The sequence below is a fragment of the Prenolepis imparis genome, unplaced genomic scaffold (assembly GCF_030444845.1).
Source record: "Prenolepis imparis isolate NDT839.2.m4 unplaced genomic scaffold, iyPreImpa1.0 SCAF_9, whole genome shotgun sequence".
Taxonomy (NCBI): Eukaryota; Metazoa; Arthropoda; class Insecta; order Hymenoptera; family Formicidae; genus Prenolepis; species Prenolepis imparis.
Window position 1 is genome coordinate 18,004,621 of NW_028141167.1, and position 70,411 is coordinate 18,075,031.

The following is a 70,411-nucleotide window of genomic DNA, read 5'->3' on the forward strand; positions in this document are numbered from 1 at the left end:
AGCAGTGGTATCAACGCAGAGTACTCGCAAGACGGTGCAGCGGCGTGTTCAGTGAGGAGACGATGTTCTTCACTCAACTTTTTTCACCTTTGATGGCATAATCTATCAACAAACCTTCGGAGCGCCCATGGGTTCTCCGCTATCTCCCATAGTAGCCGATTTAACCATGCGCGATTTAGAGAGCAGGGTGATAGGAGACCTTCCTTTTGAACTCCCGATCTACGTACGCTATGTTGATGATATCGCGTTGGCCGTCCCTTCCGGGACGAGCCAGGCGATACTAAGACAGTTTAACGCGTGTCATAACAGATTACAGTTTACTTTGGAAAAGGGGGGCAATAGACTCGATTTTTTGGATGTTACATTCATTCTAAATCGGGGATACGTTGAATTCGATTGGTATCATAAACCAACATTTTCGGGAAGATATTTGAATTATTACTCCTGTCACCCTCTCTGCCACAAGAGAGGCACAATATTTGGCCTAATAGATAGGGCTTTCTGGTTATCACATCCAAGATATCACCAAAAGAATCTCGAATTGGTCATTGGGGTGTTACGTGATAATGGGTATCCATTACAACTGATTTTTGAAACATTTCACGAAAGGCTTAGGACTTTGTTTGCGAGAAATAAAAATAATAATTCAGGTGACGCTAACAGAACACCTGATACTAATTCGGCTCGCGTTGCATATTTTAATGTCCCATACATACCCAAATGGTCCGAGCGGTTTAGCCATGTGGTCCGTGATCTAGATGTAAAAATGTCCTACACAGGTTTGAATAAGTTACGCTCGTTTATCCGCGTGCATAAAGACACACTGCAGAAAGATTGGCATAATAACGTTGTATACAAAATTTCATGTCAAAATTGTAATGCCTCTTATGTCGGTCAGACCAGCAGGCAGTTGAGAACACGCATTAGGGAGCACAGAAATCACATAAAAAGAAACACCGCGCAAAAATCCGTGATCACGGATCACAGGCTGAATAACCACGAATTTGATTGGGATAACGTTGAGATCTTGGATGAGGAACCGTTTCTAAGGAAGAGACTTGTTTCAGAGATGCTGTTTATCAGGCGCCAGATAAATGGCTTAAACCGACAAGAAGACACAGAGTGTCTAAGTCAAGCATATATATCTGTTGTGACAAATATGCCTCAAATTTCTTGAAAGACGGTCTTCGTTTAGTTGTTATCGAATTCCTTTAGAGAGCCATAAATCATTTGTAACATTAATCTCCATACATCGTATGTTTGAGAGAGGGAGATAGAGAAAAAGGGGGGGAAGTGAGAGGAAGGGGGGACAGTGATAGAGGGAGAGTGACGGAGGGGGGAAGGGGGGGAGAGGGGGGAAAGAGAGGGAGAGAGAGAGAGTGGAGAGGGAGAGGGAGAGAGAGAGAGAAGGAGAAATAAATTCCACACATTGTTTGACATTGACTTCGATAACAGGCTATGAGCCGTGGTAGGGCGCCTTATAAATAGCATCAGAACGAATATCTTCTTCACTCGTGCGTCGGGCGCGTCCGCGTACGGTCGTGTGAACGTGCGATGGATGAGTGTGTGAGTAAGAGTGAGCCCCCTTTCGGAAATTCCTCACTATACTCTTCATTAGAGTCCACTTTTGAGGACCTCATGACATATTATGTCACTTTGTCTATCTAATGGGATATCGATAGGGGGGGCTCACGGCTTTTGCGCTACGTGCGGTAGTATGTAGATTCCCCATTATTATTTATTGTATTAAATTTACTGAAGAAGGTCCAAAGGAAGGACCGAAACGTTTAGATTCAATAAATTTGTTTTTCCAACAAGTTTGTTTTTAATATTTGCGTACCTACACCCTACGCGTGGCTCCATATAGCCTCCTTTTGAATTTGTAATTTATCAATGCAGAGAGCCTACATTGTTACTTATAATAAATTAGAAATACTTTTTCAAATAAACGGATAAAATATACTTCATTTGCGTTTATAAATAAATCTGAGTCAAAACATAAGTCTTATAAAATCTTTTCTTATAGCAACTTGTAGAACATTTATTATAGGATACTAAATTTAATAAAATAGTTTTTACGAAATTATGTAACTGTTACTAAATCATAGAATATTTTATATTGAAATAATATGGTAATATGTACTATATAATTCATAAGTATTACTAAAAAATTTGTTAATAGTTACTAAATTATTTTGTTATAATTATCTTATGATTTTATAATATTTATCAAATAATTTGGTAATAATTGATAAAAAAATCGTTTCTATTTATAAATTATTTAATTATAATTATCGTACCTTTTTTACTTACTAAATCATTTTGTTACGGTTATCTCGTGATTTTATAATATTTATCAAATAATTTGATAATAATTAATTAAAAAATCCGTTTATATTTACAAATTATTTGGTTATACTTATCATATAATTTGATAATATTTATTAAATAATTTAATAATTATTAATAAACAATTTCTTTATATTTACCAAGTCATTTTGTTAAAATTATCATACGTAGTTTGATAATATTTGCTAAACAATTTGATAATTATTAATAAACTATCAGTTTATACTTATCGAATTGTTTGATTTCATTTATCATTATTTAATAATAATCATCAAACTTTGCCAATATTAACCAAGCCGTATCAAGTTTTGCTAGAATTATTTATTAACATTAAACAAGTTAATTCATCATAATTATCTATACGTTTAGTTGAAACTATTTCACCAAAGTAATTCGTAACTTTTACTAAGATTAGATTATTACAACCAAGCCTTTTTTTCAGTGTATGCTAAATCGTACCCCTTAAGGTAAATATTAAAATTGCAATAAAACTATCAAAGAAATGATAAAATTTTTTATTATTTTGAAATTATGGTTTTCTGTCAACGATATACGCTAAATATTAACACTTTATCATATTGTTTTATATATCGTAAACGTAAATTATAAATTTAAAAAAGTTTATACGATTTATCGGTGCGATTTATATATCGGTTTGCTAAATTGGACCCATAAGTTCTCAAAACGTATCTCTAACAATAAAATTAAAAAATTGTAACAAATAAAGTTTTATTTTCTACAAAAGTTTTCAGTCTTCAACAAAACATATTTATAAGAATGTTATATTTATAATCATAAATTCTCTTCAAAAATTTAACAGAAATACTTTTTGTATCACAAAAATATATATAAATAAGTATTATCTTAATATAATTATAAAATTTGATAATATATTTTCTTTGGTTGTCCACCTAAATATAAAGAAAAAAACAGTGCCTAAGTAAAAAAAATAAGTTTAGTAAACCGTACCAGTACAATATAGTAAAAAGTTAGCGGTGCGTTTTACAGACTTCCATTGCTTTGTTAAAGTGAATAAAAAAATAATCTTAAAACATTTTGCCGATTTTTCAACGCTTCCATATATAGAATTAAACAAGATGAAAAAATGATTTAATGGTGCCGAATATTACATGAAATTTATACAAAATTTTATGAACGTCACTCATCAACGGATCACTTGAGAAGGAAACAAACATTGCGGTATTCGAGTGAAGCTAGCTGCGATACAACAGCATTAACATTTTAAAATATTTTAATTCTAGTTAAGAAATGCAGTAGAGGTACGATTTAACGAACAGTACGATTTAGCATACTTTCCTTTATTAACAAAAGTATAATAGTAACAAAGCGAAGCGATGGTATATTTAAACATGATATAAGATATACATATACGCTAAAGTATTTCACAATTACACAAATACGCTAAAGTATTTCAGATAACGGAAATAGCGAAAATATTGTGTATGGGAGCAAGTCGAGCAATAAGAATGATTGTCGGATAGTTACAAGAAATGCTAATAAATTATTAAAATCACGTGGTAATTGTTACACAATGGAAAAGACAAAAGGAAAAATTAATTACAGCAAGAATTAATACGAAACGTTTTGTAACCGAGTAAAAAACCTGGGGCGTGGACTAAAACAGCGGGCGGGATCCGAATGTGCAGTAAGGATCTGACCAATAGGAATTTCGCGCGAGTCGACCATCGCGGTAAACGAATCAGGATAGCCGAGGAGGCAGACAAAGCGAGCAGTCTGATACAGGATGCGGAGATACAAGCATCAGGAAGAAAAAAAATGTTAATAACGAATACATAGAAAGACGGAATAATTATTAAACGCGGATATCCAAGCTTGTAAACATAAAATGTGATACACGTGCGATAAAGCAATAGCGGTAAAAAAACGCCGCGTAAAGACCTGCAAGTGCGACGGCGAAATAGTCGTGAAAACGAAGAACTGTTATATTGTGAAGTGGTTAAATATATAATATATATTTTGTTAATTGAAAATGTGTTCTTACATCTACCGTCGTTTTCCCCGAAATTCCTTCAGGGACACTAAATAACGGTAAATCCGGGAATTTTAGTGAGAACGATCAGTGTATCAGACATTATCAGTGCAGTGGTGTTTCGGAAAGAAACTTTTTTTTTTAAATAGTAAAAAAGAAATTTAATTAAGGCGTGAGACTTATCGCGGACAGAACAGTGGACACGGCTAAGGAACGAGTTATTCGCTGGCTGAAGCGATTTTCGACAGAAAGGTGAGTTGCAACATGTGCGTAGATAGGCGCAGATTCATCCCGCAGAAGCGAATATCCTTGTGTATTAGCAGTAAAATAGACCGGCGGCGATCATAAAGGAACAAGGTAGGACAATTTGTAATCCAAATATTGTAATTAACATGAAGAACTGTTCAGTCATAACTTAACTCTTTCGTCTAACTCACTAATAAAAGTCATCTTACTCACATATGAGAGTCAGATGATGAAATTGTCACATCTCTAAAATATCTAAATTCTTTTTTCTCTATATCTCTTTGTCAGAAGCTTATGTAATAAACAAGAGGCAAGTTTGCATTTATTTTTTCTTAAAAGTGTTTTTTTTTTTTTTTTTTTTTTTGGAAACAAAACTTCTTTGAAACTCGAAAGATCTCACACAGATACGCATTACCTGAGAGATTTTTTGTGCTTCAAAGACATTTATTGTTTCAGAAAAAAAAATTATTTTTAAAGAAAATTACTTTTGAAAATATACATTTTATTTAAAAAATTGAATTACCTTAAAATCTTATATATATTACAAAATTGAATTACCTTAAAATCTTATATATATTACATCTCTAAACTTTAGAGCAAGAAAAAAGAATCAATTATATTTAGGAGAATGTGGAAATAATCGACCAAACTAGCGTGTAGATAATTTTATTCCATATCACGACGTTTCGACCATGTGGTTGTGGTCCTTATCGAGTGATAAAAAACAATTTTAATTTGAAAGTGTGAGACAGCCTACAACATATCTCAGTAAAGGATCGTCAGATTCTAATAAAAACTTGGGAATTTATCAATTATATTTAATAGCAAAAAGATTTCTTGATAAAATGTGCATTTTTTAAAATGGATTAGTTTATGGATATATGTTTCCGCAAATAAAAAATTAAATAATTATAATAATTATTATTTATTATTTTAATAATAATTATTTAACAATTGTAAATTATTTCTCTTTCGTAAAATTTTCGATTGCTATAAAATATATACACGCAAAATTATAAAAGCGTCTATTGTGTTCCATTCCTCACTCTCGTTTTTTCTTTGTGCGCATAATTACGTGACAGCTGTGTAATGAGAGTACAAATCTTCGAGTCAACAGATTTACAATTCAGAGTAAGGGTGGACATAGTGTTGAATAAGTGTAGTGAAATGTATTTGTACTCTCTGTAATCGATAGACGCGTAAGGACAATATATCGTAGTAAATTTGACATTCAGAGAATTAATATGGGAATAGTTTTTTGCAATATTAATTTATATAATTTTTGTTTTGAATGTTTTCTGTAATGTCTAAGAAAATGTTCTTTTATTCTTAACCACAAAGATATCAGTGTTAAAATAACTTCAGATTCTCGACGTACAAATAATTCCGATGGGCAGTCAAATATGGAAAATATTAAATATAAGAAAAAATGTTCTCGCAGAAATAAATCTTTTTTTGTAAATTTTTTTGTAATTTTATTTTCTGTAGTTAACCTATCGCACAATGTATCACTTCTGCAAAATATATTTTTTATAAAAATAAAATAAATAAAAAATATAAAATATAATGTCAAACAAACACAGATAAAAAATGGCTAATAAACATTACACAAACGGATACAACATTCTTTTTAATAAATTCAACTATATTTAGAAAATTTAAGAAATTAAATTTATTTCCTTTAATAAAATAAAATTGAAATTGTTTTGAAAATAACTGTTCCCGCCTCTATTCTTTGAACTTTGACGGCTCTCATTGATCCGTTTTTATATAATATAATGAAGAAAATATAATATAATGTAAATATAATAAATATATGTTCGATAATAACGCGGTTGCACGTAATCACGCAAAAGAGAAGAAGAAAATGAGGATATGTCAGACGTAATTTGTACACAATTAAGCTTTATTAATAAATTAAAATAAACTAAAATAATAGAAAAATGGTTTTGATTATGCAGAGCGGATAAATAAAAGTCGATTCAGACATATTCATATGCCGTATCTTTGACATATCCGTTCCGTATCCGCACCTATCAGTGCAAAATATTCATATACTTCAGTTCTATATGCGTCGATTCAGTACATCTCAGAACGTATGTACACGGAAAAAACAGTATGGTAGGTTCACACATAAACCTGATTGTGCCAACCAGATTTACTATTAATCTGGTTGGCACAATCAGATTTATGTGTGAACCTACCATACTGTTTTTTCCGTGTAATAAATTGGTATTTATAATTGATATTATAATAAATTGGTTATTATTTAACATATTTTGTTGTTCCAATTTCTTTGCTATTGTAGCCTACTTTTATTTTTATCATTTTCATTCAGATATTGTAAATGTGCTAAATTATAAAGCTTCTTATAGACGCAAACACATTCTATCAATTTTTCATCATCCATTTCAAATTATTACGAAAAACAATTAAAAAATTAAACTATACAGGTTTAAATATGTAGCTAAACTGCTCTAAATATTTGAATACTCGAAGGATTTTCTCCTCTATACGTCAGTGTTTTGTTTTAAATCAGACATCACAGTGCTGTCATTATTCCGTTTTATTTAGTGAAAATATCGGCACAGATCACTGTCTACATACTAAAAGGTCGATTCAGACATATCCGTATCGTATTCGTGACGTATCCGTTCCGTATCTGATTCAGCCATATCTGTACCTCTAATACCTATCAGTGTAAAGTTCATATACTTCAATTCTGTACACGTTTTCGTTCAGTGCATCTCAGAACGTCATGAGAGATAGATGAATTTTTCAATCAAAGAACTTGCAGTGATGCACTAATTTTAGATGACGAAGAAACAGTTTTACGTAAAAAAGAAGGCGTAAGTAATTTCATGAAATTTGTAAAAAAAAATTGAAGGCGAATTCGTAACATTATAGCCTAGTTTACACCGATCATTTGATACGCGTATCAAGTACTATATCAGTAGGAATACTATGCCGGTTCTAACCCGGGTCCTCAGAGGGGGGCGCGGGGCGGGGGGGTTCTCAGTGGCGAAGGGGTATGACGTCACGCGGGGCGGGGGGATCTTGTAGGCGAGGGGGATGACGTCACGTGGGGCGGGGGCGCTTATCGCTGTGCGGGAGACGCTTATCGCGTATTGTTTTTCATAAACAAAACAGCGTATTGTATTACTTTGAATTATCTAACATGTTTTATTATAAACAAAACACCGCAAAGTAGCGCCGACATTTGGCCACCCTCGCGATACCTCCCCCACCCCTCCCCCATAAGGCTACGCGCTTTGGCGGTACTTCCGCCCTCCCACTCCCCTGCCCATATGTGACGTTTCTTCCTCATTGTTTAGGAAGAATTCTTTTGCGATAATTTTGCTGACATTCGGCCGCCCTCGCGGTACCTCCCCCTTCCCTCCTCCATCTGAGGGGATCTTGGGAGGTCGCGCTTATCGCAATGAACACGTCGGGACGTGTTTTTTTTTCGCGGTAAAAGACCGTGTTGCATTACGCGCCGATATTCGGCAGCCTTTGCGGAACCTTTCCCCTCCCCCTAAGCGGAATTTTTTCTCATTGTTTAGGGAGCGCCGATGTCCGGCCGCTTGAATTTTTATAAACAAAAATGAGCGCCGATGTCCGGCCGCTCTGTGTCAAAAGCGATAACGTGATGAAGGGAGATCACCTTTCTGATATGTAATTAAACAATCCGTTAATCATGAAGAGGGGAAGAAATGATTAGACGAAATAAGGACTGCTGCCACTTCAAACCATAGTACGTAATTTGCAAGCGCACAGATACGTCGGTCGAAAAAAGTATAGCGGGTGCAAGTGCTCTATAGAACGTGATTTTAAAAGTGTGGAAAAATTGTGCAGTAATGTGTCAAAAATGGAAAATAATAATTTCGAGGCAATATTAGACGAGTCGTCTGATGAAGATCACGCGCTGTCGGATGACAGTAATTATATTAGTGATTGCAGTGAGGACCTTACAGATATTCACGACAAGGTAGTGGACAATTCACAAATCCTTGCGCTAAACGGACATACAAAAGTTTGTACCATATACTTTTATTATTCGACGGGTACTGATCTAGCTCTATGTACTACATGTATGATCTCTATTCAAGACTTCGGGCACATGTATGCTGTTCGGAAGCATGTGATTCAATTACACGACGCAGTGGAGAGTCGATCGTGCTGCAATTGTAGAAATCCATTGTATATAATAATTCCATGCGATATGTGCCCTATTTGCACACAATAAACTTTGGGAGATTATGCTGGGACACTTAAAGTGAAAATTCTAATAGACAATGAACACGTGGGACTGCGATGCAATGCTACCAATAAACAACCTTGGGCAATGGCATCCACATCTCAGAGACAATGATGATGATGATGATGATGTGAATGCGGAGCCAGTTTTTATCCCTTGTGAAGAATCGAAGAACATTCCAATGTCTTCGGTGGTGCAATTTTTAAGAGATCGAGAACTAGGTACACAAAAATGTGCGGATAATGTGCGAAATTTTCTACGAGGTTATAAATTACGACTAAGAGAGACATACATGTGTGGTGGAAATAATTGCAAGCGTTCAGATTGGCCTGGACATAGTCGAGCGACATGTTTTGAGAATCGATTGCACGCCGGTCTTGATTTAATGTATTCAATTTATAAAAGTTATGGTGAAGGGTGTTATAGATATAAATTTACGAGATCAATAGAATGTAATACACCATCATCATCTGAATCGGAGGAGTCGCCAGAACATAATATTCCGGATGCGGACCTAGAAAACGATTAGTTGGATGTGAGGGGACCGAGATTATATTGTAAGTATTTCTTTTTAATTTAAAAATTATTAAAATAATTAATAAAAAATTTTTGTCTGTCATAGAAGGAGCATCCACGGCGTAGCCCCCACCATCGCCTGCCGCCCGACCGTCTCACCGCCTCGCAGCTACCGCTGCACCTCCGCTTGCCGCCCCACCGCCCGGCCACCTCACCGCCGTTATCACATCCACTGCCGGAGGGGTCTATTTCATATTATTAATTTTTATCATTTATAATATTAATTCATTTTATTATCTATTACCTTTTTATATATTTTTTAATATTTTAAATTCTATACCCTTTTTTAAATTTTATATTCTTATATTTTAAATTCTATACTCTTTAAATTTTTATATTCTTATATTATTCCTTTTATATTTAATATCAATTATTTGATATATTATTTTTATATATTCAATTTTTTCTTATATTCAGATACACCTGTATTACACGCATATATAATTAAAAATTATTAATATTAAAAGAAAAATATATTTATTCTAGAATAAGACGTCCTTCTCCCTCATCGCGACATTATTTAAATTATTAAAATTTATTATTAAAATATTAAGTAGAATTAAATTCTTTCTGCTTCGCGTACGCTTCACGCTCTCCTAAAGCGTTTGCTCTCTCGCGGTCCCTAGCGTCGCGCTATCTTTCTCTTTCATGTACCTCGCCGAGCCATCTCTTTCTTCTCTCGCGCGTCATCTCTCGCGCTCTTCGCCGCTACATCTTTCTCTCGCGTTCACCTCGCGCTTTCTCTTTCTCTCCTAAGCGCTATCTCTCTAGCAGTCCCTAACCTCGCGCTATCTCTCTCTCTTTCATGTTTCTCGCTGCGACACCTCTCTTGCGGTCCCTAGTCTCCTCTAAGCGCTATCTCTCGCGATCCCTAGCCTCGCAGTCCCTAGCCTCTCGATCCCTAGCCTCTCAGTCTCTAGCGTCACGTTCCCCCTTCCCCGCATGACGTCATCCCCCGCAAGGACCAAGCAACTATTGGGGAGCTATACGTATAAGAGCTGGGACTGCTTACGGGTGGGAGAAAGATGGAGATTGGAAATGCGTGCAAAGAAATTACATCATAATTTAAACTTAAAAACTCTTTTATTCTTTTACATATTTTTTTCTTACATATTTTTTTCCTACATATTATGAACTAAAAACTAAAGCTGCCAGCTCACAATCGATGAGCTGATGCTTGTTGAAGGCGTCGCTAGCGTGTATTACATTTAATACTTCTTTATTATACTTTACAGTGGACGCGATATTTGAAAATTGCGTAAACTTGATATCGACTGTATTATGGTAATTTTAACTAATCGGTCAAAAGTTACATCGATGCATGGATCGAGATCGAACATACGGTGTAACGTCGATTCGATCATCATCATGCATACATTTGAAGATTCAAGACTTATTAACTTGGCGTCGTTAATCGTACGAACTCGCACTGTTAATGGTCCAAGGCTTATAAAACTGTAGGCATCTTTAGAGTCGTTTCGAAGCAGATTCTGAATATTGTAACGTTGCTCGTAGAGTCCCTTCCACGCTTCGAGAGATAGTATCAGTTCCTTTCCTCGATGATCTCCTATGGCGATTTCCACGTAACTCGGTGGATCCACTTTGATACCAATTTCGAGAAATTTAAATCCCGTAGCTGTTAATGCATATCGTTTGCATAGTATACGAACCGCATGAGGCTTTAATGAAAAGCTGTAAAAATGAAATTAGTTTAAAAATAAAACAATTTGTAAAAAATATAAAGACATAAAAATAGAAAAATAGAAAAAGTTAAACTTACTTGTCGCATTTGTTCTCAAACGATAGAGTTTCATTACAATTCGGTATGTAATTATTCACATGTCTGCCGGAGCCGCTGCTTCTTCAGCGTAGTACATATTTCCAGATTTTAAAAGTGAAACCATCAGTACGAACGGTTAACGCGACACTGATCGTATAAAGAAATTAATCGAGTGTTGTACATGACGCTTATTTTTAAAAGTAGTGGGGTAAATGTGGTGGGAGATTCTAGAATACTATTGGCGCTATGAAATTTAGGAGAAGGGGAAACGGCGATCGGATAAAAAGAATTCTTAGAAACGATTCGTGAGGAAAGGATTGGGGAAGGGGAATAAGAGATAAAACACATTAATGTTTAAATATTTTATTTTTCCAAATCTTGCAATTCTTTCTGGCGTTGCGACCACCAGTTAAATATTTTGAATACATTTTGTAATGCGCAATTTTTAACATGTTTTCCACATCGCATAGTGTTTTTAACATCTAGATTATTTAGAGACTCGATATCGTAATCAGCATCCAAGGTCTCAATAATGAAACCGTTTCCCGCATCATCCAATATATCGGCTAACCATTCTCGCTTCTCAAGTCTTTTTACATATACGAGAATGGATTCTTCTTCTTCTTCATGTGGTCCACCAACGATAGCTGTTGTAATCAAACGCTGAGCCATGCTATATGGAACGTTTCCATCATTCCATCGTAATCCATGATGATTTCGAGTCAACCATGAGGCTTGGTGTCTCTCCGATTTTATGAGCACATCCCATGGTACAGGACATGCGAAAAAATAATGTGATAAAATAAATCCTCTTCTCAGGATTGCCGCTTCCTTTACAATGAATTGTTTATTGAGGATAAACCTCTGTAGATCCACAAACGTTGGTACGGACATGACAAAATCTCTCTCTTCGATGTATCAGTTTAAAAAGAAGAATGACAACCATCTCATAACACTTTGATTTATAATCTGCTATGCTTCTCCCTCTCTAAATTGTTGGTGCATTTAGGTGATTTTGCGCACAACGTTGGTCAACGGGTTGTACTGGATCACGCGATCATGTATGATGAGACAGTATGCAGAGGTATTCATCGGCACGTTTTCCTTACACTCAAATTCCAATCTCACATCCACGGTTGCGCTCTTGATCGATTCGTTTTGTCGAGAACAATCGATCATTACGAATGGGCCGTTACGTAGAAACATTGAGACGGTGAGACTCGGCTCGAGATACTCGTATCCGTAATAGTTTTTGCAGAAACGCGCATACGTGTCGTACAGAATCGACCATCTGTTTCTATCGAAGTCCAGATTCATGTCGTCGTACGGATAACATTCCGAGTTCAGATAGAGTTTCACGTTGGTCAATTTACAATCGTCGAATCGACTCATATCCTCAGACATGACATTCTTCCGGCCTGTCTGCAGAGCAAAAATAATGTATCGTGGTTTCTCCAGCTGAGTAGCGGTTTTAATGGCCCACGAATGCTTGGTTGTACGCTGCAATAGCGGAAACTCATACAGATCCCACGAGCGAAAACCCATGCTGAGGTAGCGTCCGCTTTCCAGAGCGCGCAGCATAGACAGCTTCTTAATCTCGCTCAACAACACATGTGGCATTCGCCATTGTATCTTGAATATGTTGATCACAGGCTCCAGTGTCGAATCTCCAACCAGACAATTGTTGTCGTTGCGCGATTGTATTAAGATCAACTCGTGACGAGCGTTAATCACCACTCGTCTGTAATCCTCGCAAAATCCCAATAACATGTAGAGCGGCACGCAAAAATTGAAGTTTCCATTCACAGTAGTCGGATCACTCCAGCTGGCGTTTCTCATAATCACGCTTCTATCGGATGATATCGTTACATAGTTTTTGAGCAAACTTGTTATTTCCACGTTTCTGTTGCGATCAATCTCCACGCCATCGAGTTCATATCGAATCTCATCAAACATGAATGCGACGCAATTATTTCCCAGTATCACATCAGATCTTTCGGCTGGTCTATTTATCCTTAATTCTCCTTCGATGTATAGAAAACTGTCAAACGGCAACGTATACAGATCCTGTTGTTGTATGGGTATTCTTATCTCATCACTGTGTCCGAACGTGGTGTTGGCGAACGGGTTGTACGTGTGAGTCTCAATTTTGATGATGCGATCGTCGAAGATTGGCTCTTCCCCGATGTTGAGGATGTCGGTCATTGTTCAGATATTTCGCACCGCGAATCCCAAAGATTGTAGCAACGTTTGATGCGTTCAGTTTCTTTTTCTTGGCGCAACCGGATGATTGGATATTAGCGAATGTCGACGTTGTTGTTGTTGTTGTCGCTGGCTCCGTAAAGATTGTGTTATCTCTCGTGTCTCTCGATCCGTTCAACACAAGCATCTCATACGCCGCACACATACGTTATCGCTGTCGTCGTCGTACGTGCAATCTAATGGTGATCTCTTCTCCTCGAAAATCGAGCAATCGTCTGTCCTGGTCGACAACGCGTAACGTTAAATCCGTAATGCTCCGCGCGATGATCGGCAAGTAAATGATGTGCGCCGGTGTTTCCGATATCTTATATCCTGGTGGTACCCTCGGTGAAAATTCATGTATCGTATGAACGAGTTTGCCGTTGCTGTATGCGCCCGCGGTCACGTTACACTCTACGCGGATAATGTTCACGTTGATGATGTTAATCGGCATGTCCGACTCGTACCATTTTCGCGGCTGCAGTATACGGTTCGAGAATCCCAGCAGCGATCCAATGTTGTTAGGCTTGTTAAAATTCATTCTGTAAGCGCATTTGATCTCGTTCCTCATCGTATTGTAATTAGCGCGGAGCACTATCGGGTATTCTTCATCTTCAAAATCACCATTGTCAATGTGTTTTTTATCGTCATCACGAACACCGTGTCGCGGACGTGATGACGATAAAATTTCGTGAAATTGCATGTTTCAAAAACTCATGTATCGCTTGCAGCTCGTACGATCCCTCGGGAATCGTAATTTCCGCGTCATCTTTGCCAAAGTAAAATGTATTATTCGAGGAATTCACGTTCGATATCGTGTGATAAGTCTCAAAATCCGCTAGACCGAGTTCGTATTCATCGTCGCTCAAATCTATGGCGGGAAAGTAGTTTGCCGCGAGGACGCTACTCTTTCCAGTCAGCGTGAATGTCATAGACATATCGGCAAAACTGTTTAACGAATACTGAGTTAAATAATGCAATGTCCGTCTTTAAATTCACGTGTATCGACCGTTCGGAGAAACTGCAAACACAATTGTCCACAGATGCTCTGATCATAAGTTTGAACAGGTGTGTGATTATACTGTATCTTTGTCACGTTCCGCCCGAAATATTGCACCAATTCATTCGGTGGTCGAAGATTGCCAAAACTGTCGAAATATATAGCGCGATTCCCCCTCTTTGCATACGCCACCCAATGAGTACCTGATCCTTTAGCGTTATCCAAATTTATGATGCTGCTCTCGTTTTGATATATACCACCGATCGGTAGCGAATCACGCATGAAAACACCTCTAAAGTATGGAATGCGCATACGTTTTGCCAGTTGCAGCAATTGTATATTAGTAGTTTCGCCTTTTGGCATTTTTAGCGTCTCTTAGACGTTTTTTTATCTTTTTGAAACTCCTCGTCCACGTTTGTATGGAGCGAGATAAAATCCGTGACCTTCCATGGCGCGATTGTGACGTAGCATCTCTTGCAATTGACGTTGTGCAGCTTTTCCATCGTTCACCATCTTTGCTACACCAGCCGCTCCACCAATCATGGATCCAAGCGCGCCCAACATTGGTAGAATCGGTAATACACCCCCACGTTTCGCTACCGGAAGTATCCGTTTCTTCGTCGTCTTTTTCTTTGTCTTCGTCGTCGTCTTCAGGCCCATACCGAGCTTCGTCTTGGTTTTCATCGCTGCCCAGACAGCTGTGGCGGCGGCTCTTTCACCGAGAATCGAATCTCTCGCAATGATACGAGTTCGCGCTTTGTCGGCGAGTACCTTATCCGCCACGTGTCTCTCGGTGAGATCGTTGCTCCGAGAGTACGCAATATCGTGTTCACGGCACGCCGTGTCCAATGGGTTGATACCTCGATCGCCTCTGGCTAATCGCTTTTGTAGCCGCGTGCCCGGACCACAAAACTGATAGCCGGGGATATGGAATTCGATTGGAAGTGCGTCTATTGCGTGATTTAATAGTCCTCTACCTATTTTTTTCGCTGACATTCGCTGCAATCCTTTATCATCGGCGCTGGACCGTCGATGTGCGTTCGCTGCCACGGTCGATTGTAATGTTCGAAACAGCGGCGACAGGCCTGAATCTCTGGATCCGCCTTTATGTGTTCCGGAAGCTTGTCCCACACGTAGTGGATGTGATTTTCACATTGCAGTAAAACTGCTTTTGGCACAAATTGCAGCTGTTCGGCGCTTAAACCGTGAATATCGGAGGCACTTGTTAGCAGAACAAACATTTTTTCGTTACTGAGCGATTCGTGGTTCCGCGCAGCTATAAATAGGCAAGCGTTCGATTCAATCGGGGAGTGGGAAAATGAGATTCGTGCGACAACCTTTGACGATACGCGTGACGAATTGCGACGACAGATTACGCTCGGTGGGGGACAACGCGGAGATGCGCAGACATGGTACGATGTTGCCGACTACTATACGCCCGATCGTATGCGGCCCCTCGAATTGCGGTAAAACTAACGTCTTGGTTAGTTTGATAGAAAGCCCGCACGGTGTTTGCTTCGAAAACGTGTATGTGTACTCAAAGTCGCTGCAACAGCCAAAATATCGGTATCTAGAGAATTTGTTGACGTCGATCGAAGAAATCGGCTATTTTACATTCTCCAATAACAGTGACGTCATTCCACCGAGCGAGGCATGTCCAAACTCGATTTTCATCTTTGATGACGTGGCGTGTGACAAGCAAGATACGATAAGAGAGTACTTTTCAATTGACGCCACTCGAACGTTGATTGCTTCTATCTCTGTCAGACGTACGCGAGAATAACAAAACATCTTATACGCGACAACGCGAACTTACTGATCTTGTTTAAACAGGACGGTACCAACTTGAAACACGTGTACAACGATCATGTGAATACCGACATGTCGTACGAAGATTTCAGTAAATTATGTCGTATTTGTTGGCAACAAAAGTATGGATTCCTAGTGATAGACAAGGACAGCTTGCTTACAAACGGGCGATACAGAAAAGAATTTAACGAGTTTGCGATACCGCAAAACGATTAGTCGCTGCCGATATTCTGTCGAGAAGAGTGAAACGCGAGCACTCTGCAGACATGGCTGATAACCATAACATTCGCGAGCGTGAAAAGATTGCGAAGGAAATTGTGAAAACGAGCGAATCGATCCGTAAGAAACATCGTGCTTTAAAGACTGGTAAGATCGATGACGATATCGCAGTCAAGACTCACTTTAAACCTATTAACGAACCACTACAAAAGATTGTCGACAACGCGAGCTTGATCGCAGTGAAAAACGAACCTGAGAGTAAAGCTGACGTGAAAATTAAAACGTTACCCGCTGTTAAGCGGTACGAGGAGGAGGAGGAGGAAGATGCGACACCGAAAAAGAGAAAACGACCAAACACAAATCGCTCATCGACACCACGTACATCGGACGGATTTTTACTGGATGAACCACCGATAAGCTCTACACCGTCCACCTCTACACAGTCCGGGACAACGAGAATCCTACCATTAACAATACCCGAATCACTCGCAAACGAAAATGTTTTCGAAACCACAAGCAATTCACTTGAAACATCCGTTCGAAACACGTTACAAACGTCGGAAGGTCAAGAAATGTTGCGAGAGCACTTCGGACTACTGGGACAAAAATACATGGGTGCTCTCCTCGGTGGCGATAAAAAAAACGAGATCGATCACGTATATGGTGTCTATTTCGAAAAGGATGGAATGTTGCTCGGTAACAAACAATTCGACATGGATAAATATGACTCTATAATTATAGACAAAGTAAAGTACATTAGTACACCTGGATTATACGAGCTAGTCTTCCAGAGGATTCCCAATGATGTTATTTACACGGAAGACGATATGCAAAAATACAAGAGCATATTATTGGCGACGAACGCGCATAAACGCAAATATGATGCGCAAGATCAATTACGGAGCAACAGGGGATACAAATACAAACAAATAATCGCACCGTTGATGTCAATTGAAAAGAAAAAATCTGGAAAGGGTGTATTCATGCCTCAAGTGATGATGCTAACCGACAATAAAATTGATTACGTGCACTGGGACAACCCCAACGAGCTAGTGGATCGGGTACGATTGCTCGATGCTTCGCGCCGAGCTGGCCACAACGCTCACGACAATGAGATCCTGTCGATCATCGAGGAACTTCGCGAAGCAGGCATTATTATAAATTAAACGGGGTCTCGGCAAAACTAATCAGTCGATCGGCGTCATTCGCATCGAATAATGCCTATCAACAAATTTGGATTATTTGAACGGAGAAATGATGCAACTGGCACAAGCGATCATTGGGATAGATTGGTGAGAAGTTATGTGCGCGGAAACGCTCTGTGTCGTGTCGCTACAGACTATGATGCAAGATCGCGCAAGATTCGTCGTGTAGCGCAACCTGAAGCTGACACTGATGCTGTCAACAAACTGTATGTGGAATCCTGCGTTAAAAGATTGATGAATCAACAGAAAGAATCAGATGAGAAGCTGACTTCGTTCGAGAAGGACGTGCGAGCAGTACAGACTGCGATAAACGAACTTCAACGTACAGCTAATGCTAACTCAAAAACGACCTGAATGAGCAGCAGTGAACGGGTTAGGAGCGGCTATCGAACGGTAATCAAACATCTACGAAGGGTTATCGAACGGCTACGAACAATTATCGAACGGCTACGAAGGATTATCGAACTGCTATCTAACTACAATGAGTGGTAGTGGTAGTGAACGGTCTAGCAACAGCTGCGAACGAGGGTACGAACAACTCAAGCAGGGCTGCGAACGAGGCTACGAACAAGTCATTAAAGGCTACATACAAGGCTACTATCAACTCAGGAACGGCTGCGAACGGGTCAGGAACGCTTGCGAACGGGTCAGGAACGGCTACGAACGGGTTAGAAACGACTGTGAACAAGGCTGCGAACGAATCAAGAACGATTTTCGAATGGATCAAGAACGGAAGTAAACAACGCAAGAACGGCTATGAACGGCTCAAGAACGGGTCAAGAACGGCTACGAACGGCTCAAGAACGGGTTAAGAATGACTACGAACGGCTCAAGAACGGGTCAAGAACGGCTACGAACGGCTCAGGAACGGGTCAGTAACGGAAATGAGCGATAAACAAGCAGCAGTAAACGACGATCGGGAAAAACCGACGAAGCGATGAAACAACATAGTTTGGAGAGACGGCAGTTGGTGAACGAACTGCACGCGCCGGCGAGAAAAAATTTTCCCCGAAGACATGTCATAGTGCGAGGATATGATGATCTGTGGCAAGCTCGACATCGTCGAGATGCGTCCGTACTCTCGTTTCAACAAAGGTTATCACTACATACTCACCATCATCGATGTGTTGAGCAAGTACGCGTGGGCCGTACCACTCAAGAGTAAAGGTGGAAGCGAGACGGCTGACGCTATCGCCGAAATAATTCGAGATAGCAAGAGATCCCCGAAAAACATGCAAACTGATATGGGGAAGGAATTTTACAACGCTGATGTGCAACGGCTTATACGGAAACATGACATCAATCATTATTCTACATATTCGGTAATGAAGGCATCGGTCGTCGAGTGATTCAATCGTACGCTGAAGAACGACATGTGGAAGATGTTTACGCTGAATGGAACTTACAAGTGGATCGACGCGTTGCCGCGACTCGTATCGGATTACAACGCGCGCAAGCACCGAACAATCGGCATGCGACCCGCCGACGTCACCCCCGCGATCGCTGATAAACTTTTAAAAACGGTATATAGTAACATAAAGATTGCTACTCCAGCGAAATTCAAAGTAGGTGACTCGGTACGCGTTAGCAAGTACAAGAAACTTTTCGAAAAGGGTTACACGCCAAATTGGACGACGGAGGTTTTTAAGATTGTTAAAGTGCAGCGTACTAATCTCGTAAGCTATCTACTCGAGGACTATCGCAAAACATCTGTCGCTGGAGCGTTTTACGAGTATGAGTTGCATCGCGCGAATTATCCGGACGTGTATCTTGTGGAGAAAGTACTGCGCAGGAGAGGTGACGAGGTTTACGTGAAATGGCTGGGATTTGACAATTCACACAATTCTTGGATACATAAGGACAATGTGATTTAATTCATATAGACTATTTATTTTAAGAAAAATATAATGTGTACAACGTATAAAATATATAAAATATACATGAAATATATGAAATACAAAATCTTTATTAATACATCCTTTCCTTTAATCGTTACAATATATTACACATATGTTACATAACAATATATCATACACACACACACACTCACACATTATACTACATTATATTTTATAAGGGTATCTGGTAATGTCCCCATGGTAATGTGTCGGTCGAATCAGGTATAATATACCGCTTATCGTCGTATGGACTTGGAGCAATTTTTGTCTCGCGGATGGTATACACTTCATGCAATTTCGATCTAATACATGACTGCTGACGTGTCATTTCAATCTCTTCATTCAGGCATCGCGTATAATCGTCGAATGTTATACTACGCGCTACGACATTACTTTTGACACCTTTTGCTTTTTTAGTGTCTTTTTTGCCGTCCACCCTCACCGCGTACATTTTTGCTCTAAGCCCGACGAATTCGGACATTATCGCGCCGTTATTCTCGTCTTTCATCAAGCCTGGCACCTTTTTGTTTGCATGCGCTATACCGTATGTTGTCAATTGGATAATCGCTCGTATCGAATCTAGCGATATCGCGTTTCATGTTCTCGTACACATCGTCGCACTCGATGTGATATATTAAACTGTCGGTGTCGGTGTACATTATCCGACATCTTTCACGATAGAGCGGTGACATGTACTCATAGTGAAATTCGTATAGACACACTTTCGATATATCGAGTATACACATACGAACATAGATTGGTTTGTTAAATTTTACTTCTAGTTTACGTAATTCAACGGCGATTAAATTTTCCGAAAAGACGCTCCTGCTATGGAAATTTGGTTTCGCGATCATCGCTTCCGCACCGTATCGTCCGTCCCACTTTGTCAATAATTTTACATCTACATGATTTCGAACGTTTTCAATAGTTTTGCCGAATACCGCGTTGTTCATCAATTTGTACAAATTTTTTTCAAAATCATTTTTCGCTTGTGTTCTAAATTTCGTATTGAGTTCGATGTAATCGCGGAGCCATGCGGATTGAGTAAATTGTAATACGCGATGTATCTTTACGATACGAAGACCGTGACGTACACTGCTGCAGGTTGCGATAATATATGACGTAACGCTTCTTGTCATATAGCGTCGCGAGGAGCTTATCTTCCCGCTTGCCGGGCGGCTTGTCGCGCGTCGGACAGAACGGTAGGTCAATGTGTGTGTTGTGTTTATTTTGTGGGTACTCTAGATCAACCTCGAGAATATAACCTGTGAGCGAATCCGGAGCGATCGCGTTAACGTCAAAGTTTGAAATGTCTTCGATCCATCGAAAATCGGCATAAGGCAATGGTTGACACATTGCCCATCCATACAAATTATTTACATCGAAGTACATAAGGTACGACGATGATTTCGATGAATCATATGACTGCATGTACTTGTTATTAGCATGCGCGTATCTGTTGGAGCATTGACTTAGACCACCGCGTATACCCCGTTCAATAAACATAACCATGTCGATATCGGTAAGCAATTCAAACGTAATATTTGTATGTTTTAGCATCGCGTCCCATGTATACCCGGGAAGAGTATAATAATACGCAGGATCGAGTCCGTAACTCGCGATGCAAGTGTCGCGGAAATTTTCAAAAATATCTGTTAATAATAAGACATCAGTTTTTAAGTACAAATCGCTATATTCGCCTAGAGTTCGAAGGGAGAATCGATTCCAGACGTTCTCAGCGTGCGCGTAATCGCTCTCGGATACAGTGTCACCGGTTAAAGAACTGTAAAACGATTCGCGCGGCGGTAAACGCGTGTCCTGCAGCTTGTCCACGCAGTCAATGTACTCGTACGGAAAGACACCTTTTCGCGTCAATAATTCGAAATTGTGAGCGGATAATGCGGAAAAATTGAAACGTAAAATTTTTAACTTATTCTTATCGAGAAAAGATGCTAATTTGTCAAGACTAGCACTGAGAAATTTGTATGAATCGATGAATCGTAATTTTATGCAACCTTTCCGATCTTTGTCGTCGTCGGTACTATTGACAGTCTTTGTAAATGAAATGTATTTTTCTTTTGTTATTGGAAGCACATCTACACGTCCTTCGTATGCGGTAGCTATTTCTTTTATGATAAAATGTGCGTCGTAACCGGATAGATTGTGGAAAACTACAGGAATGACATAAGAGTCTTTGTAATTTAGATTACAGTTTGAGTGCGCGGGACTCCTGTATCGCCCGGTTAGATGACAATGATCGCGTACTCGATTATCGTCCGGCGCAAACGGTTTTTCACAAATGTGACATTGCGTGGCGCTATGAAATTTTTCCCACTCGTCTGATGTTAAATTTATCATGGGGACATTGGTGGATAAAATACCCTTTATGCGATGCGCTAATTCCTCGAGTTTGTCGGCGAACCACGCAACACAATCGGCACCGCGATAAGATCGGTATGCGGATAATGTTTCATCGTACGAGCATTGCACATAGTATCCAACGCTAAATACCTCATGATGTTGATAGTATGACACGTGTTCCGATGTCTTCCTCAGCACACACTCCAAGTCGGCGTACACTACAAACGGAAGCCGCTCCTTTCTGTTGTAGTTGCCGAAGCCGAGCCATTTATCCTTATCGCTTGGTAACCGGATAGCGCAGTCATTCATTTCTCCACAGTCTACCGTATGTGCCTGCAACTTGTCGCTCAAATTAAAGAAGTGCAAGCATCTGTGAAAAAAAATTATAATTTTACTTACAATTTTATTTACAATTTTATTTACAATTATATATAATTTGCAATAAATATACATACCGATCGCAGATATATTTCTTGTGGTCATGTTTGCTCAGTTGCGAGGTTACGAGGCGAGACAGATTTTTGATATACGCGAAATGTCCAACGTTGTCGTCCTCCTCCTCCACGTACAGCAAATTCACATGTTTTTCTTTTTTCTGATCGGCGAGTCGTATCGGAAGAATTGATAGTTTCTTCTTCCTCTCGATACCGTACACGTTGATTGAGATATTGTTTATATGTTCAAATTTTTTTATTTGATTCAACGTTATCGGAAACTCAATGTTTTGTAAATTTAACACCGTCGTATAGTGCGGATATGAAGATTCCCGTTCCATATCTTTCAACGGGGTACAGAGCGGCCACCACTGACCACGCGAAACACGCATTGTCCATTGATAGCACATTAATTACCGCTCTCTTCGTCATAATTTCTCGCGGTAATTTAATATGGCATCCCGCGCGCATAGGATTGCACTTGTTGACGTTGACCGTAAGATCAAGGATTCGTGACAATGCCCATCCGCTATCACGTTCCTGAAACTCTTCGAGAGACGTCAATGTGGTTTCGATGACGTGCCGCTCATACCACTCGCGTAAATCGGACGTGCGAAAAAGTTCATAATTTCTCGTGTTAATACTTTTGTTAGCGCGCTTATCACCTGTCACAAACTCACCGTTGAACACAGTATTTACTTTTACACAGTTGTGTATTTTTATAACGTCATGCACTTGCTCGAGTACTACACTACTAGCATCTTCCAAAAATTGTCACGGTTCGATATAGTCTGCGTTAATCACCGCACCGGTCAGTATACGATTTTCAAACGCGGTATCGATCTCTCGCCAAACGAGTCTTCCCGCGTTATTGTCGCCACTGTAATTACCACCACTGGATATAAACTGTCTCTGCAATCGAGTTTTTGCATCCTCGAGTCGCGCGATTCTAGCAACCAAAGATTGTCTATATCCAATGGAGAGTCGCGGACGCTTGACACGGCTGTTTTCTTCGAGCAGTTTGATAAATTCCTCGCAGCGCAGCACCCATTCAAAATACTCGCCCAAGGTGGCGATTTGATGGGACCGCTCCAACAGGTCGCGTTCAGTCTGCTCGATGTTTTCCATTTTCCACACTTTTTAAAATCACGTTCTATAGAGCACATGCACCCGCTATACTTTTTTTTCGACCGACGTATCTGTGCGCTTGCAAATTACGTACTATGGTTTGAAGTGGCAGAAGTCCTTATTATATTTCGTCTAATCATTTCTTCCCCTCTTCATGATTAACGGATTATTTAATTACATATCAGAAAAGTGATCTCCCTTCATCGCGTTATCGCTTTTGACACAGAGCGGCCGGACATTGGCGCTCATTTTTGTTTATAAAAAATTCAAGCGGCCGGACATCGGCGCTCCCTAAACAATGAGAAAGAATTCCGCTTAGGGGGAGGGGAAAGGTACCGCAAAGGCTGCCGAATATCGGCGCGTAATGCAACACGGTCTTTTACCGCGAAAAAAAAACACGTCCCGACGTGTTCATTGCGATAAGCGCGACCTCCCAAGATCCCCTCAGATGGAGGAAGGGAGGGGGAGGTATCGCGAGGGCGGCCGAATGTCAGCAAAATTATCGCAAAAGAATTCTTCCTAAACAATGAGGAAGAAACGTCACATATGGGCAGGGGAGTGGGAGGGCGGAAGTACCGCCAAAGCGCGTCGCCTTATGGGGGAGGGGTGGGGGAGGTATCGCGAGGGTGGCCGAATGTCGGCGCTCACTTTGCGGTGTTTTGTTTATAATAAAACATGTTAGATAATTCAAAGTAATACAATACGCTGTTTTGTTTATGAAAAACAATACGCAATAAGCGCCCCCGCCCCGCATAACGTCATACCCCCTCGCCACGGAGAACCCCCCCCGCCCCGCGCCCTCCTCGGAGGACCCGGGTTAGAACCGGCATAGTATTCCTACTTATATCTGTATCAAATCGTTTGATACTCTCGGTATAAACGCTCGCGGATTATTTTAGTATGGTCTAGTTCGATACTCCTGACTCGCGAGTATCAGACCAAGTTGGTACGCGTATCAAAGGATGTCAGCACGCTGTAAACGCATCAGATTTGATTCCGATCGCATTTTCCCTGCCACTACTGTTAAATTGAGGTTAGATTAAAAATCGAATTAAGATTCTCAGAATTTTAGAATTTTATATAATTTGAAAAACAGTGAAATTTGTTCTTTTTCGGACTGAAAACCTAACTCAATCTGTTTTGAAATCGATTGGTGTAAACAGGGACTAATCAAATGTTTAATCTGCACCAACTTGATGCGCGTACCAATCGATTTAACGATGTAAACTAGACCAATGTATAAAGAATTAATAGACGATGAAACGTATCAATATTTTCGGATGTCTCAACGATTATTTTATAGGAAAAAAATTTTATTAGAAAAAATTGTATCTAGAATTAAAAAACAAACAACCTTTTGAAAAGAACCAATAATGCAAAAAAAGACTCGCTATTTGTTTAAGAAGGTAAAAATAATAAGATAGGTATATGATATAAATAACTGCATGACGTTCTTCAACATATAGTTTATAAAATACTAGAACAACACAGACGCGCGCTTTGCACGCGCCATTTTTTCTTTTACATTATATATTTATATAAAAAATTATTTATATAATAATTTAAATAATTATAAATTATATAATTAATAATTTTTTAAATATTAAAACTAAATATTATTTCTTCTTTCTCTCTCTCTCACTTATACTATCTCTATTCTTTTTAAAAATAATCTTTTATATCATCCTCTTCTTTCTTTCTGTCGTTCTTTCTATCTCTTCTTTTTCTGCGTGCGCGTCTATTCTTCGTTTTTTTTAAGCTGTAAATAAAATATTTACAATAAAATTAAAAAACAAATAATACTAATAATACTTATAATACTTAATAACAATACTATTACCTAATATTTAATCCTTTTCCTTCTTCTTTGCTTTTATCTTCTCTTTTATTCCTTCTCTTTCTCTCAATCTATCTATTTATCAATCTATCAATCTTTTTCTTTCTCTATCTATCTATGTCTCTCTCTTTTTTTCCTATTTATTTATATTTCCTCTTCTTAAATTTTAAAGAAATCCTTCTTTCTCTTTCTCTTTCTCTCTCGACTTTTCTTTAACTATAAATGAAACATTTATCTGACAATTAAAAAAAAATATATATAATATAATTTAAAATACATAAACAATATATTTGCAATAGTACATATATATATATATATATATATATATATATATATATATATATATATATATATATATGTACTATTGCAAATATATTGTTTATGTATTTTAAATTATATTATATATATTTTTTTTTAATTGTCAGATAAATGAATGCACTCGGGTGACGTTTCCGAACGCAGCCCATGTATGCAATGTATACATGGATTTCTAACCTAAGATGATCGATAATGTGGAATTCAAAATGTTAGTAATTACCATTCGATAATCAATCGGTAATTACCAATAATTTTTAATTACAAAATAGTGGCGCTGCTTTTTTGTCGGAGTTCGTCGTTCGCTCGGGGATCCCCTTAAGGGGATCCTAGTCGGATCCTAAAGTTAGTTCTGTCGGTACGGCAGAACCAACTTTATTATTTTGGGATATCTTTTTATTGACTATACAGATCAATAAATCCTTTTCCACGATTAAAGTACTTATAAAAACGGACCGCGTTAGCTATAATTCCATATATAAATCATATAAAAATCAAAAATTACAGTTTTGTTATCGGCTTCTTTCATGTCAGCTCGTAACAATACTTATTTAATAAAAATAGTTCTGCAGTTTATCTGTGCATAAAATATAGTATACGCGATAGGGTTAACATGAAGAAATATTAGTAAACAATAAAAAGTGAGATTGCAAGTCTAATAAAAAAGTTATATATTAAAAACATTTTCACGCATATGTGTGCATACGTGCATATGTTGGATATGTGTGGTGCTAACCTATCGTGTGTATATGTGTATACGTGTATATGTTTGGATATGTGTGGTGCTAACCTATCGGAGTTCGACCATCCGATTAGGATCCCCTTAAGGGGATCCTAAAGCTACGGCCGAACTCCGACGGGTTTGCGCCCTCATCTGAGAGGAACTAAAATTGTCGATAATTGTCGATAATTTTAGTTCTGTCATTACCGACAGCGTTATGCATAAAAATAACCACAAAAGAGTAAATAAAAATTATGTTCAGTATGTTGAAAAGACATCATATATTTCTACTGTTCTATCGCTTCGCACGCGTATCAAAGAGTATCGGAGCGCATAGAAAACAGTATATCATATGTGTGTCTGCCTTCATCATATGTTGAACACAATTCATGTCCCTCACAGCACCGAACATTGCAGTAAGATTATAGGGAGGTTACAACCTTACATATTTAATAATCAATGTTACTGGTATATACCACTAACCTTACAATATAATCTTACGTTATAATATTATCGGAAGATTAATGGAACTTTATTTCAATATTTCAGTAATCTTACACGCAATTATGAAAATGAGATAATTGCGTGAAGATTACTGAAATATTGAAACAAGATTTCATTAATCTTTTGACAATATTATAATGTAAGATTATATTGTAAGGTTAGTAGTATATACTAACAACCTTACAATATAATCTTACGTTATAATATTATCGGAAGATTAATGGAACCTTATTACAATATTTCAGTAATCTTACACGCAATTATAAAAATGAGATGATTGCACGTAAGATTACTGAAATATTGAAACAAGATTTCATTAATCTTCTGACAATATTATAATGTAAGATTATATTGTAAGGTTGTTGGTATATACTACTAACCTTACAATATAATCTTACATTATAATGTTGTCGGAAGATTAATAGAACTTTATTTCAATATTTCAGTAATCTTCACGCAATTATCTCATTTTTCGGGTATACTAAAAATACGTAATATAAAACTATAAAATATCTTTTAAAATATTAATTAAATTTGATGTTTGGACATTTTCATATTTTCAAAATTATTTATTTATTAAAAAATTTAATTAAATTTAATTATAAAAATAATATATCATAAAATATTTTATTATAATATATTATAAAATAAGTATTTCTTTGTATTATTTATGTTTGATAAATTTTCAATATTTTATAAGTGTCATATTTATAATTATTTTATATTTATTTGCAAAAATATTTATTTTGTTTTAACTTTGTTATTCAAATTGCGCGCCAATTATAGCCACTGAACTACTTTCCTTTCTTTCTAATGTGACGATTTTGTTATAATCGGACAAAACCACGTTTTGAGAAAAAGAATACTTCGTATTTTGTGCATTATTTTGAGTGTGTGCATCGGTTCAACTCATCTGTGCATCTCTTCAATCATCATACTAAAAACTGGGTAATAAATAAAAATTGTATAAATATTTAACTATATAGATTTATGTATATTAGGAGGTTAAGTTAAGTTAGATTATCGTGCTTTCGGTATCTATAATAGCAATATAATATTTATTATAATTATTTATTTATTATAAATAGTTTATTTTATTATAAATATTTATAATGAATAGAATACATAAATATAAAATATATTCTAAGGGTCATCTTAGGCGTTTAGCTAAAATTGAGGCAGATTCGTATTCTTTTAGTAGAAGTTTATTATTACAGGCACAAACTTTGCCTTGCCATAGTTCAATGAATACAGATATAGAATGTAATAAAGAAAATACTGCAAATATGAGAAATATAGATGATGAAGTTACTTTTATATCACCAAATGAAGACAATGTAAATGACAACATATCGCAATCAAATTTAATTGAACATTTACATGAGTCCTTAGAAGCAATAAGCACAGATAATAATTTTTATTCTGAAACTATGAGTGATGAGTCTTTAAATAAAAATAAAAATTTCAAACAATCTGTAGCTGCATGGGCAATAAAATATGGAATCACACACTCTGCGCTGACACCACTGTTAGAAATTTTAAATTCTTATACAAATACAAAATTTCCAAAGGACTCTAGAACTCTTTTACAAACTCCTAGAAATATTACTGAGGTTATTGAAATGGGCAATGGTCAATATTGTCACTTTGATATTAAAAGTATTGTGGAAAAAATGATAATGGATATAAGAAAAAGTGGTAAAAAAATTTCTGTACTGGATTTATTAATAAATATTGATGGCATGACTATATCTCGGTCTTCAAACGGTTGTTTTTGGCCTATTCTTGTATCGGAAAATCTGTATGGTAAAGTATATATTGCAGGATTGTATTATGGATATACAAAACCAAAAGATCCCAATGAATTTTTAAAAAGATTTGTATCAGATATAAAGCCATTAATAATAACAGGAATTAGTGTCAATGAAATAACAGTCAAAGTAAATTTAAGTGCATTGATTTGCGATACACCAGCAAAATCATTTGTTCTTTCAGTAAAAAGTCATACAGGGTTCTCTAGCTGTACAAAATGTATCATAAGAGGTGAATGGCATGGACGTGTATGTTTTCCTGGAATAAATAAAAATAGCTTCCGTACTGATTCAAAACTGGCAGATAATAAATACATGGGAGAATATCAGCAAGGAGAATGTATATTAAAGGAAATAAACAATTTTGGATTAGTTTCTTGTGTGCCACTTGATTATATGCATTTAGTATGTTTAGGGGTGATGCGAAAATTAATAAGTAATTATGGTTGAACATGTATTTCCAAAAAGAATAGCTAATACCTTCTGTGAACGAGTTTCTCGATTACTCAAAAATATAAGATCAACAGTTCCATTAGAATTTAATAGAAGACCTAGATCTCTGAAAGATTATAAACAGTGGAAAGCTACAGAATTTAGAACTTTTCTTTTATATTTAGGGCCTATTGTTTTAAAAGATATATTAGACAGAGACATGTATAACAATTTTTTAACGCTTCATATTGCTATTTGAATATTATGTAATCAAACTTTTTGTAAGGAAAATTATTATTTAGATTATGCTGAAAATTTATTGAAACACTTTGTTGATTCTTTTGCAAAATTATATGATAAAGCACATGTATCTCACAATATACATAATTTATTACATCTTGTTGCAGATGTAAGAAAATTTGGAATATTAGATAACTTTAGTTGCTTTAGGTTTGAAAATTATATGTCAACAATTAAAAAACTATTGAGAAAAGGAGACAAACCATTACAACAAATTTCAAAAAGATTTGGTGAAATTGAAAATATAAATGAAACATTTAAAGAAAAGACTCTGAATTATGAAATAAGAGGTTTTGAATTATATTTAGATAATAAACATTTTGATGGCCCTTTAGAAAACAATATTAAGAATATTAAAAGTCAATATAAAATGTTGTGTAATTTATTATATACAATCCGCTGTAATAAAAGAAATAATTGCTGCATATTAGAAAATGGAGAGTACATAGAAATAGAAAATATTATTTAGTGTGAAGATAAAACTATATTTGTGATTGGGAAAAAACTATTAAATGTAAAAGTTTTATATGATGTACCTATTCAGTCTTCACTTTTACAAATAAATATTGTAAATGAAAATTATGAAAATCAAACTTTAAATGCATGGGACATAAATTATGTAGCAGCAAAAGCTTGGAAAATTCCGTATGGCGATCAGTTTGTTATATGCCCCTTAATACATACATTTAAAAATAATTTATCTAATAATAATAGATAATATAACTATAATAGTTATAGTATAAATAAGAGTGCTACCGGAAACACGAGCGAAATTTTCAAATCGAGAATCCTCGCCATACAGAGAAGGTTTTCGATTGGATAGTCTTGCTCGCATTTCTGATAACGCTCTTATCCGCGCTTTACTTGTAAATATAAAAATTATAAATATATTTTATAAATATATATAAGTTATAAATATAAATGAATTATAAAATCAGCATAGTTTAAGTATGTATATATACGAGTATAGAGTTCGAAGAATAGTTATAATTATTATTTATATAGTCCCGTTTGTTTATTTCTAAAAAATGAAATTTTTAGTTTATTTTGATCTTCTATATTAACGTGTGATTCTATCTTCACAAAACTTATCTACTTTAAACAGAAATGGCCACCTCGAAAATCTACTTTGTCGTAGAATTTAATGATGGCCTGGCAATAGTACCTTCATGTTGGTTAAACGAGAGTGAAATGAAATGTGCTTATCCCACTTTTCGGGATCCAACAAAAATAAAAAAGGCTGTTGCATCACAATTATCTCCTGAAGATAACTCAAACTGGAAAAAATATGATGTTTTAAAAATCTTCTATAGAACAAGTTAGATTTATTTTTCAAAAATTCGATTATGTACATTATTTATAAATATGTCGATTTTAAATATCCTTTTTATGTCTATCTATATTTTCAGATTTATATGAAAAAGCAAAAGAGAAGCTACTTATTGCTGAAAATATGTCAGATTTGACGGCTGACGAAAGCACAGAAAATGATGAAAACAGAAGATGCGTCAAAGAAAAAAAATCAAGACATATGCGAGCTAAAAAAATTTATTCTTCGTCAGAGGAATGTGAATTTGATTCTGACGTTAGTGAGAAAACAACCAAATTATCACCCTTTCCTAAACTTACAAAAAAATCTTGTGTCACGAACAATAAAAAGATTTCTGCAAGTCAATTAGCTTCACCGCCATCAACACATATAGAACGCTCAAAATCTGAGTGCCAAATGAGTTCTGCTAAACATAATAAAAGTTTAAATAAAGAAGCGACAATAAATAATAGATACACAACAGAACGGAGATATTGTGACAATCTATCAGATGAAAATGGCAACTCGAAAACGATTGAAAAAGATAAAAATATCACGTGTACCGGAAGCAAAAACTTATTAATAACTGCAGAAAATGGTTAATATTTTTAAAAATTTTTTGAGAATATTTATGTATATTCAAAATTATTAGTTTATTACATCAGTATTTATTATATATAATAAGAGATAATAAGTAAGTGCGCACGAATCTTTTATTACCATAACAAAAGAATTACAACACAGCGATCAAAAAAGCACTTTAGTTATTTTGCATTTTTAATTCATTTAATTTTTTAATGTTTTTAATTATTTTTATTTTTAGAATTTCAAAAAGAGGTTATAAGAAAATTACAATTGTTGCTTAACAAAATGACTGCTCTAGAAAATAGAATGATATTGCTAGAAACATCAAACATTATGCGGCATAGGGAGGAAGAAACAGTCGACAATACTATATTATATGAGGAGTATGATCTTCCATTACAAAATATGCAAGCATTAGAACGATTAGAACAGCTATTAAAAACTAGCTCATTTGCAGATAAAATGGTTAATATGTAGTTTTATATATAACATATTCATATATATATATATATATATATATATATATATATATATATTCATATATATACATATTCATATATATTTACATTCATATAAATACATATTCATATATATTCATATTCATATAAATACATATTCATATATATTCATATTCATATATATTCATATTCATATATATTCATATTCATATATATTCATATTCATATATATTCATATTCATATATACTGGGTGTCTGACGTAAGGTGTCACACCGAAAATATACAAGTAGATCTCGTTAAACTGAGTCGAAAAGTCCTATACCATTTTGCAAACAACCACGTAAAATTTCGAGATATTAATTAAAAAAGATCGACCAACGAGCGCGCGAATTACGTCGGGACGGCCCGCTAAGCGGTGTACCGTGCCGTATCGCTATAGGCAACACGCGCCTAGCATGTAGCGGGCCGCCCCGACGTAATTCGCGCGCTCGTTGGTCGATCTTTTTTAATTAATATCTCGAAATTTTACGTGGTTGTTTGCAAAATGGTATAGGACTTTTCGACTCAGTTTAACGAGATCTACTTGTATATTTTCGGTGTGACACCTTACGTCAGACACCCTGTATACATATATATATATATCCATATATATATAAATATATATGAATATGTATATATATGAATATGTATTTATATGAATATGAATATATATGAATATGTATTTATATGAATATGTATTTATATGAATGTAAATATATATGAATATGTACATACGTTTCTTATATTTAAGTTTGTTATATTTATATTATTGACACGCCCTACCTATTAGCTTGTTAAAAATGTAAGTATAATAAAATGAAATAGCGTTTAGACTCCATTTCAGTTTCATATAAAGAAATATAATAATTTACTAATTATTTTTATATTCTCACTTACGAAGTATCATCTTTATTGCAAGTATTAATTATAGACTTTTAGATGGTATTGTATTGGTACATTCCAGGACGTCTTGGAAAATACCGAAACATATAAAATGTCCTGGAATCTACCAATACATTGCATGTATATACATACATACATATATACATAAAATGTATATACATTTATGACATACGTACATAATGTCCTAAAAAGTGCCAGTAGCCTAAAATGGTATAATCCGGAACGTCCTAGAAAATACCACAGCATAAAAATGTCCTGGCATGTACCAATAATTTACATTTATATATGTACATTCATTATGTACGTACATAGCGTCCTGAAACATGCCAATAGCTCAAAATGGTACATTTCGGGACGTCCTGGAATCTACTGTTTTACATAAAATTTTTCCCGGACGGTCCTAGAATGTACCAAAAGTCCTCAAATCTGCCGCAGGACATAAAAAAACGTCCCGGAACATGCCGCCTGACATACATATACATATTCATATATATACATATTCATATATATTCATATTCATATATAATTCATATTCATATATATCTATATTCATATATATACATATTCATATATATACATATTCATATATATATGTACATACATAATACGTACACAAACCTAAAATCATATACATATATATATATATAGGTTTAATTAACAATATATATATATATATATATATAATTTTAGTTGATAATATTTCATATTTTAAATTAATAACGAATTTCTTCTTTTCTCTGTCTTGTCTCTAGGTAAACACGTTGAAACAAGTGGGTGGAGTGAATTTGTCCAATATAATCCCAATATAATCCCAAATATGTCAAAAAAGTTACTAAGCGACCATTTTGCACAGACTTTCAGTTATTTAGGACAACGAAACAAGAAAAATTTTAGTGCTCTAAAATTATGCTCAATTGTGAAGAGTGAGTATTACATGAAACTCAAACAATCGATTCTGCCATATTTAAAACAACAAAACATAGACGAGACTATCCTTATTCACAAATTGTTCTTAAAATATTTGAGTTTATAGAATAGAGTATTTCTAGTACCAAATTTGATGCTTTCAATAATGAAGTTATATTTATTTTCATATTAACATAATAAAAATTTTCCATAAAAATATTTGTAAAAATATTATATCAATATAAAATTATTCAGGAAATATATATGTTAGTACATATTTATATAGAGTTACTAATTCACACACATACAATGCATAGTTTACACAAAAAAGTTAAATAAAAATCTCAAAAATAAGTTTAGATAGTAATACATAGTAGTATAAAAAAATTTACTTATATGAAACACTTTATAAATATACATATATAATTAATGCATGAAAAATCTTAATATATTTGTTCAGGAAATATGTATACATATAACATTTGACATTATTATATGTTAATATATGACAATTTGTTGGATAAAATCCTTATATATGGTGACTTTTTAATATTCAACATATCTTTATATAACTGTATACATATAAACTCCAAATTAGAATTCTATTAAAGCCTGCTTGAAATTAATCGAAAAAATAATTTTATTATCCATTTCGTTGAAACTTAGTTTGCAAAAAGTTTTTTTTTCACTCGCTTTTTTTCTTGCAAACTACTGATAATATATATCTTGATATTTTCGTTTTTATATAAATATAACGTTTTATTTAAGAATTATTGTAGGAAAATATTTATATAAGTAAATATTTATTTTTCATACATATATTTTAGTATCATTATAGTAATATCGATTTTTTTCCTATTTATAGGAGTGATACGAATTCATAAACCGGAATCAAGTGATACACAGATTGCTGAGTCAATATCGAGTTGGTTAATACACGCTAAGTGGCGAGTGCAAAGAGCAGAGTATGTATATATATATATATATGTGTGTAGATACATGTATATGTCACTTATGAAAAATTTGTAATTAATAATTTCAAGTTGTACTTTATAAAGACCACAACCATATGGTCGATAAAGTAAAAACTTAGAAAAATTCATTGGCTAGTGTGGTCGATTAATTTAACTACCCTGTTGATTATTTTACTAGCGATATAAAAATAAAAAACATATGTATATGTATATTCATTAATAATAATAAGAATTTTATTTGTTATATTAATATTACAATATTATAGTTAATCATATATACAAATATTATACAAATACATATATACAAATTGTTAACGTTCAATCAAAAAATTATATTCTGAATTTATCGTTATAATTTCGTTTCATACTCAGTATCAAATTAAGCATCGCGAGATAATAGCATATTAAATGTTTTCGACCAATCGAGCGAAATTGAGTACACAAAGACGTGTCAATGTTGTGAGACTCGTCATTGTTCTCACTTTATTGTCTGATCGCTGTATTATAACTCGTAAGCCGAATCTTCGAAAAACACGAGTCGGGCACTATCGGATTATCCGAGCCCTCTAGATCTCTCCAAGATATATATAGGAGATCGATTTACGGCCCGAACAGAAATCTAATTTGCGGCTAGAGAGCTTCAGTAAGCATATTCGTGCGTCACAAAATTATAAAGACTTATAATCTGAGTGTATCGAACGCGCTATTTGAAATTCGACAATTAAATATCTCTAGATCTCTATTTCCATTAATTCTTTCGATTTCTTTATTATCCTCTCAAATTCATCTGCCGATATCAATCGCTCTGCCTATCTTTTCCCGCAACTCCTTTCCTTCTCGATCGAGCTCTCCTCATTTTCGCTGCAAACGATCCGGTAAAAAATAACTTCCGCCACCTCGCGCTCTCTCTGAGCGAAACCGGTGCATCTCAAGCAACGCGTAATAAAGACTAAACCTAATTACGTGCACATAATATTGGTCCTTCGAGCCGGATCGAGGTGCGATACCGCAAGGATATCATCGAAGTGACGTGCCATCAACGTAACGCTCGATGTCAAAGATGAGCGAATTCTTGATAAAGCAACAATCGTTGCTTCATTCGATCTCTCGAGCACTGAAGACCTTCGAGGAAATCGGAAAGGACAACTATACCGGCCCAAAGATCCGATCCCGAATATCTGTGCTGAAGGAGACGTGGTCTCAATGCATCGAGATGCACGCCACCCTACAAAAGGTCTTCCCCGAAGACAAGCGGGAGGCCATTGACTATTTTAAGAATAGTCAATTCGACAAACACGAGGATGTCTACTTGAAGACTTTGGACTTCATGGCCGAGTGCCTCGAGACCACCGAGCCGAAAGCGACCTCCACCCAGTCTTCCAATCAGGCGCATTCAAACGGTATTTCCGCATTTTCACTATCGCATTTGCCGCCGATAAAAATACCTCCGTTTTCGGCCAATTACGACGAGTGGGAAACGTTTCGCGATAGATTTAAGTCGCTTATTATCGAGAATCAAGATTTGTCAGCGTTCGCGCGTATGCACTTTTTGTCGTCAAGTCTAACCGGTCGCGCGCTTGATTCCATCAAAAATATTCAGATCACCGCAGATAATTTCGACATTGCCTGGAAAGCTCTTGTCTCGCGTTTCGAAAACAAGCGTCGACTAATCGAAGTTCATGTTGCCGCCTTATGTAATTTACCAAATGTCTCACGCGAATCCGCAGTCGACTTAAATGAAATGCACGATAAAGCCAATAGGTCGATCGCCTCTTTGAAGAATTTAGGGCGCTCGTCAGAAGAGATTTTGAGCGATATTTTAGTTTACGCCATCTCGCAGAAACTCGACAATGCTACACGGAAAGCGTGGAAATTGAAGTGCGGCGACGATTCTTCAATACCTAAATACGATGATCTCGATCGCTTTCTTGCGTCACGCGCACGCGCTCTCGAAGAGTTGAATCCCTCCAATGCGATTAATGTCACGCGAGCGCAAAGGGTTACAAGCGCAACCGCATCCGTTTCTATAACGTGTCCACTCTGTAAGGCGTCTCATTTTATAAATAAATGTCCTAAGTTCCTAAAGAAAAGTCCGAATCAACGGTTAGAATCAATAAAACAAGCGAACCGTTGCGTAAACTGCTTGAGCGCCAAGCACCCAGTTAGTTCTTGTCCGAGCAAATATTCGTGCCGAACGTGCCAACAAAAGCATCATTCGATGTTGCACATCGACTCTGCTTCGTCATCTAGCGACAAGACGACAACCACTGCGAATTCGCTGTCAAACGCGACGGTTCCTACAGCCGTCACCGTTTTATGTTCTACATCAAAATTCATATCTCGACCTTCCGTCTTGCTAGCGACGGCTCGCGTTACAGTAGGATCGCCGGAAGGTCGAACTGCGGGAGTAAGAGCATTGCTCGATCAGGGTTCAGAGATGACATTGATATCCGCGAGACTTGCGCAAAATTTAAAGTTACGACGCCTCCGGATGCCTATCTCAATTTCTGCCGTCGGATGCGTAAATGCCGGAGTATCTCGTTATGCCGCAGTAATTCAAATTTCGCCGTTTAACGAGTCTCGTCCCGTGTTAACAACGACGGCGTCAATTCTTAAATCGCTCACCAGCTATTCTCCGTCGCGTACGGCAACTTCAATCAGCTTGAATTGTTATTCCGATTTAACGTTAGCAGATCCGGACCTTTTCAGCTCCGACCCTGTTGATATAATCATAGGCGCCGATTTATATTGCGAACTGCTGCTCGATGGCATTCGCCGAGGCGGTAGCGGTCAGCCTACCGCTCAAAATACCATTCTCGGATGGATCCTCTCTGGTCCTACGGCGATTCCGAACTCTCCGCGTCGCTTAATTACGGTGCAACACTGCGCAAGCTCGTTATCTCTCGATCGCGAACTTCGCCAGTTTTGGGAATTAGAAGAAATCCCAAGACAGACTCTACTCACGCCTGAAGAGCAGCAATGCGAAGAGCATTTTGTCGCGACGCATTCGCGCTGCGCGGACGGGCGATATGTGGTTCGAATTCCCTTTAAAAGAATTCCTCCAATCGAAATCGGCGAATCACATGCGATTGCTCAACGATCCATGCATCAATTACATCGTCGATTAAAACTAAACTCCGCTTTGAAAGCCGAATATGCAGCATTTTTGGCCGAATACGAGCGACTCGGCCATATGCGAAAAGTTACAACCCGTCCGGCATCCGCGCAATGCGTTTACATCCCTCATCATCCTGTAATCCGCGACAGTAGCATCACGACTCATTTACGAGTTGTTTTTAACGCATCTTGTTCAACAACGAATTCGACGTCACTAAATGATCACATGTTAATCGGACCGAAATTACAAGCAGACTTAGCATCCGTAATCCTTCGCTGGCGACAATTCAGATATGTGTATGGGATGTATTCCGCGGATATTACTAAAATGTATCGTCAAATACTCGTCGATAATCGAGATATTGATTACCAGCGTATATTATGGTCCGAAAATGACACTGAAAATTTACAAGCGTATCAATTATTGACTGTTACGTACGGCACTGCGTCCGCGCCGTTTCTAGCATTGCGCGTGCTCCGGCAACTTATTAACGACGACGGTGACACGCTTCCTTTAGCTGCTCAAGTATTGCAAAATAACATCTACGTTGACGATGTTCTCTTCGGCGCTGACGATATTCCTCTTCTACGTCAAATTCGCGATCAAGTTTGCGAGTTGCTCGGTCGCGGAAAATTCGAGTTACGAAAATGGTCAAGCAATGCGGTAAAACTTCTCGAAGACCTCGCCGTTGAAAATCACGGATTAGCATGCACGAAAGTCCTACAAACGGATGAACAGCTTAAAATTTTAGGTATTAATTGGAATCCGTCCCTCGATGTGTTTCAATTTAGCACCGCGCTTCCTAACGTTCGACCGAACACTAAAAGATCAATCCTCTCAACCGTTGCGAAAATATTTGACCCCCTCGGTTGGAGCACTCCCGTTACTGTAGTCGCTAAAATCTTTCTGCAACAACTATGGTTGCAAAAATTGGAATGGGACGATATCCTTCCATCTAATTTAAACAAACAGTGGGAATCGATCCAGTCAACATTAGCGGGTCTAAATAACTTAAAGATAGATCGATGGATACGGCAAGGTTCCGACACATTGTATTGTGAACTTCACGGCTTTTCCGACGCCTCCACAACTGCTTACGCGGCCGCGGTATATATCAGACTCGTATCAATTTCCGGGCAAATCACATCTATGCTGCTCGCCAGCAAATCCAAGGTCGCACCTGTAAAATCTATAAGCATTCCACGGCTGGAATTAGCTGCCGCCGTCTTATTGACTCAACTAATCGAATTTGTGCGTACGTCCCTGCATGCAAATACCATTCCGTGCCATTGCTGGACGGATTCGACTGTCGTGCTCGCGTGGATCCGCGACCATCCTTCGAGATGGAAAACATTCGTGTCAAACAGGGTGTCGGAAATTCAATCTCTACTTCCATCCGCTACCTGGCGAAAAGTATCTACGGAGGAAAATCCGGCCGACTGCGCGTCCAGAGGGCTCACCGGAAGTCAACTTTCGACTCACCATCTATGGTGGACCGGCCCCTCGTGGTTACGACTATCGGAATCTGATTGGCCTCCGCAAGCCGACACGCGCTCTACTGATCTATTAGGCGAGGAAAGATTTCGCGTAATTGCGCATCTCACGCAATCCCGAGAGCCATGGGATCTCGCTTCACGATATTCATCCTGGCCGAAACTCGTCCGCGTAACCGCATATCTCTTTAAATTTATAAATCAACTTCGTTCCGCTAAGGCTCACGCCGTATTAGCCAACACTTCGTCAGCGCTCACAATCGACGATTGCAACATCGCGCGAAATTTTTGGCTTAAACGTATTCAAGAAGAAACTTTTTCGCAAGAACGAACTGCGCTTCTACAGCACAAGCCCCTGTCAACAAAAAGCGCGCTCGTATCTCTCAATCCGTATATCGGCGAGGATCAATTAATTCGCGTTGGCGGGCGGTTACACAACGCGCCAATTCCCATGCATGTCAAGCATCCGGTCATCCTACCGTCGCACCCATTAGTTATCCTGATCGTTCGCCAAGCACATTTACGCTCCCTTCACGCAGGCACCCAACTTACGCTTGCTACACTACGTCGCGACTATTGGATATTGCGAGCGCGTTCTCTAATAAGATCCGTTATTCATAAGTGCGTGATTTGTACTCGCGAGAAAGCAGCAACGGCTACTCAATTGATGGGTCAATTACTGCAAATCAGAGTAACTCCCCCCGCGCGCGCATTCTTACACTGCGGGGTGGATTACGCGGGACCCATGCTTATCAGATCAATGCCCGGTCGCGGCAGAATAACGCGGAAAGCTTACATAGCCGTATTTATCTGCATGGCGATCCGCGCGATCCATCTTGAAGTTGTGGACGGTTACTCAACCGCCGCGTTCTTAGGCGCCTATTCGAGATTTTGCGCTCGAAGAGGAATGCCAGAGTCTATGTATTCTGACAACGGTACGACATTTATCGGAGCCGATCGCGAGCTAACCACCGCATTTCGAACCGCATCACGCGATCCTTCGTTCCTCAATCTCGCAGCATCTCAAGGAGTAGCGTGGCACTTCATTCCTCCTGCCGCCCCTCATTTCGGCGGTCTCTGGGAGGCCGGAGTGCGGAGCGTCAAACACCATCTCCGCCGTGTCATAGGCGCTCACACTCTGACCTTCGAAGAATTTACCACGCTCCTATGTAACATCGAAGCGTGTCTTAATTCAAGGCCGTTAGCGCCACTAAATGATGCGCTGGATGATTATGAGCCGATTACACCCGGTCACTTTTTAATAGGGTCCCCTCTAACCGCCATTCCCGAGCCGTCTTTACTTAACATTAAAGAAAATCGTCTGTCGAGATGGCAATTGGTAAAACAATTTACAGAGCGATTTTGGAAATTATGGCAGAACGACTACATCAATACGCTTCAACAACGCGTCAAATGGCGAAAGAAAGCCTCTCGTCCGATTAAAGTCGGACAATTAGTTCTAATAAAAAATCCGCTACTTCCGCCAAGCAAATGGGATCTGGCTCGCGTAACACAATGTCACGAAGGTCCTGACGGATTAGTCCGCGTTGCGACCATAAAAACCGCGTTATCCGAGTATCGACGTCCGATCGTTAAATTATGTCCTTTACCAATCGACATAGAACAAACTGAATCGATGAATTAAGTGAAAAATCGTTTCCATTAAAAAAAAAAAAAAATGTAATTAACATATCCGTCGCCTCAAAACAAACGCTCTTTTCTTTCATTGCAATATTTTGTGTTGCAGGTCTTTAGTATCACTATTTCGAAACGATGTTTCGAGGCGGGCGGTATGTTAACGTTCAATCAAAATTATATTCTGAATTTATCGTTATAATTTCGTTTCATACTCAGTATCAAATTAAGCATCGCGAGATAATAGCATATTAAATGTTTTCGACCAATCGAGCGAAATTGAGTACACAAAGACGTGTCAATGTTGTGAGACTCGTCATTGTTCTCACTTTATTGTCTGATCGCTGTATTATAACTCGTAAGCCGAATCTTCGAAAAACACGAGTCGGGCACTATCGGATTATCCGAGCCCTCTAGATCTCTCCAAGATATATATAGGAGATCGATTTACGGCCCGAACAGAAATCTAATTTGCGGCTAGAGAGCTTCAGTAAGCATATTCGTGCGTCACAAAATTATAAAGACTTATAATCTGAGTGTATCGAACGCGCTATTTGAAATTCGACAATTAAATATCTCTAGATCTCTATTTCCATTAATTCTTTCGATTTCTTTATTATCCTCTCAAATTCATCTGCCGATATCAATCGCTCTGCCTATCTTTTCCCGCAACTCCTTTCCTTCTCGATCGAGCTCTCCTCATTTTCGCTGCAAACGATCCGGTAAAAAATAACTTCCGCCACCTCGCGCTCTCTCTGAGCGAAACCGGTGCATCTCAAGCAACGTGTAATAAAGACTAAACCTAATTACGTGCACACAAATAATATACAAATATTAAAAATTATAATAATTAATAAAAATAATAAAAATAGTATATTAAGAATTATAATTAATAAAAAAGAAAAAATACAATACACATATAACGCTTTTTATAATTACTCTAAAAAAATATATCACAGATAAATTTGTTTGAAAAATACACACATTAATTGGAGAAATTTTTATAGAGCAAAAGCGAAAAAGCAACAGGAGCGTGAAGCAATCGACGAAGCAGAGAATGCGAACTGATGATGGAAAGATGCAATATATAATTCATATTAAGTCATATTAAAACTCATATTTAGTTTATTTTATATATATTGTAAAAGTTATATATAGTTTATATTATACTGTTAAGTTTATTATCCGCAGTAGCGTTATTTCCGGGTGCATTTTTTTCAATTTTCAATTTTCTAATTGGCTGGTTCTAAAAGTAAGAATCACGTTCGATTGCTACTTGAGCTGTTGAGTCTGTTGAACGCGGCCAATAACTATTATTTTATTTCGTTCTAATTTTTATTTAAATTTTTATTTAATTTTTTAGTTTTAATTTTTCTTTAATTTTTCTTTAAAAATATAATGCAATTTTTTATATGTTTGTGCAAGGGGACTCAAAAAATTTTTGCGGAAGCATCCCAGTCAAATAAATTGTTACGCTACTGCGTTATTATTATATAAAAATCATTTATAATAACATATATATATAATGTTATATTAAAATAATATATAATATATAATTATATAATGATATATATATATATATATAAAATATATATATTAATAATGTAATAATTATATATATGTATATATTTATATATATTACATAATAAATAATATAAAACATATATATACAATTTTATAATTTTAAATGAATCTCTCATATATCCTAATAAGGTTACAATAATCTTAAATTGTAAGATTCCACAAAGATTAATAAATATGCCATTAACCTCCCAATAACATGTGCATGTTCGTCCAATCTCATTCCCTTAACATCCCAGAAACCTTATAGGACATGTTGTATTAATATTCATATTACATGCTAAGAATCTTTTAATTTGTAATATTAAAAGGTTCTTAGTATATTATATGAATGTTAATACAACATGCCCTGTAAGATTTCTGGGATGTTAAGGGAATGAGATTGGACGAACATGCATATGTTATTAGGAGGTTAATGGCACATTTATTAATCTCTGTGGAATCTTACAATCTTACAATTTAAGATTATTGCAACCTTATTAAAATGTTGATGTGCTGTGAGGGGTGCGAGCATATTGCGTTTATAAATTTCTACTACATATGTATAAATATTTATTTATACGACCAAAAATATACATACTTATAATGTTTATAGAAATAATACATTGTTATTACATCATCGTCATTATATTGATTGAAAAAAACGAACTATTAGATAGATTGTAATTGAGTAGAAAGTTACATTATAATATTCAGTTATATATGTATTATGCACATACATCTGTATACGTCATATATATTTCTTATATTTATACATACATGTATGCATACATACATACATAATACATATATATATATATATACAAGGTATTTTATTTGATACAGTGTTATCATAAAAATAAAACATTTTCTGGAAAAATGTTAATATAAAAATTGTATTATATTATAAGATTTCGAAAGAAGATAATGAAAATTGCTCTTGCGTAGCGTTTTTCAATTATATTTAGACTTAGTTTTTTTAGTGGAACTATTTTTATTATATAAATCGAACTCTCGCAACATTCAACATAAAAAGTAATAGGATGGCTAAAAAATGAAAACTTTACGAAATATTTTAAAATTGATTTAATTTTATATAAACTATGAAATATCTCATAAAATATTCATTTTTCGATAATTTCATCTCAATACTTATGGTATAAAGAAAACATGGTATAAAGAATACAATGGTATGAAGAAAACAAACAGTTATTTTCAAAGAAAAATATGTAGCTGCTATTATACTTTTTTTAACAACTATGTGTTTTTTTGCACTAATTTATTTCTCTCATTATTTTGTGCATAAGTAGATGTAAGATTATCGAAAAAAATGAATATTTTATAAGATATATTTCATAATTTATAAAATTATATCAAAATTATAAAATATCTCGTAAAGTTTCTATTTTTTAGCCATTTTATAACTATTTATGTTGAATATTGCGAGGATTCGATTTATATAATAAAGGTAGGTTCATAAAAAGAACTAGATTGACCTCTAAATATCTTTGAAAAACACCGAACAAAACGATATTGTCCCCCTTCGAAACCTTTTACAACTTTTATATAGAACATTTTTCCTGAAAATGTTTTATTTATTATTTTTCTGATAAAATTTATTTTTCTGATAATCCACTGTATCAAATAAAATACGTATATATATATAGACGTATTATTTATGTTTGCATACGTGTATATAAATATAAGAAATGTATATGACGCATGCAGATATGTGTGCATAATACCTACATATTCTCGATATTATAATGTAGCTTTATATAAGTTACAATCTAATTAAGTTTATTTTTTCCAATCGATATAATCGAAAAATAAAAATGTATTATTTCAAAATTATGTGTGTGTATGTACACACACAGAATATAATACATTATATGTATATTATATATATACATATAAGTAGTGATACTAGGCGGGTTCTAACTCAGGGGCAATGAGGGGGGGTGAGGGGCGAGGGGAACCCAGGGCGCGGGGGGATGACGTCACGCGGGGAGGGGGAATGACGTCACGCGGGGAGGGGGAATGACGTCACGCCAGGAGGGGGAATGACGTCACGCGGGTAGGGGGAGGCGTCCGCGGGGTGGGGGAAGCGTCCGCGATTTTGGTACCGGGTCCGCGAGGGGTCCGCGGGGAGGGGGAGGCGTCCGCGAGGTTAGGGTCCGCGAGGGGGCCGCGGGGAGGGGGAAGCGTCTGCAATTTTAGGGTCCGCGAGGGGTCCGCGGGGAGGGGGAGGCGTCCGCGAGGTTAGGGTCCGCGAGGGGTCCGCGGGGAGGGGAGCGTCCGCGATTTAGGTGACGGGTCTGCGAGGGGTCGCGAGAGAGATGACGCAAGCGAGGCGTATATGCAAGAGCGAGAGAGATAGTGCGAGATGGTTAGGTAGCGAGATGATGCGGCGATTGAGAGCGCGAGGTGCACGCGAGAGAGATATCACAAGAGCGAGAGAGAGATGTTGCGAGACGATGCGGCGATGGAGAGCGCAAGAGCTGATGCAGCGAAGGAGAACGCAAAGAGAGAGGCGTTCGTAAGAGAGAATTTTTTAAATATTTTTTTATATTTTTTTTAAATTAATATTTTTAGGATGAGGAAGGGGAGAGGACCTATCCTAAAATAAATACATTTTTTTAAAATATTTAAAATAATTTTTATTATATAACTATGTGTGTGTGTGTATATTTTACAAAATGTTTGTGTGTATGTGTGTGTGTGTGTGTGTGAATTTAAAATTTAAAATTTTAAATATAATAATATATAAAATATAAAATATAAAATATAATATAAAATATAATATAAAATATAAAATATAATATAAAATATAATATAATCATAAAATCTAAAATATAATATAATAATATAAAATATAATATTTACGACAGCAACACATGGTTGAGCAATGCCTCTCTGAACGAGAGTGTCTGGATATGTTGAGGCGGCCAAATGTTTGATGCTGCGCGCAGCGGAGGCGACGGCTGGGCGGGGACTCCTGCATAACAGAAATTTGTTATTAATTAATTTAATAATTTATAATTAAAAAGAAATACTTACTAGTTCCAATTTTCCACCACAGGTTCTGGTGGATATGGCTCTAGGCCAAACAGTTCCCGAAGAGCATACATGTTCTCCCATAGCCAACTGTTATTGGCATCCATTTCCCGCGCCTCTGCAGTTTCGCACCACATTTCTGCAAACATTTGTCGATGTTCCCACCTCAGCATTCTCACCCACTCTCGTTCAGTTAAACCTTGCTCCACCACGTGTTGCGGCCGTAAATTTTGCACAATGTTATAGATCATCTGAAAAATATGAATATTTAATATATATATCTAAACATATTGCAACATTCTGTACAAAATTTTTGAATAAATTGTACAACTTACTATTTCGGGGAGCGTACGGTGCAGAAAACCTCCAGTCATTTTTTTTGTTTTTTTTCACTCTTTTTTAAGATACTAACGTGTCAAACGCTAAAAACTTTATGACGAACATCGCGGAGACAGACCCGCTCACGTTAAAAAGAGTAGGGGATGTATAACATAATAGCTTGAACGCTTACTCGGCACATGAGATAAGAAAACAGATGGTCCGAGACAAAGATTCCATGATGAGAATAACCATATGAATAATATTTAAAATTGAAACCACCTTCGAACGTCAATAGAACCACGTTCGAACCACAATCGAACCTCGTTCAAACATCAACCAAACACCTTCGAACCACTTTCGAACCACATTCGTACCTCGATCAACCACGTTCGAACATCGATTGAACGTCAATCAACCACCTTCGAACCACTTTCGAACCACGTTCGAACATCGATCGAACGTCAATCAACCACTTTCGAACCACTTTCGTACCTCAATCAACCACGTTCGAACATCGATCGAACATCGATCGAACATCAATTAACCACTTTCATACCTCAATCAACCACTTTCGAACCACCTTCGAACCTCGATCAAACATCAATCAACCTCGATCGAACCACCTTCGAACCTCGATCAAACATCAATCAACCTCGATCGAACATCAATCGAACCACGTACATACATCGATCAACCACCTTCGAACCACTTTCGAACCATGTTCATACCTCGATCGAACATCAATCAACCACATTCAAACCTCAATCGACTACATTTAAAAAATTATAACATAAGAATTCTGTCACATGCTGAAATTAATACGAGCACGTGTAGACATATAATACTTGTATGCGTATGAGGAAAATGAGCGAACAAAGATAATATTATTTCAATATTAATTTATTCAAAAAAAGGGTGTGGCGAATCATTGTGATGATTTGACCACCAATTAAATATTTTAAATACATTTTCTAAAGCACAATTTTTTATATGTTTATCGCAACGTAGGCTATAGGTAGTATCTAAGTTGTTTAATGCAGGAATATCTTCATAGTTTGCATCCAAGGTCTCAATAATGAAACCGTTTCTCGCATCGTCCATTATATTGGTCAACCATTCTCGCTTTTCATGGCCTTTTACGTACACAAGAGAGGATGTCTCTTCTTCTTCTTGTATCATACCAGCGATAGCTGTTGTAATCAAATGCTGAGCCATGCAGTATGGAACGCTTCCATCTTCCCATTGCAATCCATGATGATTTCGAGTCAACCATGAAGCTTGACGTCTCTCCGATTTTATGAGCACACCCCATGGTACGGGGCATGCGAAAAAATAATGTGAAACAATGAATCCTCTTCTCAGAATCGCCGCTTCCTTCACAATAAACTGTTTATTGAGAATAAATCCTTGCAGATCCACAAACGTCGGTACAACCATTTTGTTGCAAGAATGTTGGACGACTGATGTAGATTGTTAAAAATCTCAATCATTTATATTACATCGGAGGAGGGGATAATTGCTGATTATGTAATTTTACGAACTACGTTGGACAAAGGACAATATTCGACAACACGATCATGCAAGATGAGACAATATGCTGTAGTATTTGCCGGTACATCTTCCTTACATTCAAACTCTATTCTCACGTCCACGGTAGAATTTTTGACAGAATCATTTTGTCGCGAACAATCAATAACTGCGAGAGGACCGCAATGTAGAAATTTCGCGATAGTTAGTACATTCTCAATATCACACCCGTAATAAGATTTGCGAAAACGAGAGTACATATCAAACAAGAGGGCGAATCTATTTTTTTCAAAATCTAAATTTAAATCATCATAGGGATAAGATTCAGAGTTTAGATACAGCTTTACGTTGGCTAATTTACAATGATCGAATACAGTAACATCTTTTGTCATAATATTTTTTCTACCAGTCTGCAGTGCAAAGATCACATATCGCGGCTTTTCCAGCTGAGAAGCAGTTTTCACAGTCCATGAATGCTTGGTTGTACTATGTAGCAGAGGAAATTCGTATAGATCCCAAGTGCGAAAACTCATGTTTAAGAATTGCCCGCTTTCCAATGCTCGTAGCAAGGACAGTTTATTAACCTCATTCAATAGTACATGAGGCATACGCCATTGTATCTTGAGTAATTCAATAGCAGCTTCAGCAGGTCCATACAGACAATTGTTGTCGTTGCGCGAACGTATCAAAATTAATTCGTGGCGTGCATTAATCACAACTCGCTTGTAATCTTCACAAAATCCCAATAGCATGTTGAGCGGCACGCAAAAGTTGAACATACAAATTTCATTACATGCCCCATTATGTGTCATATCCCATCCAGCATTCTTCAAGATATTACTTCTCTCGGTTGTTAAAGAAACATAATTTTTCATCGTTGAAGTTATTACAACGTTTCTGTTGCGATCAATCTCCACACCATTGAGTTCATATCGAATTTCATCAAACATGAACGCAACACAATTATTTGTTAATATCATCGTTTCATTTGCATCTATTTTAGATGTCATTAACTTTCCCTCGACATACAAAAAGCTTTCGCACGGCAACGTGTACAAATCCTGGTGGTGTATAGGTATCCGTATCTCGTCGCTATGTCCAAGCGATGTGTTAGCATATGGATTGTATGTATGTGTCTCAACCTTGACGATACGATCATCAAAGACTGGTTCACCACTAATATTCAAAATATCAATCATCTTTTCGTACGATGAATCCCAATGATTTTAAAAATTCGCGATTCAATGCGCTGAGTTTCTTTTTAGTGTAACGAGATCTCTGATTATTGTCGCTCACTGCCGCAGCTGCTCTCGCAAAAGTATTGTCCCTCGTAATGTCCCTCGTAAAATTATTATCTCTCACGTGCTCCGTATCATTTAGCACGAGCATCACACGCTAATTTTGTCGACGCCGTACGTGCAATCTTACAGTAACTTCCTCTCCTCGAAAATCCAACAATCGTCCTTCTTGATCAACAATGCATATCGTTAGATCAGTAATGCTCCGTACGACGATCGGGAGATAAATGATCTGTGCAGGCGTTTCCGATATCTTATATCCTGGCGGCACGCTCGGTGAAAATTCATGTATCGTGTGTACGCGCTTGTCATTACTGTACGCACCAGTGGTGACGCTACATTCTATACGGATAATATTCACGCTAATAATATTTATAGGTAAATCCGAATCATGCCATTTGTGAGGTTGCAATATACGATTCGACGAGAATCCCAACAACGATCCTATATTGTATGGTTTATTAAAGTTTATTCTATAGATGCATTTGATTTCGCTCTTTAGAGTATTATGATTGGCGCGAAGCGCTATTGCATCTTCATTCTGCTCTTTATTGGAAGGATATTGTGAAATTGCACGTCTCAGATATTCATCTATAGCTTGTATTTCGTATGATCCTTCGGGTATTGTAATTTCCTTGTCATCGTTATCAAAGTAAAATTTATTATTCTTAGAATTTACATTCGGAATCGTATGATAAGTTTCAAAATCTGTTAAACCGAGCTCATAATCACCATTCGATAAATCTATAGCTGGAAAGTAGCTTACAGCGAGAACGCTACTTTTGCCAGTCAACGTTAGTGTTAGCGACATGTTGTCAAACTGAATCGTGATGATGGATTGACAGGTTTTATATCAACCGTTTGAAGAAATCGTAAACACAATTGTCCACAATTATTCTGATTATAATTTTGATAGGATGTGTGATTGTATTCTATTTTCGTAACATTTAAATATTGCACCAATTCTTTGGGTGGTCGTAGATTACCAAAACTATCGAAATATATTGATCGATTTCCCCTCTTTACATATGCTACCCAATGAGTACCGGGACCATCAACGTCGTCCAAATTGACGATACCGCTCTCATTTTGTCGCACACCGTTTATCGGGAAATTATTGCGCATGAAAACACCTCTAAAGAATGGTATATGCATACGTCTTGCCAGTTGTTCTAATTGTACATTAGTTGTTACACCCACAGGCATTTTTAGCGTTTTTTTTTGACGTTTTTTTTTTCTTAGTTGAGAATCCCTGTCCACGCTTGTATGGAGCGAGATAAACTCCACGACCTTCCATAGCGCGATTATGATGTTGCATTTCTTCAAGCTGACGTTGCGCAGCCTTGCTATCATTCACAGCCTTTGCGACTCCCGCTGCTCCACCGGCCAACGAACCGAGAACTCCCAACAATGGTAAAATGGGCAAGATACCACCACGCTTCGCCACAGACAGTATTCGTTTCTTCTTCTTTTTCAAAGATTTTTTCGTCTTCATCCCCATACCGAATTTTGTCTTTGCTTTCATAGCTGCCCAAACAGTCGTAGCGGCTGCTCTTTCACCAAGAGTCGAATCTCTCGCAGTAATACGTTTTCGCGCTTTCGCAGCGAGTATATTGTCAGCAACGTGTCGTTCTCTGAGGGCGTTGTTTTGAGAATATGCAATGTCGTGCTCGCGACACGCAGCATCCAATGGATTAATGCCTCGATCACCTCTAGCCAATCGCTTTTCCAAATGAGTCCCCGGACCGCAAAACTGATAGCCGGGGATATGTAATTCGATCGGAAGTGCGTTTATCGCGCGATTAAAGAGACCACTACCTATTTTCGTTGACATTCGCTGCAATCCTTTATCATCGGCGCTGGACCGTCGATGTGCGTTTGCTGCCACGGTCGATTGTAATGTTTGAAACATCGACGACAGGTCTGAATCTCTGGATCCGCCTTTATGTGTTCCGGAAGCTTGTCCCACACGTAGTGAATGTGATTTTCATATCGCAATAAAAATGCTTTTGGTACAAATTGCAGTTGTTCGGCGCTTAAACCGTGAATATCGGAAGCACTTGTTAGCAGAACAAACATTTTTTCAATACTGAGTGATTCATGGTTCCGCACAGCTATAAATAGGCTCTCCATGACTCATTCATTCATTCGAGAGAAAACATGCGGTTCGTTCAGCAATCGACGATAATCAAAGTTACAAATTTCGACGATAAAACACGGTTGATGTCGGATAAAGAAATACGCAGACATGGAAACATACTGCCGAATACTATACGCGGAATCATTTGCGGGCCTTCGAATTGTGGTAAAACTAACGCGTTGATTAGTTTGATAGAAAGCCCGCACGGCGTTTGCTTCGAGAACGTGTACGTATACTCGAAATCGCTTCAACAACCGAAATATCGATATTTGGAAAATTTGCTATCACCGATAGAAGAAATTGGTTATTTTACATTCTCTAATAATAGTGATGTCATTCCACCGAGTGAGGCGCTTCCGAATTCCATTTTTATCTTTGATGACGTGGCATGTGACAAGCAAGGTACGATGAGCAAGGTAAGAGAGTACTTTGCAATGGGGCGACACTCGAGCGTCGACTGTTTCTATCTTTGTCAAACGTATGCCAAGATACCCAAGCATCTTGTACGTGACAATGCAAACTTATTAATTTTATTTAAACAAGATGGGACAAACTTGAAACATGTGTACAACGATCATGTAAATACAGATATGTCATACAATAATTTTCGCGCATTTTGTCAGAAATGTTGGCAACATAAATATGGATTTGCAGCGATTGACAAGGACAGTCCGCTGACTAATGGACGATACAGAAAAGGATTTAATGAATTTGCAATACCACAAAGCACTTAGTCGCTTTCGATGCATTGATTGAGCAACGTCTAAATTGCAACATTATGAATAACGATCGTGAAAAGATTGTGTTAGAGATTGCGAAAACGAGCGATTCAATCCGTAAAAAATATCGTTTCTTGAAAACTGGTAAAATGGAGGAGGACGATGCATTGGAGAGGCATTTTAAACCAATCTCTGAACCTCTGAAACAGCTTGTTGAAAATACATTTGGTGTTGAGTCTGGTGAAGAAAAGATTGAACCATTGAGCATGCTCGGAGAGAAAAAAGAGTTTAAAACAAAGCGATCAAATATATCATTGAGCGGTATAACTTCTACTCCAAAGCGAATCAAAAGCAGGCGAATGCAACAATTATTGGATGCAACTACTTCTACTCCGATACAAGATGTACAGCCAAGGCAATTATTGCATGATAAGACATCTATCGAGGAAATTTTCGAGACTTCACCTCAATCGCTTGTGACATCAATTCAACATTCATTACAAACATCCGATGGTCAAAATTCATTGCGAAATCACCTGGGTCCACTTGCTCAAAAATATGTGGCAGCTATATTGAATCAAGATAAAAATTCCAAGATGGATTACTTATACGGTGTTAAATTTATCGACAAAGGAATGACGCTCGGTAATAAAAATTTCGATGTGGATAAAAATGATAATATAATTATCGATGGGTCAAAATACGTTGGAACAACAGGTCTTTACGAGTTGGTTTTCAAGAGAATTCCCGACGATGAAATATATACTGCGAATGACTTGCAAAACTATAAAAGTATATTAATAAGAACAAATGCTCACAGACGAAATGGTAATGTGAATCAGCCTGTATTAGGTAACAAGGGATACAAATATAAATATATAATCGCACCATTATTCTCTGATAAAAAATCTGGAAAAGGTATACCGCATGCTATGATCTTAAACAATAATAAGATTGATTACGTGCATTGGAATGATCCCAACGAGTTGGTAGATCGTCTGCGATTGCTCGAAGCTTCACGTCAAGCCGGCAACAACGCCCACAGCAATGAAATATTATCGATTATCGAGGAACTTTACGAAGCTCGTATTATTATAAAATAAGTTATACATCCACGATACGAGTCAGTCTGTCAATATTAGTGGTATCGAAATGTCGATTAATAAATTTGGATTATCACTTGAGTAGTGATACTAGGCGGGTTCTAACCCAGGGGCAATGAGGGGGGTGAGGGGCCAGGGGAACCCAGGGCGCGGGGAATGACGTCACGCGGGGAGGGGGGAATGACGTCACGCGGGGAGGGAGAATGACGTCACGCGGGGAGGGGGAGGCGTCCGCGATTTTGGTACCGGGTCCGCGAGGGGTCCGCGGGGTGGGGGAGGCGTCCGCGAGGTTAGGGTCCGCGAGGGGGCCGCGGGGAGGGGGAGGCGTCCGCGAGGTTAGGGTCCGCGAGGGGTCCGCGGGGGGGGGAGACGTCCGCGAGGTTATGGTCCGCGAGGGATCCGCGGGAGGGGGAGGCGTCCGCGAGGTTAGGGTCCGCGAGGGGGCCGCGGGGAGGGGGAAGCGTCCGCGATTTTAGGGTCCGCGAGGGGTCTGCGGGGAGAGAGGAATCCGCGAAAGACCGCATGAAACTTTTTGGGTAAGGGGTCCGCGGGGAGAGAGGAACGTGAGAGAGAGATGTTGCGAGAGAGACGTTCGCGAAAGAGAGATAGCGGTAGCGAGATGATGCGGCGATTGAGAGTGCGAGGTGTTGCAGCGAGGCGTATATGCAAGAGCGAGAGAGATAGTGCGAGATGGTTAGGTAGCGAGATGACGCGAAGGAGAGCGCGAGGCGCACGCGAGAGAGATGACGCAAGAGCGAGAGAGATAGCGCGAGATGACGAGAGGTAGCGAGATGACGCGAAGGAGAGCGCGAGAGCTGATGCAGCGAAGGAGAGCGCGAGGTGCACGCGAGAGAGATATCACAAGAGCGAGAGAGAGATGTTGCGAGACGATGCGGTGATGGAGAGCGCGAGAGCTGATGCAGCGAAGGAGAACGCAAAGAGAGAGGCGTTCGTAAGAGAGAATTTTTTAAATATTTTTTATATTTTTTTAAATTAATATTTTTAGGATGAGGAAGGGGAGAAGTTCTAATCTAAAATAAATACATTTTTTTTAAATATTTAAAATAATTTTTATTATATAACTATGTGTGTGTGTGTGTGTGTGTGTATTTTACAAAATGTTTGTGTGTGTGTGTGTGTGTGTGAATTTAAAATTTAAAATTTAAAATATAATATATAAAATATAAAATATAAAATATAATATAAAATATAATATAAAATATAAAATATAATATAAAATATAATATAATCATAAAATTTATTGCAGCGCGATGGTGGCTGCGAGAAGCGGCGGGGACTGCTGGGCGGGGACTCCTGCATAACAGAAAATGTTATTAAGAATTTATAATTAATAGATAATTTGATTTATATTTAATTTAATGTAATTTAATTTAATTTATAACTTACATGATAATCTCAGCCTTTTGACGTCAGATTTATTGGACGCGTAAATATTAGTCCACCCAATGGAACCTCTTCCAAAAAACGCCAAGATGAAGATTGTGCTTTTTTGGAGAACAATATAGGGGATATGTCATAAAACACGAATGCTTGCAAGTAGGGGTGCAAACTATCGAAAAAATTTGCTTGTCGATACTATCGATAGTTTTCAAGATCCTTGTCGATACTATCGATAAATATCGATAGTTTTATAAGTTGTTTATATGCTATTTTTTAACTATAGATTCTCCTAGATTACATTTTCAGATACTATATTCGATAATTAAACAAAAATAAAATATAATTAAATAAAAATAAGGCTATAAATATTATAAAAACAGACAAATTTATATTAAATGTATATTCAAAATTTTATTGACTATATTTGTAATTACATTTTAAGTAAATTAGTTTTTTTGCATTATCAGAGGTTAATCTAGCACGTCGATCACTTATCGTATTTCCAGCAGTGGAGTTAATCCTCTCCGATGGAACAGATGTACCTGGTACACAGAGGTATTTCAAAGCTATTTTCTTCAAAGCATCACATTTAGTGTAGTTAATCCAAAATTTAATAACATCTTCATCTTCTGCAAGAATTGGTTCTTCCAAATAAGAATTGAAATGTACAATTGCCTGAGACAATAGTGGAATATTGTGAGAAGCTGGCAGGGTAGGACTTCGAAATTGGTTCAAAAATGTGAATAAACCTAAACAAAAAGTAACGATTTAAAAATAAAACTTAATTAAATACATGACTTATTGAAATACTTGTAGAGATCCTACTTTTTTTTTTAGATGAATCATCAGAATTAGATGAAGCCGAAGGTTGAGCATGAATAGGTGGAATAGTCGTAGAATTTAAAATCATCTTCAATTCATGTTTAATAGAAGTTGCAGCATTACCAAAGTTATTATATTGATAAAATCCTAAATTTTTAAATCTAGGATCCATAACTGTAGCAATGCTGTAATAAAATAAACAATTTTAGTAATTAATTAAATTATAAAATATTAAGAATAATATATTATAAATTATATAACAATATATTATATAAACAAATTATATAAATAATTAAATAATATTAAGAATAATATAAATTTATATACCTAGGAACAGTTCGTGTTTCATATTGCAGCAATCTATCTTCACTCAACTTAATGAGGAGTTTTCGAAATATTTGCCCAGTTTTTGTTTTCATAACTGATTCTAAATTTTTTAACTCAATGAGTATTTGTTTTGTACATGGAATTAAAAGAGAAATTGTGGCATATGATTCACCACTTAGTTTTTCAGTCATAACAGCAAATATTTTCAAACAAGCTAAAATATCTGGGATACATTGTGTTTCTTCATGATTCAATAGAGGAATATTATTTTTAAATTTTAATAAAATAATATTAATACAATCTAAAGTTTTATATATACGTTGTAACATCTCATAAGATGAATTCCAACGAGTATAAACTGATTGTACTAAAGTTGTAACTTCCATTTGACGTAAATTAAGTTCTTTTTTCAATTCAGCTGATTTCTTAGGACTTGAATGAAAGAAAGTAGTTATACGCTTACATTTCTTTAAAATAATGTAAACTGAAACTTCATTTTCAGAAGATAAATTTTCAAATTCATCACTCTCAAATAATCTAAAACATTTAATTTAAACTCAATAAAATAAAGAATAATAGAAATATACACATTTAGATAAAGTTTGAGTACTTACTTCATCACATCAGTATCTATTGCAGTTAACGAAGATGATGGCTTAGTTTTTAATATGGCATGATTTACAACTAATTGTATAGAATGGGCTCCGCATGGGACATGTTTCACCTATTAAAATTGTAATACATTATATGATAAATATAAGTTTTAAATATAATTTATTTAAGTAAAAATTTACCTTTAATTTCTCACAAGTTGCTATCATGTTAGCAGCATTATCAGTCACAGCACATACTAGTTCTACATTTGGGTATATCTTCAATACTTTTTCTTGAATTAAGGATTTTAGATCTTCAGCTGTTGATGATACATCACTCACGTGAATAAAATTCAGTAATGCTGCTTGTAATTTGGATTCAAAAATGAAATGACCTGTGATCGTCAGATAAGATTCTCTGGCAACACTAGTCCAGCCATCAAAAGTTATTGCTAAATATCTATAAAATAATATAAAAACTTAGAAGAAAATTAAAAATTATTTTTTAAAAATTATTTAAAAAATTAAAATTATAAAAATATTAAAAATTATTAATTTAATCAAAAACGTAGAAGAAAAATATAAAAAACTAAAACATTTGAAAAAACATACTTGACAGTATTTAAAATAGTTGAAATTTTCTCTTTCACCTCGTGATACATTTTTGGAATTAAAACATTAGTGACTGTAGGTCGACTTGGCAAACAATATCGTGGATTCAATTCATACACAAATTCTTGAAATCCAATGTCATTTACTATGCTCAAAGGCTGAAGATCTCTAGTAATAAATTTTACTAATGCTTTATCCAATATAATTTTTTGTTTACTGTTAGCACCATAATAGAGTCTTTTCTTTTTTATAAACTTCTTCAATGACGGCTGATTCTTAGAACGTTTTCGAGGCAAATTTTTTTTAGTTTGAACACTGAAACAATAGAAATTATTAACAAACATGAGCCTATACAAACGCTAAAAGGAAATAAATTTATAATATTTGTACCAATGATTCTCAGTTTCAATTTCTATTCTTGTTCCTTCAGGTTCACTTCCACTGGGGGTAGAATGTGAAAGGCTCTCTTCCTCTTCAATAGATTTTTTTAATTTGGAGGCATGATAGCGATGTAGATGATCCCAATAATTACTTGTATTACCACTGTTATAAATTTCAGTATTACATATTATGCATACAGATAATTTCTTATTGTTTGGATCTTTTTTAAAAAATTCCCATACTTTTGATTTCTTCATCCTTGTTTTTACACTAAACAACAAAAGAATAAATTTATTAGATAAATTTTAAAAATATAAAAATATTAGCATTTTTTAAAATAAATTATTACTTACTTCGAAATTTGACATTCAGACTGAGAGTTTGATACAAGAAAGCCTTGTAATGTTGATTGTTTCTGCTTTTTTGCAGGTTGGGGATCATCAACTATTGATTCTATAAGTACAGATAAATAACAGAATAGAGTAATAAATACACAATATTTTATAAATAACTTTAATTTGTTTTGCATGTAATTTTAATATAATTCAAATTATTAACTTACCATTTTCCTCTTCCCAATGCATATTGCGTGATAATAATAACGAAAATTGAAATAACCTCACTTTTAAAAAGTTAAATTATCTGTCAAATTAAATTATTCATTAATATCAAGTTAGGATATATAGTTGTTAACATTGATAATAATGTAAGTCGTAGACGGTAGACGCAAGTAACGCACAAGTTTTGGCATATGAAATTTTCGATTGTAGCACGTTTTTACGACATCCTAAACTTGTGCGTTACTTACAATATTTACGTCTATCGTCTACGACTTCATAAACTACGTCATACCCAAACAAAAAGCACGTAAAAACTTCGACAATTAGGCTGCGTTCGGAAATCGAAAACATCACATGTCACTTCTCTAAAGGCCAGAGCACAGACTTTTGCATAACGCATAACGCATATGCATAAGAAATTTGATTGGTTCATAACGTGCATAACGCATATGCATAAGAAATTCAACCAATCGAATTTCTTATGCTTATGCGTTATGCGTTATGCAAAAGTCTGTGCTAGGGCTCTAACTCTATAAAAGAGAGGGAATGCACTCGAGTCACTCAGATGAGGATGGTTTTTGAACGTACTCTTATCGATATCGATAGAGACTTCTCCTTCACCTTCTTGTCGACAACTATCGATAGTTGGTCTTGTCGATAGTATCGATAAATATCGATAAACTTTGCATCCCTACTTACAAGAACAGGCACCCAATGTTTTCTTTTCATGATCTCGTAAAAACTGATGCAACGATTTTGCATTAGGACTTCGTTGACCAATTTCACGATTTTTTAACAACTTCACTACCGAAGTTACTGGCTCAACTTTATATCTTAATGCCTTTTCACGCTCCATTTCAACGTTTGATATATCATCAACGTTTGATATATCATCAATCACCATCATTCACCACATCATCATCATCCACCACATCTTCTCTATCCATTACAACTTCTCTAACCATTTTACATTCAAGACTATCAGAAACTTTATGATGGGACACATATTATAATGTTGCTCCCCTCTTGATTTTAATTCTACATCTCTCTTCATCTCTCTGTTCTAACTGGAGTATCATCTAACTCATCATTTTTTGAAGAGTTTTGCTGATAATGCATGTGCACATCATACTATTCATATACATACTATTCATATACATATAGAACAGGGGCGGGAAAGAAATAATTAAACACACAGTTTAACAGTAAAATAATTTATTTGTTGCAAGCATTATAAACAATTTCATTTATAGCACAAGTTATCAATTCACAATCTATAAGTGATTCGCTATTAAACATATTACTATCACGTATCACCTTTGCGGCATTGCTCACATCGCGGATATTATCACATTGTAAAATATTTACAAATTGTTTAAATTTTTCATTAACACTATGAGTATTCTCACACAGCCAGGAATACATATGATCAATACATTTGTCGAATCGAATAAATGTAGTAACGTTGATGGTTTCATGTACAAAGAATTATCAGATGAAGTAATTTTTATAATTTTTGAAGTATACATGTTAACCGCTTTGAGTGTCAGATCACTAATCCATAGCGGAGTTTCAGTTAGCTGCTCAATGTCTGCTCGTTTCCACATTAGAGATTTCCATGTTTCAATGGGTAATATTATTTGATTGCCTCGATTATCACCGAGAACCAATTCCACATAGGATATTATTCCGACGCTGATTCCTATTTCCAAATATTTATAGGAAGTTGCGGTTAGAGCATATCTTCGCCCAAGTATACGAGTCGCACGCTGAATGCTATAAAAATAATTAGAACAATATTTCAAAAATTATTTAAAAATCATTATTTAAAAATCTTTATTTTGACAAAAAAAGAATCGAAACTTACTTGTCACTTGTATTCTTAGACATTTCTTGTTTTGGAACGTAATAATTCATGCTGGCGGAGTACATTTGTAAAAGAACCTTTCACATAAGTGATTGATACTGTAACGATGCGCCCCCGCATCGTTCCCGACCGTCCACCCGTCGGAAGGCTGCGCCCGGCGAACACCGGCCGGGCAGGGCAGCAGGCGCTGAGCGCCACAATTAATTAATCCAACCGTTAAATACGGTTCCACGAAAGCGCCCGACGCGCGCCGAAATAAACCGAGTCGTATCACCCCTACTTCCCCTCCTTCGATCCAGCCTCCGTTCCCGTTACTCGATCCATATAAAAAGAGAGCTCACGATAAGAGCTCTCTCAGATACCATTCCGACTCCGTCGTATCGGAGACTCTTCCGCCCGAAATAAAGAGCCCGAGGTAGACGCGTACGCTGCCTCTGCGGAGATAATCTCCGTGCTCCGAACTTCCGGCTTCCGCTTCCCCCGTCCCCCGACTTCGAGGTAGAGTGTCCTCTGTCTCCCCCGAGATATTCTCGGGAGTCCGGGGTTCCGACCGCGCCCCGCAAAACGCGCGCTGACGTCAGCGGGTGGAGCTCCGCCGCCTCTGTCGAGGGTTCTCGACCGTCAGTGCGTTCCCCCCTCCGCACCCCATACGGACGGCCGTGACACGCCGACCGTCGCGTCACGAAATAAATCGCGGGCCGCGTACGCCCGCCGACCAGGCGACCGCTTGCTACGCGCGCCGTTCGATTACGCTCTCTTCGAGATATCGAAGAGAGCAGCCGCTCTCTCGCGCCTCGCGCTTGCGCGCGCCGCGTCGCGCCGCGTCCGTGCTACCGCGCGCCGACCCGTCGCACCGCCCGACGCACCGTGCGTTCCACGTACATTACACATACAGCGATCCACTATCTATACACATACACACACATGCGAATATACACACACCCACACGCTCACTTGTACATAGCATACACTCAATTCTATAATAAAGGCGTTTGTTTGTCACCTCAACACCGCGTTCGTGTCTCACCCTTTCTCGAGCCCTGATCCCGACTGACCTGTCCGAGCTCGCGAAAGCGACCGTTACATTGGCGCTCGAACAGGGACCGTTCCGACCGCTGTGAGACACGAACTCTTTCTCGCTACCGGAAAACGCACGATGCCGAAATCGTGGATCTACATTTTACCGAAAGCGCAACTTAGCGCTATTATTGCATCGGCCGGCCTCGACGCGACCGGTACTCTAGACGAGTTACGCAAACGGATGAGTCGTCATATCGATGACCATCCCGACGAGTTCCCGTACCCTGAAGACGACGGGGGCGAACTCCCGCCCGCGATGCACATAATACCGCCGACGCCGCCCCCCGGGGGCGGGCGTACGGGACCCGCTCCGCCTGATGATGCGAAAATCATCAATCAAATTCGAAAGTGGGGGTGCCACTTCGATGGGCGCGACCCCGTCGCATTCCTCGAGCGAGTTAGCGAATTAAACGCCGGATACGGCTACACCGGGCGGCAATTACTCAAGGCGTTACCCGAGTTATTACGAGGCGACGTTTTATTGTGGTACCGAAATACACGCGAAGAATGGCGTGACTGGGGCGACTTTGAGCGCGATTTCACCGCTCATTTTTTACCGCGTCGATACAAGGCCACGCTCCGACGGGAACTTATGGAACGGCGCCAAAAACCGGGAGAGAAATTCGCAACGTACGCCACGGTAATGATGACGCTGATGCGCCGCGCCGGCGGATTTTCCCGCGATGAGCAGCTCGAGCGCACGTATGATAACATGCACCCGGATTATAAACTCTACATACGAATAGATGACATAGTGACCTTGTCCGAGTTACACGAACGCGCCGCGGAATACGAGGATATTGAACACCAACGGAACAATTTCCGAACGGACGGAAAAGCCGCGGCGCACCCCGCCGTCGCCACCGTGTACAATCGCGACGAAAGTTGCTGGCGATGCAAACAACGAGGGCACACCCGGTTTAACTGTAAGCGCCCCGCGAAGAAGTTCTGTTCGCAATGCGGACGCGACGGCGTACTCACTGCCCAATGCCACCCACCGAAAACGGGAAACGGCCAAGGGGCCGAGGCCGCACGGACCGGCGCTCGCCCCGAGGCAAACCCCGCGACGTGATTTTCGCACCGCGACCACACATCACCGTCCGCATACACGGGAGACCATTCACGGCCTTGTTAGATTCCGGGGCTGAGGTGTCCTTCATAAATACGGCCACCGCCGATGCTGTTCGCGCCGAAGGATATACCGAACGACCGAATGCCGGCCAAGTACAACTGGCCGACGGGACTCACGCGGAGGTGCCCGGATCCGTGACCTTCCCGTTTAAAGTTCGCGGCCGCAGCTACCGACATGAATTCACCATCTTGCCAACGCTTGACAGCGCCATTCTCATTGGCGTCGATTTATGGGGGAAACTCGGAATCACCATCACGCCGCCCCGCACTATCCGATGTCAGCACGTTCCGAAATGCGACTCGACCGGCGGTCTCGCGCCGCGCACCCCCGCCGAAGGCCAACGCCTCGCGAAATTTTTACTGCACGAACTCGCGCTATTTGAAAACGTACGCGGACCCACCACTCTCGCGCAACATCAAATTCGGCTGAAAGACGCGACACCGATTAAGCAACGGTACCGTCCGCGTAACCCCGCGATGCAGGCCGTCATCGACGCCGAAGTAGTCAAGTAGTGAAGAAGCGGGCGTGATCGAGCCCGCGAAGAGCGCGTGGAGCTCCCCCATCGTCGTCGTTCGGAAAAAGGACGAGAGCCATCGATTTTGCATCGATTTTCGTCGGGTCAACGAGGTCACAGAAAAAGACGCGTACCCGCTACCACAGATTACCGCCACGCTCGATAAACTACGAGGTGCCCGCTACCTCACCACGCTCGACCTCAAAAACGGGTACTGGCAAGTACCTCTCGCGCCCGAAAGTCGGCCTATCACCGCATTTACTATCCCGGGTCGAGGACTAAGGCAGTTCCGAGTGATGCCTTTCGGGTTGCACTCCGCGCCGGCCACCTTTCAACGACTGCTTGACACGTTCTTGGGTCCCGAGCTCGAGCCCTGCGTGTTCGTGTATCTCGACGACATTATAGTCATCAGTCGGACGTTTGAGGAACATCTCGCGCTGCTCACCGAGGTTTTTCGTCGGCTACGCGAGGCGCGATTGCGACTGAACCCCGAGAAGTGTCGATTCTGTGTCGACCAGCTCAAATACCTCGGCCATGTGGTTGACCGACGGGGTATCCGGACCGATCCGGAGAAGGTCAGCGCGATCGCCAACTGGCCCGCGCCACGAACCGTACGCCAAGTTCGACAGTTTTTAGGCATTGCCTCGTGGTATCGGCGCTTTGTGAACGATTTCTCGACCATCGCCGCACCGCTGACGCACCTTACGCGGAAAAACGCCCGATGGCGATGGGAGGAGGAGGAGGAAAACGCGTTCCGCGGGTTGAAAGATAAACTGATCGCCGCGCCCGTGCTCGCGTGCCCCGACTTTTCCCGACGATTCCACCTGCAAACGGACGCCAGTGGCAACGGCCTTGGGGCCGTTCTGACTCAATTCTTTGAGGAAGGCGAGCGGGTTATCGCGTATGCAAGTCGCACCCTCAGTAGCGCCGAGCGTAATTATAGCGCCACCGAACTAGAATGCCTCGCGATTGTCTGGGGTATCCAGCGTATGAAGGGGTATCTGGAGGGGTATGCGTTTACGGTCGTGACCGATCATCAGTCACTCAAGTGGCTACAACGACTAGACTCTCCGACCGGACGATTAGGCCGTTGGGTCTTCGAACTCCAACAGTATGAGTTCGAGGTGAAATACCGTCGCGGAAAACTGAATCGCGTAGCTGACGCGCTCTCCAGATGCCCTGAAGTATGCGTCCTTCGACCCACGCGTTGCACCTGGTACCGTCGTATTCACGCCACGGTGGCCCAAAACCCCACCGCCATGCCCGACTACCGCATAGACGACGGGGCATTATACCGCCACATCCTCCACTCATTGGACTTCAAGGACGAACCCGCCGACCGACAATGGAAGCGCTGCGTCCCGAAAGACCAGCGGCCCGAGATACTGCAACAACTTCACGACGCGCCGACCGCCGGACACCTGGGGATAGCCAAAACCACGGCACGTATCGCCGCCGAGTTTTATTGGCCCGGGATGCTGCGCGAAATTGCGACGTACGTCCGCCAGTGCAAAACGTGCATGGCCCACAAGGCCGTCCAACAAAAACCGGCAGGGCGCATGCACACCACGAATGTCGATCGCCCTTGGGAGCAGGTCACCATCGACCTTGTGGGCCCGCTACCCAGATCGCGATCCGGTCACACCTGGCTCTTCGTGATGCAGGATCGCTTCACGAAGTGGGTAGAGCTGGCGCCCCTCCGCAGGGCAACCGCCGGCGCCGTTACCGACGCTCTAACCACGCGCATCATTCTCCGCCACGGACGACCCGAACGGATCATCTCGGACAACGGGACTCAACTAATCTCCACCTAATTGACTGCTCGACTCAACACACTTGGCGTCGCGCACCGCACGACGCCCGTACGCGCTTCACATTGTAACCCGGTGGAGCGCACGAACCGCGTCATCAAGACAATGGTGGCCGAATACGTCGGGAAAGACCACCGCGATTGGGACATTCGGATTCCTGAGCTACAATTTGCTTATAACACCGCCTACCACGACGCCACGGGATACACGCCTGCCTACCTCAATCTAGGGCGAGAACTAGTGAGGCCCGCACCTGCCGACCACCGGCCCCTCGTTACCGATACACCCGATACCGTCGCGCAAAATCTCGCCGATGCCTACCAACTAGTGCGGATATACTTGGCCCGAGCGTTCCAACGACAGGAACGTTATTACAATCTACGACGCCGTCCGTGGAAACCTGCGGTCGGCGACATTGTATGGAAACGCCAACACCCGCTATCAAACAAAGCGAATGCCTTCAATGCCAAATTGGCGCCAAGATATGTCGGACCACTCACCGTACAAAGAGTCGTCTCCCCCGTCATTTTCGATTTAAAGAGCGCGCGCGGGAAATGGTATCGACATATACACGTACAAGATTTGAAGCCTGCCGCTCAAAATAAAAATAACGATAACTCGCTAACGGCGACCGAGGACACCGAACTCGACAACACTAACAATCACGGTGACACCGCATTCGACAACAATAACAATGATACGAACGAAGAGGACGAGGACAACGAGGAGCAATAACGAGCTCACTGTCCCTCGAGATATCATATCGAACAGACATGGAGAGAGATATAATCGACGCGATCAACGAGTTACTGGGAGACTCTTCCGAAAGCGAAAGGGAGACGTCGACCGCCATGACTCCACAACCGGCTGAACCGCCACGGCCGCCTCGAGAAGGCACCGTGATCCAGCGCTCCGACTACACGAACCGGAAGAAACGAGAAATGCTCATGCAGCAACCACCGCCGCTGCCGAAACGACCAGCACGCCAGCCGGCCCCTCCGCAGAGGCCCACGGCAATACAACCGACACTACAGATGCCGACCGGGCCCGTAACCCCTCCGCCGATTCCGTACCAGGTCGCACCCGGAGTGGTGGTGGAGGTACCGCATTTCGCGGTATACGTATCCCGCCGCTACAAGTTCCGGTCAGCCGAACACGGCTACTGGATATTGCGGTTCTCGCGACGCGGCGAACTTCGCTACCACCGCCGAATCCGCTAATTAGTGCCTCAAAATTCAGGCACTTCTAGGAGGGGGGTGATGTAACGATGCTCCCCCGCATCGTTCCCGATCGTCCACCCGTCGGAAGGCTGCGCCCGGCGAACACCGGCCGGGCAGGGCAGCAGGCGCTGAGCGCCACAATTAATTAATCCAACCGTTAAATACGGTTCCACGAAAGCGCCCGACGCGCGCCGAAATAAACCGAGTCGTATCACCCCTACTTCCCCTCCTTCGATCCAGCCTCCGATCCCGTTACTCGATCCATATAAAAAGAGAGCTCACGATAAGAGCTCTCTCAGATACCATTCCGACTCCGTCGTATCGGAGACTCTTCCGCCCGAAATAAAGAGCCCGAGGTAGACGCGTACGCTGCCTCTGCGGAGATAATCTCCGTGCTCCGAACTTCCGGCTTCCGCTTCCCCCGTCCCCCGACTTCGAGGTAGAGTGTCCTCTGTCTCCCCCGAGATATTCTCGGGAGTCCGGGGTTCCGACCGCGCCCCGCAAAACGCGCGCTGACGTCAGCGGGTGGAGCTCCGCCGCCTCTGTCGAGGGTTCTCGACCGTCAGTGCGTTCCCCCCACCGCACCCCATACGGACGGCCGTGACACGCCGACCGTCGCGTCACGAAATAAATCGCGGGCCGCGTACGCCCGCCGACCAGGCGACCGCTTGCTACGCGCGCCGTTCGATTGCGCTCTCTTCGAGATATCGAAGAGAGCAGCCGCTCTCTCGCGCCTCGCGCTTGCGCGCGCCGCGTCGCGCCGCGTCCGTGCTACCGCGCGCCGACCCGTCGCACCGCCCGACGCACCGTGCGTTCCACGTACATTACACATACAGCGATCCACTATCTATACACATACACACACATGCGAATATACACACACCCACACGCTCACTTGTACATAGCATACACTCAATTCTATAATAAAGGCGTTTGTTTGTCACCTCAACACCGCGTTCGTGTCTCACCCTTTCTCGAGCTCTGATCCCGACTGACCTGTCCGAGCTCGCGAAAGCGACCGTTACAATACAATACTAAATCATTATTACAAGTTTTTATTGATACAAAGCAATGAGGTGGGGATTATTGCTGACACAAAATTATTTTTAACCAATCATCAAAGCGTCAATGTACGACTGCTATGACATCATCCTCAACGAAATATTAAATGTAAAATAATGCAACATATCCAAAATTTCAAGCGTCAATGTACGACTGCTATGACATCATCCTCAATAAAATATTAAATGTAAAATAATGCAACATATCCAAAATTTCAAGCGTCAATGTACGACTGCTATGACATTATCCTCAATGAAATATTAAATGTAAAATAATGCAACATATTCAAAATTTCAAGCGTCAATGTACGACTGCTATGACATCATCCTCAACGAAATATTAAATGTAAAATAATGCAACATATTCAAAATTTCAAGCGTCAATGTACGACTGCTACGACATCATCCACAAATGAAATGTTAGAATTATTGTCAAGGTCAAAATGTGCAAAATGCAACATATTCAAAATTTTCAAGCGCCGATGCGCGGCTGCTATGACATCATCCTCAAATGAAATGTTAGAATTATTGTCAAGGTCAAAATGTGCAAAATGTAACATATTCAAATGCCAATGCACCGGCTGCTGTCACCCCCCAGGTGTTCAAAATGTGTAAAATTGCAATTTTCAAGCGCCGATGTACGGCTGCTACGACATCATCCTTAATGAAATATTAGAAATATTGTCAAGGTTAAATGTGTAACATACTCGAGTGCCAATGATCTCTACGATTAAATAAAAAGGATGATAAAGAGGCATACCATGTTAGTATCATTGTCAGAGGTTCAGCAAAAGCATCTCAAAAATGGCACAATTGGAAGCAAGTTTGTTGGAGCAAGCCGCAAGGGTGAATTCGGTGGAAGAATATATTGTGTGGGAGCAGCAATGTGACGAATACATCGAATCACTGGAAGAATAAAGTAGAATAAAACGACCACGATTACCGATCGGAGTTCGACAATCGCTTGTCTCCCAAATCGCACGTCTCGAAGGGTTGAAGAATTCGGTACGCAGACGTTTTGTACATGCAGGTGCCGGAAGCAGTTTGCGAGACATCGGACTCATATGGCGAGAGATTGATACGGCGTTCGAGAGTCGCATCTTGACTGGTGCGGTAATAAACTATAATCACATTGAACCTCGTCAATTTCTAGAGGAGGCCAAAGACATTGTGATCAGACACGTGCAAAAAGTGTTGCAAAAACACACTAGTGTGAAAGTGAACACTATATTTAATGGCGAGTTCGTGTCGGGTGATAAGCGTGCTAATAAAAGTATCAATATGAAAAACTTTGAAATCTTTCGCACCTCCGATTTACATGATTGGTACAAACGCCGCGTTATCGACCCCACACTAGCATCGCTAGAAGAGTTTCAAGAACGCGATAGTGGTTGGGCATTATCGCGAATAAACAATTTAACTGTAAATATAAACAAGTATAATCCAATGCGTGCGGGATGCCACATTAAATTACCGCGAGAAATAATGATGAAAAGAGCGGTGGTGAACGTGCAATCAAAAGACAATGCATGTTTCGCGTGGGCGGTGGTCGCTGCTCTGTACCCCGCAGAAAGAAATGTGGAACGGGAATCTTCATATCCCCATTATTCGACAGTGCTGAATCTCCAAGACATTGAGTTTCCAGTGACTGTGAATCAAATTAAGAAATTTGAACTATCAAACAACATTTCGATAAATGTGTACAGCATCGAAGAAAAGAACATTGTCTCGATACGTCTCAGTGAGCAGAAGAAAGTCAGACACGTCAACTTGCTGTACGTGGAAGACAGCAACAACATTGGACATTTCACATGCATCAAGAATCTCTCCCGACTTGTCAGCTCACAATTGAGCAAAAACAATGACAGAAAATATATCTGCGATCGGTATGTATATTTATTGCAAATTATATATTAAATAATCATAAAATATTTATAAAGTGTTTATAATTGTTATTTTACAGATGTCTGCATTATTTCGGTTCGGAAGACAAGTTGCAGTCACATATGGTAGACTGCGGAAAGATGAATGACTGCGCTATCCGGTTACCGAGCGATAAGGATAAGTGGTTCGCGTTCAACAACTTTAATCGCAAAGAGCGACTTCCTTTTATCGTATACGCAGATCTCGAATGTGTGCTAGCAAAGACGGAAGAAGAAAAAAACTTTCAACATCACCAAGTATTTAGTATAGCATATTATGTACATTGCTCATATGACGATTCATTATCCGAGTATTATTTTCGTCGTAGTGTAGATTGCGTTTCGTGGTTTTCCAAACAACTACAAAATTTAGCGATACGCGTAAAGAATATTTTAGCAACTAACGTCCCCATGGTAAATTTAACATCAGACGAGTGGGAAAAATTTCATAGCGCGACGCATTGTCATATATGTGAGAAACCATTCACGCAAGATGACGATACACGCGTACGCGATCATTGCCATCTGACCGGGCGGTACCGAGGTCCAGCACACTCAAATTGCAACTTAAATTATAAAAACTCTTTTTGCATTCCAATAGTATTTCATAATTTATCCGGTTACGACTCACATTTCATAATTAAAGAAATAGCTACAGCGTTCGAAGGAGGAATCGAATTACTTCCAATAACTAAAGAAAAATATATATCATTTACAAAAAATGTTCAAATTGCAGAAGACAAATCCAGAAATATTAAATTACGTTTTATCGATTCATATAAATTTCTCAATACTAGTCTCGATAAATTGGCATCATTTCTAAGTAAAGATAAACTCAAAAATTTACAATTGAAATTTCAAAATTTATCCACCGAAAATTTCAAATTATTGACGCGAAAAGGTGTCTTTCCATATGAATACATTGACTGTGTCGACAAGTTGCAAGATACGTGTTTACCGCCGCGCGAATCATTTTACAGTTCCTTGACCGGCGACACTGTATCCGAGAACGATTACGCGCACGCTGAAAACGTATGGGAGCGGTTCTCCATTCGAACGCTGGGCGAATATAGCGACTTATATTTAAAAACTGATGTCTTGTTATTAGCCGACATTTTTGAAAATTTCCGGGATAAATGTATCGAGAGTTATGGGCTCGACCCCGCATATTATTATACTCTCCCCGGGTATACGTGGGATGCCATGTTAAAGCATACAAATATTACGTTTGAATTGCTTACCGATATCGACATGGTTATGTTTATCGAACGGGGTATACGCGGTGGTCTGAGTCAATGTTCAAACAGATATGCACACGCTAATAACAAGTATATGCAGTCGTACGATCCATTGAAACCATCTTCATATCTAATATATTTCGATGTAAATAATTTGTATGGATGGGCAATGTGTCAACCGTTGCCATATGCTGATTTTCAATGGTTCGATGACATGTCTAGTTTCAATTTATCATCTATCGCGCTCGATTCGCCTACAGGCTACATCCTTGAAGTAGATTTAGAATATCCACAATGTCTTCACGATGCGCACACTGACCTACCGTTTTGCCCGACACGCGACAAGCCACCAGGCAAGCGGGAAGATAAGCTTCTCGCAACGCTATACAACAAGAAGCGATATGTGATACACTGCCGCAACCTGCAGCAATGTACGCGTCACGGCCTTCGCGTTGCAAAAATACATCGCATATTACAATTCGCGCAATCTCTATGGCTTCGAAATTATATCGAACTTAATACGCAATTTAGAACACACGCGAAAAATGATTTTGAAAAAAATTTATATAAATTGATGAATAACGCAGTATTCGGCAAAACGATGGAAAATGTGCGTAATCGGGTTGATGTAAAACTTATCACACATTGGGAAGGAAGATACGGTACAGAGGCAATGATTGCGAAACCAAATTTCCACAGTAGAAGCATCTTTTCAGAAAATCTAATCGCTGTAGAATTACGTAAACTCGAAGTAAAATTTTACAAACCAATCTATGTTGGCATGTGCATACTCTACATCTCCAAAACATGTTTATACGAATTTCATCACGAGTACATGTCACCGCTATATCGCGACAGATGCAGGGTAATGTATACAGACACAGACAGCCTAATATACCACATCGAATGTGAAGATGTATATAAGAATATAAAGCGCGACGTAAGCAAATTTGATACGAGCGATTACGCTGCGGACAATGTGTATGGTATACCGCTCGTGAATAAAAAAGTGCCAGGTCTAATGAAAGATGAAAATAACGGTACGATAATGACCGAATTTGTAGGGCTTAGAGCAAAAATGTATGCATTACGAGTGGATGGTAAGAAAGATACCAAAAAAGTAAAAGGTGTCAAGAGTAACGTTGTCGCGAGAACGATAACGTTTGATGATTACACGCGGTGTTTGAATGAAGAGATTGAAATGGCACGTAGTCAGTCATGTATAAGATCGAAATTGCATGAAGTATACACCATTCGCGAGACAGTACTCTGCGTTGATACCACTGCTT

General features: G+C 38.8%; 3 protein-coding genes, 1 long non-coding RNA gene and 1 pseudogene across 9 annotated transcripts; 4 read left to right on the plus strand and 1 right to left on the minus strand.

Moving 5' to 3' along the window:
* The first annotated feature begins 27,749 nt into the window (after nucleotides 1-27,749).
* LOC145940644 (uncharacterized) lies at nucleotides 27,750-31,798 on the plus strand. The gene is made up of 4 exons (XM_083046019.1): nucleotides 27,750-27,840; nucleotides 30,541-30,753; nucleotides 30,845-31,020; nucleotides 31,568-31,798. The coding sequence occupies exons 2-4, from the start codon at nucleotides 30,543-30,545 to the stop codon at nucleotides 31,586-31,588; spliced, it is 408 nt and encodes a 135-aa protein (XP_082902145.1). The 5' UTR covers nucleotides 27,750-27,840; nucleotides 30,541-30,542; the 3' UTR covers nucleotides 31,589-31,798.
* Nucleotides 29,146-29,904, plus strand: LOC145940247 (uncharacterized; annotated as a pseudogene).
* Nucleotides 31,799-33,552: 1,754 nt separating the features above from the next.
* Nucleotides 33,553-42,159, plus strand: LOC145940745 (uncharacterized). Its single transcript, XR_014426070.1, has 3 exons — nucleotides 33,553-33,653; nucleotides 34,502-34,601; nucleotides 41,864-42,159. It is a non-coding gene; the product is annotated as an uncharacterized LOC145940745 (long non-coding RNA).
* Nucleotides 42,160-54,373: 12,214 nt separating this feature from the next.
* On the minus strand, nucleotides 54,374-57,658 carry LOC145940825 (E3 SUMO-protein ligase ZBED1-like). 6 transcript variants are annotated; one of them, XM_083046422.1, is made up of 10 exons: nucleotides 57,570-57,658; nucleotides 57,280-57,359; nucleotides 57,071-57,170; nucleotides 56,727-56,987; nucleotides 56,337-56,651; nucleotides 55,926-56,184; nucleotides 55,746-55,855; nucleotides 55,132-55,668; nucleotides 54,808-54,989; nucleotides 54,374-54,731 (listed from the first exon to the last, which is right to left on the minus strand). In XM_083046422.1, exons 2-10 carry the CDS (start codon nucleotides 57,299-57,301, stop codon nucleotides 54,394-54,396), a joined length of 2,124 nt encoding a protein of 707 aa, XP_082902548.1. In that variant the 5' UTR covers nucleotides 57,302-57,359; nucleotides 57,570-57,658; the 3' UTR covers nucleotides 54,374-54,393. The 6 variants fall into 6 exon arrangements, 5 of the variants coding, with proteins under 5 accessions (XP_082902548.1, XP_082902549.1, XP_082902547.1 ...); XM_083046423.1 differs by lacking the exon at nucleotides 57,570-57,658 and adding an exon at nucleotides 57,526-57,560; XM_083046421.1 differs by lacking the exon at nucleotides 57,570-57,658 and having other exon boundaries at nucleotides 57,280-57,562.
* A 6,128-nt stretch (nucleotides 57,659-63,786) lies between these two features.
* LOC145940248 (uncharacterized) lies at nucleotides 63,787-64,416 on the plus strand. The gene has a single exon (XM_083045159.1). It carries the CDS (start codon nucleotides 63,787-63,789, stop codon nucleotides 64,414-64,416), a length of 630 nt encoding a protein of 209 aa, XP_082901285.1.
* Nucleotides 64,417-70,411: the final 5,995 nt, after the last annotated feature.

Bases quoted from the DNA above. Each gene is read 5' to 3' on its own strand.
- LOC145940248 (XM_083045159.1), top strand. From the start codon at position 63,787: ATGGTGGCCGAATACGTCGGGAAAGACCACCGCGATTGGGACATTCGG.
- LOC145940644 (XM_083046019.1), top strand. From the start codon at position 30,543: ATGGCCACCTCGAAAATCTACTTTGTCGTAGAATTTAATGATGGCCTG. The intron at 30,754-30,844 runs GTTAGATTTATT...CTATATTTTCAG, and splicing joins AAAAATCTTCTATAGAACAA to ATTTATATGAAAAAGCAAAA. The intron at 31,021-31,567 runs GTTAGTGAGAAA...TTTTATTTTTAG, and splicing joins AATGTGAATTTGATTCTGAC to AATTTCAAAAAGAGGTTATA.
- LOC145940825 (XM_083046422.1), bottom strand. From the start codon at position 57,301: ATGCATTGGGAAGAGGAAAATG. The intron at 57,171-57,279 runs GTAAGTTAATAA...CTGTACTTATAG, and splicing joins GCATTGGGAAGAGGAAAATG to AATCAATAGTTGATGATCCC. The intron at 56,652-56,726 runs GTACAAATATTA...CTATTGTTTCAG, and splicing joins ATTGAAACTGAGAATCATTG to TGTTCAAACTAAAAAAAATT.